Below are 72,089 nucleotides of genomic sequence, written 5' to 3' on the forward strand. Positions count from 1 at the left end.
ACATATATTTATGCATCCTAGTTGGCAACTTAACTTTAACAACACTATTATGCATTTATTATATAAAACGGTAGTCATACCACTACCAAGTGAGGCTACCCTTTCCTCACCTATACATAAAGGTAACGGAGTGAGACATTCATCCTAGTAACTTAGATAAACCCTAAATACCAGTTAGTTAATAAAATTATAAATAAGAGATAAAGTAGCATGGATTTCAATAAAACAACATAAATATGCATATACACAAATTCATACTCATCCATCTATTATGCTCATGTACTCTCAGTTCTCACTAGTAGAGCAAGCTCAATGCAAGAACCGAGACTTCTAGCCTTGCACAAAATAGGGTCAATCAAACTACTGTTTCAAGTTAGGTATCATCAATATTGGTGGTCTCTTAAGTCCCTACTAGAGGAGCATACTCAATGCTTGGACTACCAGGACTTTCTAGCCTCATCCAGAGTAGGACCATAACTCCTTACCCTAGTCTAGGATACATTCATAGATCATTCTCTTAAGACCATCCTTACAGACCAATCTCTATGCTCAAGACCTTTAGAACTTCTTAGCCTTACATAGAGTAGGGTCACAACCCCTTACTCTCGTCTAGGGTATGCTCACAGTTGCAAATGTAAATGTCTATACACATGTCTCTTCTCATACATTTCAAGCATCACTCACACACTCCGCATACATAACTCTTTTGCAATACTACTACTCTATCAGTTCATAAACACAATACATGTGGTTATATAAAATACGTGTAGATAATTTCATGAACTAACAAGTAAAAATGTTACTCAATTACCTTTTACCTTTATTACCAAGGGTTATTGTTCATATTGAACTCCTTAAGGTGTAAATTTTTGTAAGCAACTTCTCAAATGCTCAATTTACACGATGCAATATCCCTAAATCAGTTTCAACACTCAATATATACACTACTTTGGCTAAACCAAATCCCTTAATGCATAAAACAACTCAATTAACACCCTTTGAGTTCATATAATCCTTTGTTTACAATCATTTTCCCTTAGGCTAGTCAATTGACCAAAATACCTTCTTAATTCATTTATTTACCATTAATTCATTTATTTACCAATTTTCTCCATTTTAACCAAATAAGTTAGGGTAATTTAAGCTTATATCATTAAGGTTCAACCATTAAACTTCATAGCAATCACAAAACCTTAGTTTCACACCCGTGAGCCCTTTTTAAATCCTTTTCTTAGATTTTAATTCCTTAAAACTTCTTGATTCAATCTTTCTACTGTTTAAATTTAAAGAAATAAGGAAAAAATGTAGCACAGAGTAGTAGGAAACTTACCCGATAAGTCATTAGCTAAAGCAAACTTTCAAACTCTGGTTATTTGATGCCTTAACACCAAGGTCTTCTTCTCTACTTCTCACGCGTGTTTCTTTCCCTTTCTTTTTCTAATTTCACAAGCTAGCATGACCTAATTTATTCAAAATTTATGTCATGCACTGTGGCGCATGCAACATATGCCGTGGCATGTCGTAGTGAGATAATTCTTATTACTGCTCGCGCGTTGCGTCTTGAATTGCCATTCTATCATCTGATCCTATAACCACACCAACCAACCAACACATAACATCAGTCCATCATCCATAAACATAAGCAATCCACTAATTACTAATTTACCCCTAATTAGCAATTAATTTCCTTATATTGAAATTCAAGATGTTATAATTCTCCCCTTCTTTAAAGGAATTTTGTCCCCAAAGTTCAAATACAACTACAAGCTTATCTCATGGGAACAAATAGGGATATTGTTTCCTCATGCTCTCCTCTGCCTCCCACGTCACGTCACTAGGAGCCATTCCTTGCCTAAACATGTTTACTAACTAGATAGCTTTACTATGCAAGTGCTTTTCCTTGACATCTACTATCCAATCCGGTTTAACTCAATAGGTAAGATTCTCTTGGAGCTCTACTTCCTCTAGCTTAATAACATGTGATAGATTTAGTTGGTACTTTTTCAGCTGTGATATAAGAAACATTGTCATGTATCCCAGATAAGACTTTGTAAAATTGAATCTAAAAGTTTTAAAGGATTATTTTCTTTCCCTTTATTAAGACAAAGACTCTTTAAAGTTAAACTAAGACTTTACGACTGGTTTAGAAGTTAACAGTAAAGCTTGGAAGTTGTAAGCTTAAAGTAGTTGAATTTAGTAAGAGAAAATGGATAAAATTTAGAAAGAAATGTATTAAGACTACAATTGGTGACAAATGGGTTCAAAAGGATGGAATAGATTTAGGAAGGCTAGTTGGTAGCATTATATTTAGATGTTTAAGTATTGCAATTAATACTTTTAGTCAATGTGACAATCTACTCCGGGTGCTAATTTTGTGTAGATTATCATAAATAGCATATTGATTAAGCAAAAGGAATTCGAGTGAATGGTGCATGTAGACTTATTGTGGTGCATGATACAAAGTTAGAACCCACACCTCTATACCATATGGTACAACGTATATGGCACAAGTCGTGTTGTATGGGCTTGTTCTGCCTTATAGTGCCATGCTACTTTTGTTTTTCTTTCATGGATTTTTGTGGTTGATTTTAATGATTTCTCTATGTATTAATACTTATTTTTAGCATATTTGAAATGGTTTTCAAATGATTTATGTTAGGATCCCAAACTTTTATGATTTTAATCTTTTATGCTTTCAAATTATAAATTAAAGTGTGATTGCATGTTAGAATTGTAATGTCAGAAAGGGCATTACAAATTTCACTAACACTTTTATCACTATTGCCTTATACCAAAAAGAAAACCATATAAGTATGGAAACCCTTTAAAACTAGACTTTTTGCTTGTACCACTAAAAGAAAAGACATGAACTAGTAACAATATCATCTTCCTAGCATAATCCAGGGTAGCATTATTAACCATCAACTAATCCATCCTAATAATCATATTTAACCCTTACAGAGGAACTAACATCAGATTCACCATAAAAGTCTTGCCCTTAAAACACAACTCCACTCCTATGCAAATATTACTAGTCTTGTCTAGTAAATTAAGATGATGTAGACACCTTTACCATATAAGGGAGTTCATGAACAAGAAAAAACAATTTCCTAACATATTCATGTAACACAAATGATTGAGTGGCATCATAATTAAACAATACCTCAACTTCTTGCCCTGAATAGAAGTTTTACTTGTGATCAAATTCAGTGTTGATTGAGCCTCTACCTAGGATGTATACACTCGACCCACCATAGTTAGTTATTACTCCAAAACTCCACCTCTATTCCTCAAGCAACATCTCATAAAATGACTCAGATCACCATAAGTATAACATGCCCAACACTTTCCTGTATGGCTCTTCTTACAAATGTTACAGAAAAATAAGCATATAGTGCTCACACAAGAAGTCGATGTAGCAACTATCTGACTATTGTGAAGCCTTAAAACTCTTGTCCCTACTAGATCTCCTACTCTATCTAATTACACCTCAAGGCTATGATCCTCTCTTGAAAATCCTCCTACATACTATTCTAGAACTACTAGCACTAACACTATAAGATACTCAACCTGAAGGACCCAAGGGAGCAGAAAATGGCCTATAGTTGTCCCTCTTATTCTATGGTTCTAACTCTCGACCCCACCTCATGGCTATATGGAGCTGGTTGCACATTTCCTCTTATATAGCATCACCTAGCAAAGCTATTTGCCTCTTGTATTCTAGGCTCATCTTTTCCAGCAATCTCTATGCCTTTCACTTACTATCATCTCAATCATATAAGTAAGGTATAAATTTAAAGAGTTGAATAAAATTTTTTTATAAATGCTTCTTCATCCAAATCACCCTGCTGGAAGGCATAGAACTTGGCTTCTTTCTCATCTCTGAAAGCTACTAGAAAATGATAGTCAAAGAATTTTTGTTTAAACTACTCCCAGTTAAGCTAACTACCATCCAATGGCTTTACTAAATTCTACCAGTGCTTGGCATCTTCTATATTGCATCCTAGCAATACCACTTTTTGCTCAGAGGAACACAAGGTAACTTAAATATCATCTCCATTCTCTTGATCTAGTTCTCTGTATCACTTTCCTTCATACTCTCATTAAAAGTTAGTAGACTAAACCATAAAAATATTCTTTAAACTTGATCAATGGGAATCTCTTAATCTTTCCTTTCGGTCATAAGCCTACTCTTTAATGCATGGGAGGTCATTGGCCTACTCACTTACCTCAAGATGCTGCTTTAACCCCGCTCTCACTTTCGAGCCTACTCTAGCCTTAAGCCTCACCTCTTACTTTAGCTTCGGCTCCTCGTGATCCCTATTATGGTTCAAGGCATCATAACCAACAAGCTTCTACTACATGTCTAGCATCACTTCTTACAATCATCCTAACACCAAGTTATTCCCTTAAGGTTGCTATGGTGGCACCTCCAGAATCTATGCCTCTTAACCGTGAGCACATCATGAATTCTAACCACGCCTACTCATAGTCACTGTAGAACTACATGTCTTTCTCCCTACTTAAGGAAAGAAACCATAAAAGAAATGTAAACATGTGATTAGAGGGAGGAAAAGATAAATGAACGTATAAAAGTTATCAACTAATGTAAATGCAATATACAAACCAAGGTAAAACCCAAGTAACTTATATCAAACTATAAAGTCTTATGTTACATACACAGACTTTATTTACATACACCGTAACACAATACAACACTTAAAATTAATTGATTTTAAAGATGCAAGATCCCTACTTATAACTAAAAATCAACACAATTATTTTTCTTAAAAAGGCACCATATGTAGCGGTATGTGGTACAAAGCTATAGGGTCTTAACTTTGTGTCATGTGTCACATGTTTCAAATTTTGCTATCATAATAGCAATTTCACATAAAATTTTGCTACACTTCATTTTAACATACGGTGTTTGATCGGTGTGATTCAAGTTCCTATACGAAGCTTATAAGATAAGCTAACTAATGAGATAAGTTTAGACATTCAATGTCATGATCTCATTTGAATAATCGAGTGCCAAAAGTTACCTTTCTTTAAAAATCAAGCACCCTAAGTCATCAAATTTAACATCTTATCTTATTAGACTACTTTGGGCCTTCAACTAAGTCCAAAGAGACAAAACACACTTGAATGGCACATATAATCACATATCACACACTATATACACAAGTTGACTTCTCAATGCCACTTCTCATATATGTAGCCTTACATGAAGAAAACACATATAACCATACAAACACATTTCTACTTGCTCCGCTTACATTTATCTAACTAGCACATATAGGGCTAAGCCTCGTCATATAGTTGGGGTTCACATGCATATATACACCACCATATAAAAACATAATCACACTAAGGGAACAAGTTGAACATCTAGCATTCATAAATCTTGCTCATTCATAACCATTACTAGCTTTACATAGGTACCTACACTCTAGGCACCCTCAAGCTAGAAGAAATCACTCTTCACATGTTATAAAACAAGATTTTACAAAAGTAAACATTTACATACTTTCTTGTAATAAAATCTAAGCCCAGCCACATATTCACACATCTTTACTTAATTGGCGAAGATGCACAAAAGATGGTAAAAGCAAGTGACAAAACACTATATATACAGGTATGCATTCTAGTTGGCAACTTAACACTTAATATTCAAATATATATTCATTGATAAAGAGTAGCATTATAATTGTGTAACGCAACTACTCTTCACACATCTCCTTTCTCGACCTCTTAGTACTCTCAGCACCTATAACATGAGGTAATAGAGTGAGGCATATGTCCAAGTAACTTGAATAAACTCAAACATCAATTAACAAGTAAAATTAAACATAAAGGATAAAGTATTAGCATTTTTACAATAATACAAATATAAGTGATATGCAATGCATTGATAAAAATAAATGCGCATGTTTCACTAGTATCCATCAAGCCTTCATAACTCCTGACTAAACCCATAGACTATGTATAGGACCTCTCTATTTATTATATTTAAACTATGGATTTTCACTAAATATTCAATGGGGTGTCGAATCCTCCCCTTACTAATCACTCATAAAGTGACAGGGAGTTGCCCTCTATACATATTTGCTATAGTACATGAGGCATAAGCATCACATATGCCAGGACTAGATTCAACACCATGTCATAAAGTGAACTCCTTCCTCTAACACATATGAGTGCTCATACAGTCCTGAGTCCCACTAGTGTATCCCAATTAACGCTCTGGATTACTAGGACTTCTTAGCCTTATACAAAGTATAACATCCTAAATTTTTTAATCCTGTTATTACCTGTAATCAGGAGTAAAGTGGTAGTGAAGGATTAGATATTTGAATGATTAGTTGATGATTTTTGTTCTTTAGATGTTAAATGAGCAAGTATGGGTGGAAGGATAGCATTTCAAGTCAAAGCAAGTATACGTGGTGAGAATTCTTCTTACTATGCCATGTGCCGCAATAGATGTTGTCTGCACCACGACACATGGACCAAAAAATGACCCCTTAAGTCATGAAATTAGGGCGAATTTCAAAAAGAAAAATTAGGAACACATATGAAGGAGAAGAAAAGAGGCAAGAGTTTGCTAGGGCCAAAGATTTCAAATTATTGAAAGGTACTTTTGCTTAGTAACTTATCAAGTAATCTACATATAACCCTTACCTTCCAATCTACCTAAATTTTTCTAAATATAAGTTATAGAGAAATTGAATTAGTGAAATTTTAAGGGTTTGATTCTTACACAATAGTAATAAAAAGGTTATTGAGAGTTAAGTTAGAGTTTTGTGACTGGTTGAGAACTAAATGATAGAGCTTTTAACCCCATAGGCTCAATTTGGCCCTAAATCAGGAGAGAATGGGGTTAAAATCATGTTTGAGTAAAATGAGACTAGTTGAGGTAATGTAAAGTAGTAATTGAGTAGTAGTGGACCTAAAATGAATAAGTAAAAAAGAATAAACAGCTAAATATAGGCATAAGTAATAATTATGCATTTTTGGTCAAATTGAACTAATTGATAAAATTGTGCCAATAGTGTTTAGATTGGCATATTACACATGTGAGTTGAGAAAGGAAGCTTGTGATGAGCTATAGTAGTAGTTGAAATTCACGGGTAACCTTTCTAGTGATAGAAGGGTTGAGATAACTAAAAAACTTCCTCTTTGACTAGTTAGTGTAACTGTGTATGAGTATACTATTTATTGCATGAAATTATTTTAAGTTAAGCATGTTTATAGCATTGTGTGAATGTTACATGAAAATGACTTTTGATCAATAGATAAGTGAAAATATATGATTTTCTATTATATATATATATATATGCACTATGTGTTATGGATACATATATAAATGGAAATCTATGAATGGTTTGGAAAGCTTGATCATAAGGGTGGGAGTTCACCCGTGTGGAGTATAGTAATAAGACCATATGGCATATTCTTCTCAGTGTTTGACGGGGTGTGATGTTGGAAAATTTTACCTCCTTAGTGCCTATTGAGGTGTGGTGTTGGAGATTTGGACTCCTTAGTATCTGTGATATGGTGTTAGAGATAACGACACCCCATTGTGTGAAATGGGGAAAACCATGGTTTAGAAGTGAGATAGAACACATTTGGCTAGGTGATTCTACCACTAAAGTGAGCTTAAGGCCAATGAGAGTGCATATTAGTCTAAAGAAAGCCTTTGTTTTGAGGGTGATTTGGAGGTTCAGACAGTAAAGATCATGCTTATGATAGAAAAATGGTGAAAAATAGTGAAAATGTTGAAATATGATATACTGATAAGATTTAAAATGAAATATATAATATATGTTATGTTAAAAGATATGATATGCTTTACTTTTGTATAGTTGCATATGATAGTTAGTAGTAGTAAGTTATTCTATTACTTAAATTTTTATCTCACCCTCGTGGTTATATTTTTACAAGATAGAGTAGTGATTAGGGCAAAGGAAAAGAGTCTGGATTGGCATAGTGGTGTCGTGACTACGAGATCTCTGAGTCTATGTAATGAACTAACTAGTTGTAAATATTGTGTATATATATAAGTTGCCATAGGACTTGTGTAACATCCTAAAAATTTTAAGACTCAAATTTATTTAAAAAAATAAATAAAAATAAAATAAAATATCTATAATTAAATTAAAATTTAGAATAATTTGATAGAGGTCCAGAGTTTGAATTTTACTAAGCAAAAGTTTAGTTTTATTTGATTTTTAACTATGGGAAAAATTACCAAAGTTGACCCGGGCTTTTGTGCAATAATAAAAAATGTTGGGCCATTTCTTGTAATTTTCCCCAAACTTTTAAATCAGCTTTTATAAGATGAAAAACCAGACCAGAACGCAGAAAAGAAAACAAGGAAAGAAAGGAAACACGTGAGAGAGAGAGAGAGAGAGGAAGAAGAAAGGAGAAAGAGAGGGAGTTAGGCTCGGATCTAGGAGTCTTTGTGACCGTTGCGAGCTCGGCTACACGATAGGTAAACTCCCTACTTCAATCCTCTTCTCTTTCTCTTGATTTTCTTCAATTTTTAGAAGAGGAGATTTTTGGATTTTGATTCCAAAGGCTTTATTCTTGTAAGCTTTTGTTTCTTTGGATCCTAGGGAGCATGTTTTGAGTTTCTATATAGTGATCTAATATTTTGAGTGGATAATTAGATGAAAAGAGGTGTTTTGGACACAAAATAAATCCTGAGAAATTGGGTTTTTGCTCTTCAATGGTTTAAGCTTATTGATTTAGTTATAATTTTGCTATTTGAACCCAATAAGATTTAAATTAAGGTTTGGTTTTCATTATAAGGGCTAATGGTGAAAGTTGGTGACACTAAGTGAAGGTTTTTAATTGATAAAAAATTATATAAATTGAAAATTAGCCTAGTAATGGCTAATAAATGGTTTTGGTGGTTAAGTGATACTATGTGAATGGTTGGTTTAATATATGGACCATTAGGGTGGATTATGACTCATTGACCTAAGTTGTGTGGTATAAGTTATAGTCTTCATTAATACTATTTGTCATGATAAGTGATGTGGATCATTTATATGTTGTAGAAAATTGTTGGTGGAACTTATTGAGAAGTAAGGAACAAGCCGAGCCCTATTTTGTACAAGGGGAACCCTTTTAGTACCAAAGGGTTGAGGTAACAGGGGAATTTATATTTCTTATTACTTTGTTTTAGCTATTTTTGAATAAATATTACTAGTTATCATGCATTACATGTTTTAAAAGATTAAATGTGCTTTATAAGGGGTTATGGGGTACTACTTTGATTATAGTGCAAATATGTTTTCTAATTGTTTAATAACAATGTTTTTATGGAAATGAGATTTATAAATATTATACTACTTTAGAGTGTTGAATGGTCAATACTCAGGAAAGGTAGACAAGAGTAAAAGGCATGATCTCGGTGGGAGTTCACCAATGAGAAGGTGTGGATTTTTGATATTCTATGGCACACTGTCAGTACTCAGTGTTGTCTTACGTATTGTGGGCTCAGTGCACTAAAGTGGTTAGTGTATTGAGTGTTCACACCTCTCAGTGGGGGAGGGAATCCGACATATGAAGTGTGAGGTTGAGTGCCTAGGCCAAGGTAGCCCTCACATGGAGAGTAAGTCGGGCTGGCTCTGGGAGGGAGTTAGCTTTGACTGCTCAGGATTCACGTCGAAGGGCCATAGGCGGTTCGGTGGATTAGATCATGCCTTAGATTATGTTTTGTGCCTGTGGAGGTACAAGTAGGTATAAGGTTTACCTGCGAGTTAAAGAGTGCTAGGGGGCATTCTGTTGGTCATGAAAGGCCATACCGGCCTAGGTCATGCATTCATGCATTTTAAATGGCTAAATTATATACTATGTTGAATTTATTATTCATTTATTTGATTATGGCTTACTTTGTAATAATCAATATAGATTTCACTGTTACTGAGACTGTGGTTGTCTCACCCCTTTCTTTTCAATATTCTAGGTCCAGGCGAAGGATCCAGTGGTGGACGGGGAAAAGAGCAAAGCTAGGGGTTTGCTTGTGATTTGTAAAGAACTGCAACCCCTTTCTTTTGAGCAAATATATTGTAATGTATTTAAGATTAGGGTGCCAGTAGGATATGATTGTGTGTGTGTGTGTGAATATGTGTGGATTGTGTGCTTGTGTATGAATTTTTGTCTGTTTGCAGACTTGTGGCTAGGAAACTTGGTTATGGTGTGTGTTTTGATGGATTTACTTAGTAGACCAAGTTTCTATTACAAGCAGATCTTTATTTTGATATATATGTGATTTTATAAGCAAATGCAAAGTGGTTGCATTGCAAATGGTGTGCTATGGGAAAACATACAGCTTGGATAGAGAGAGTGGGTGCGTGGGCCCCACAAGGAGCTCTGAGCCAAGTGAAAATGTTTAGCATATGTATTTATATAAATACATGATATTTGGATTGATTTGTGACCACTCTTGTATGATTTGTACATTTTGGGGGTTTAGGGTCCATTTTAGGAAATGGCACCCGGGTGGTCAAATTTTGATGTATGGGGGTTTTCCATCATTTGAATGTTCTATCAAGTGTTTTTAATCTTATTTGACGTGTCCAAAGTGTTTCCACAGGTTTGTGACCATTAGGATGGGATTTGGACAATTTTGAAAATGGTTTTTACCAAAAAGCTGCACTTTTGCATCCGGGTGTCCAAATCTTAATCCGACCGTTGGATTTCTCTAAAATTTGGGTCACAAGTAAAACCTTTTATAAGCTTCGTGTGGGCTTTGGAATCACGTCGATCGGATATCGGACGGAGAAACGACGCACTCCGATCGGAGGTCAGATGATGAAATGGTGCACTCCGGAAGTTGGTCCGGAAGTGCTGTCATGACAGCTTTTTAGCTGTCATGACAGCAAAAATAGTCAATCTTTTAACATGTCTAATTTTTAATTCGACCGTTGGATCTTTTTGAAATTTGGTACACTTATAGTACCCTTTGAATGTGACGTGTGAGCTTTAAAATCACTTCAATCGGAGGTCAAATGACGGAACACCGCCTCCTGGAAGTTGGCCCAGGAGGGCTGTCATGACAGCAATAAATTACTGTCATGACAGCATCTTTTTATTCCATTTTCGTCTAACTTGCTTCCGTGCGCTATAGGTAGAACCTATAATTATTTTTAAGGTTTTAAATGATTTATTTCTTAAGTTGGTTAGAGGATCAACTCCTTAACCACACTTAGTTTGTTTGAATTATGTGATTTTTGGATAACACTCAAGGCTAGTGTTACAACTTGCATGCGTATTTTGAATGATCGTGAGTTGTTGAAAGTAAAAATTGTATGAATGTTATGAGATTTTGGTGAATCTTAACCTATGGATGGAATTATAATAAAATGAGTAATTTGATGTTAAGATTGAGTTGTGATTATGTTGTAAATATGATAGTAGTAAGAATGAAGTGAACTTGTGGTGAAAAAGCCTGTTACATTGTGAAAATTTATGAAATGTGAAAATCGATCGTTGAAGGGGTCAAATTTTGGTATATGTGTATATATGTGGTATAATGTGGTCAAACAAGTGTGTTAGGTCCTCTTAGACTTAATTCAAGGCCTAGTATGGTCTAATAAGATAAACGGATTGATTTGAGTACTTGGGCACGCAAAATTTTTAGAAAAAGTGACTTTTTACACCCAAATGTTCAAATTTTAATCAAATCGTTAAATCATGTTTAAACTAGTCTTATTAGCTAGCTTATAAGATAAGCTTGAGTACTTGAATCATTCTAATTGGATGTCGTATGTGAAAACGGCGTACACTGAAAGTTCATCATTTTTTATCGAATGATAGCAAAAAATTCAAACATGTGAGCCACGGCGCATGGCGTCTTATGCTGCAGCATATGACACAAAAAGTCTAGGCATGTGGCTCTGTACTACATGTCGCCATAACATATGGCCTAAAATTAAACCTTGTTTCTTTGCTGTGGAGGCATGTAATAGTTCTTATAAATGCATATAATATGGTTCCACTATGCAATGTTTGAATGTATTATGATTTTGATGAAGTTTACAAAATGAGTCTTAGGCTTAAGCTTTTCAAAACAAGTATTTGGTTATGTTTGTTTAAGTGTGAGTGGTGATTTAGTTAACCCTTCCTAATATTAAGTGGATATTGGAAAAGGTTACACAAAGCAGGGTCATGAGCCTCTACCTTAAACCAATGTATCACTTTCTCATGCACACGAACATTACTAACACATATCTTTCACATACATCACCTTCACATACAATCACTTATGCACTATCTACCACATGCATTACATCTATCACATTTTACAACAAGGCTACTATATCTGTTTAGAAATCATAAGATGAATCAATTATAAAAATAACTTGTAAATAATTTTACAAGCTAATTGATAGAAAAGTTTATCCAGTTATCTTATTCCCTTTTTCTAAGGGTTACCGTTTGCACTGTAGTACCTTACGATTTGTAGATTTCCATAAGATTACTCAATCTACATAACAAGTACCCTTAGTTAGCTTCTATACTTAATGAAAAATATAAAACTTAGCTAAGTCACATCACTTAGTACTCACACCCATTTCATTTACACTTTTTAGGTTGCTCCCACCCATCCACTACAATCTCACGCACTTGGGTCATTAAACTAACTAAAACACTCCTTATAATCTCAACTAGCATCTTTGCCATCTAAACTTCTTAATTTGGGTCAATTTAAGCCTGTATCTCTAAGTCTTAACCATTAAACCCCAGACCAATGCCAAAACTTTAGTTTGGCACCTGAAAGCCCTTTTTCAACCTTCAACTCAAAATTGAATGATTTAAAACTCCCAGATTTAATTTCTCTATAATTGAGACCAAGAGAAATTAAGGTAAAAATGAAGTACAAGGTAGTACAAAACTTACCCGATCCTATTTACGCATCAACCTAATAACACAAACATCAATTCACTATCCAAAAACCACAATAAATTTATTAGTTACTAATTTACTCCTTATTAGTAATTAGTTTTTTTGAATTAAAAGTTCAGAATATTAAAAAAGGTCGACAACTAGTAAAACAGAATAAAGGGGATGGCTATGCCAGAGAGAATGGAGGTGATGGTGAAGGTAAGTATAGGGAAATAAGAGAAGGCTTGAGAGTTTGATTAGATTTGGGGCAAAATGAGTTATAATTTTTTTTTATTCCTAGCAACAAAATAAAGCACTTAATATATTATTTTTTTAAAATAAACCCAAAGTCATGACTTTCAACTTAAGCTTAAAATTAAAATTATGACTTTCATCCTCTCTAGACACCTAAAGTCATGAGTGAAGGTCACAACTTTTGTCAAAACCTTTGATAAAAAATTTTACAAAAATTTTTCCTTTAAAAATATAATTTGTTCACCCCTTAAAACCTCTTCTAAACACAATATTCACTCTAAAACTAATCTCTAACCAACGCCCATCAACCATAAATAAATTTCTTCAATTAAAATGCCTAAATCTAAAAAATGAACCTATTTTTTATTAGTCAAACCATAATAAAAATTGCATTCACTTTAGAAAGCTCAAAATAATTGCCAATATACAAGTTCATAATTATAAAAGAAACTTAAATATCTTGACTTCCTAAGAATTTTCCCTTCTCTTCGAATCCTTTAATCTTTTGCTACATTCCTTACTTCTTCGAAGGCTCATACTTCCTCATATCCTCAATCAATCCTATAAAACATACATGATCACACATAATTTCACCAAAATAACTAAACTATAAAGGAAAAATCAAAAGACAAGGTTTAAAGCTTGGGTTACCTCCTAAATAGTGCTTGTTTTATAGTCATTCAACCTGACTCTTCTCTTCTTCAAGAGGCATCAGATAAAGGCAAGGTAACTACTTCAGAGTTTACTTCACTACATCAATAATACTTTAATCTTTACTCATTGACTTTAAACCGTTGTCGTTTAAGGCTCTCTAACTCAACAATAACATGATTGAATGCTTGGACCATAGTGAACGGTCTTGACCATCTAGACTTGAGTTTGCTAGGAAATGACCTCAATCTAGAGTTATATAAGAGCACTTTTTAACCTGACTCGAATGTGTTGGACAAAATTTTCTTATCATGCTATCTCTTTATCTTCTCCTTGCATAGTCTAGTAATCTCATAGGCATTAAACTAAAATTCTTCAAGTTCATTTAGTTAGAGAAGTATCTTTTCACTTGCAACCTTATAATCAAAATTAAGCTTTTGAATTGCCCAATAGGCAGGCACCATGTTCTAACTTTACAGGTAGATGACAAGCTTATCTAAATACTAACTGGTATGGAGACATGCTAATGGGAGTCTTGTAAGCCATTCAATATGCCTATAATGCATCATCAAGTTTGGTGGACTAATCTTTTCTTGTCACTCCTACTATCTTCTCAAGTATCTTCTTGATTTCTCTATTAAAAATTTCAACTTGCCCATTATTTGGAGGATGGTATGTGAGTGTAACCTTGCACTTGACCCCATATTTCTTCAAGAGATATTGAAATTAGTTGTTGTAAAAATGAGTACCACTATCACTCATAATGATTCTTGGTACTCCAAAGCAAGTGAAAATATGCTTCTTTAAGAACTTAAGCACCATTTTAGCATCATTAGTAGAAAATGTCATTATTGTCACCTATTTTGAGACATAATCTATAGCAAAAATGATATATTGATTGTTCAAAGACTTTTAGAATGGTCCTATGAAGTTTATGCCCCACACGTCAAACAATTAAACTTCAAGCATGTTGCTAAGTGGCGGTTCATTCCTTCTAAAGATACTACCTATCCGTTGGCAACTATCATACTTCAATACAAAGTCATATGCATCTTTGAATAAAGAGGGCCAATAAAAACCACATTGTAAGATTTTGGATGCTATTTTGTCACCCTCAAAGTGGCCTCTATAGTCAAAAGAATGACAACACCTTAGAATTTCTTGTTGCTTACCATTAGGAACATACTTTCTAATCATTTGATCAACACATTAGTGAAACAAATAAGGCTCTTCCCACATGTATAACTTAACATCATGTAGAAAATTTTTCTTTTGGTGAGGCTTCAAATCAAAGGGTAAGATACCACAAACTAGATAGTTGACAATATATACATACTACGGCGTTTAAATGTTGTCAACCTTGAAGAGTTACTCATTAGGAAAATATTTATCAATAGTTACATTAGATTCAATTTCAGCATCATTACTCAACCTAAAAAGATAGTCTACTACTTGATTTTTAGTGCCCTTAAGATCAACAATTTCCAAGTCAAATTCTTGTAGTAGTAGTACCCATCAAATCAACCTTGCCTTAGACTTCTTCTTGCTAAAAAAGTACTTTAAAGATGAATGATGTAAACTATCACCTTAGCACCCACAAGATATGACTTGAACTCGCAAAAAGCAAAAATTACTGTAAGTAGCTCTTTCTCAGTTGTGGTGTTATTTTCTTGAGCATCATCAAGTGTTCTGCTAGTATAGTAAATTGGGTAAAATACTTTATCTTTCTTTTGATAGTGTATAGCACTAATAGCATAATCACTAGCATCACACATTCCAATAAACAACTAACTCCAATCAAGAGTTATCATGATAAGTGCATACGTAAGTCCTTTCTTTAATTCTTTCAATGCTTTCAAGTAAGAATTTTTAAATTTAAACTCAACATCTTTTTCAATAAGATTACAGAGAGGCTTGGCTATCTTAGAGAAATTCTTGATAAAGCAATAATAGAATCCTTAATGGCTTAGAAAACTCCTCACACCCCTAACATTAGTAGGTAAAGAAAGTTGTTCAATCTCAAAGTTTTTTCCTTTATCAACTTCTAAGCCATTTTTGGAGACTTTACGATAAGGACTATGCTCTCCTTAACCATGAAATGACATTTTTCTCAACTCAAAGCCAAGCTAGTTTCTTCATATCTTTTCAACACATTAGATAAATTGGTTAATCATTTATCATAAGAGTTTGCAAAAATCACGAAATCATCCATAGAAACTTCTATAGTATGTTGGATCATGTTAGAAAAAATTGCCATCATACACCTCTTGAAAGTTGCTACTCATTTCATAACCCAAAAGGCATGTGCTTGAAAGTGAAAGTTCCATGAGGATAAATGAAGGTCTTTTTTTCTCGATCCTTTAGGGTAATGTCAATTTGATTGTAGCTAGAATATCCATCTAAAAAGTAAAAGAATTCCCTTCAAGCTAATTTATCAAGCATTTGGTCAATGAATGGGAGAGGAAAATGATCTTTCCTAATGGCTGCATTTAGCTTCTGATAGTCCATACACACTCTCCAGCCAATAATAGTGTAGATAGGAATTAGCTCATTATGGGTGTTAGCTACTATAGTCATACCTCCCTTTTTGGGGACGCATTGGACAAGGCTTACCTAAGAGCTATCAGAGATAGGATAGACAATACTTGCATCAATTCATTTTAAGATCTCCTTCTTCACAACTTTCTTTATAATAGGATTCAATCTTCTTGATTTCCTTTAAGAAAAATCTTATGCATGCAAAATGAAGGGCTAATACCTTTTATATTAGCAATAGTCCACTTAATAGCCTTTTTGTGAGCTTTAAAGACTTCCACATGTTGTTCTTCTTGTTATACGTTCAAGTCTGCAACAATAATGACTAGCAAAATGTTATTAGCTCCCAAATAGACATATTGAAAATGAGAAGGTAATACCTTCAACTCAAAAGATAATGGCTCCTCAATAAAAGACTTTAAAGATAGTCTATCAAGAGAAGACACATGTAAAGATTCAAATTGGACATAGTTATTAGAATAAATTGGTGATGCATTCATGATAGCCATATACTCTTCTCTTTCTTCTTGAGTCACTAATTGAGCTCCTAGTAATAAGGCTTCTAAGAGATCATTAGGCATTGAATCATTGAATTCTTTTTGTGCAACTTGATTAATCATATCAACAAAGAAGTATTGTTCAAGGTTATTAGGAGACTTCATTAACTTGTGCATGTTAAAGTGACTTGCTCATCATTAACTTGCATGGTAAGCTTACCCTTTTTTACATCAATTAAAGTTCTAGTGGCTGTCAATAATGGTCTTCCTAAGATAATAGGAATATTACAATCCACCTTATAAGCAAGGATAATAAAGTCAATAGGGAAAATGAATTTATCCACCTTCATAAAGGAAATCTTTAATAACACCACATGGATAAACTAGGCTTCTATTCGCTAATTGCAACGTGTCGGTCTAGCCTCACCTAATTCCAACTTATTAAAAATAGAAAGAGACATAAATTTAATGCTAGCACCAATATCCCATAATGCCTTTCCCAGAAATTTATTTCCAATATGGCATGGAATTGAGAAGCTACCAGGATCCTTCATCTTTTAAGGTAGTTGCTTGATGATATCTATGCAACTCTTGGTTAAAGCAACCATCTCAAATTCATTAAATCTTCTTTTGTTAGAGAGTACATCTTTCATGAACTTAGCATATTTGGCATTTGCTCCAAAACTTCCACAAAAGGAATGTTAATATGCATTTGTTTGAACATATCAAGAAACTTTTTGAATTGGCCATCTACTTGTTGCTTTCTAAGCCTTTGAGGGAAAGGTGGCAGAGGCACATATTTTGGCCTGGCCTTTTGTGGCTTTTTTTCTCATTAGTGACCTTTTTGGCTTTATGATCATTATTTTTCTCTTCTTGATTCTTCTTTGCATTGTCACATTCCTCAACCACAATATCTTCATCAATTGCTTTATCATTAACAGCAATATTAGTAGCACCATTACTCACACCATTAAGCATAAGAACTTTAGGTAATTTCTTTCTACTTCTCAAAGCGATTGCCTTACACTCCTCCTTACTATCCCTTTTAGGATTTGGAATGGTGTCACTAAGAAGATTACTTCTTGACATGGCATTCATTTATGAAGCCAATTACCCCATTTGCACTTCAAGATTCTTAATTGCAATTTCATGAAGAGAAAGAGTTGCCTTAGTTTTAGCTTTTGTAGACTCTTGATTACTCAAAATTTGAGATGATATCTTCTCCACTCGAGACTCCTCTTCCTTAAAGGATGACTTGGCTTGACATTAGAAGATAAAGTTTGATTTAAAGAATTCCCTTTACTCTATGAAAAGTTAGGATGATTCCTCCATCCTAAGTTGTCTGTTTGAGAGTAAGGGTTATTATAAGAATTTTGAAACTTGCTCATGTAGTTGACAAATTTAGTATTCATATAGATTGTACACTGATTGGAGATGTGTATATCATTGCATTGATTACATACAATTGGAATGACATGAATAGAATACACATTCTGAGAATTTTTCCTTTGCATTTGAGACTCTAACACATCAAAATGCTTGTTCATTGTAGATAAGATGGCTATAATTCAAGAAAAAGAATCCTCTTTAGAACTAGTCATCATTATTGTATTCCTTCATTAGCATTTTGAGTATCGTTTGTAGACAATTGATCCAATAGTTAGAAAACTTCATTAACAAGTGCACTATGATATCCCTCATTAATGATAGAATCAACCTTGGCCTTAAAGGATGGATTCAAACAATTGCAGAAAATATGAATCACTACCAATCAATCTAGGTCTATGGCTTGCATATGCCAAATAGGTATCCTAAGAAGAAAACAACCAAGGAAGCATCAAACTAAAGCAAAAATAAAAATACTAAATAAAAGTAAAATAAAATATCTACAATTAATATCTACAAAGCTCAAGTGAAATTTACTATCACTAGCCAAAGGTTGACAAAAATATTTTCAAAATCAAATCTCCAACAACGATGCCAAAAACTTGTTGCATTCTCCACAAGTGTACGGTTTGTGACAAGTAATATAATGTGAATAAAGTATTGTTTCCATGGAGATTTGTTAATGGTGATCAAGCAAAAGACTAAGTAAATTTAATTAAGTTGAGCAAAACATAATTAAGTGAAATTGACTTTTGAAATTAAATTGACACTAGAAAATAAAGAATAGAGAATGATTCACAAAATTCAAATATAAATTGAGACCTAAGATTATTTATCCCCCTTGCATCTCATAACACTAAAATTACCTCCTCTCATAAATCCTTTTAATGAAGATAAGTGCTAGCGTAGGATTCTAAAAATATTTAAACAAGCTCTCTCAAGTCATAAACAAGTGTTTAGTTAAATTAACTGCTCAACTTCTTGTTACAATCAATAAAACCCAATTTTAAGTATCAACTCTAATGTGGTTTTGCAAGGCTAGCAAGTATATCTCTATCTTACTAGCAAAACCATGCATTGATCTTGCAAATTTTAAGTTCTTGCACTATTTTATCCAAATTCTACACCCAAGCAAGGTCTCTCAAGTATCACACAAGTGAATCTAACATCTAAATGATGGCCAAACACTTAGAAATATTAAGAAAAGAGTAAAATAAATATCATATATCATTAATCACAAAAAGAAAGAAGAAACTTATTGTTAATCCATACAAGGGTTCAAAATAATCTTGGAGCAAAGAGTTTAGCTACTTGTAAACATCAATAAGCTACAAATACACAAAATATTCATAGCCATATTAGATTATAAGAAGAGAAATGGAGAAGAAACAAAAGAACCAAAGAAATGAAGCTTCAAATGTCTTCAAAGCTTCAACTCTTGGACCCAACTCATTCAAAGTGTCATCAAGTGTGTAGAATGCATTATGGGTTGAGTAAGCATCATATATGTATCATACCTAAGCATTTTCAGATAAATAAAACAAAGCATTTTACTGACAGTGTTGAAAGTTGCAAACAAAGTCATAACTTTGGTGACGACTTTGGTAGTTTTGCATTGTTCTCGCAATTAACAAAACCTATCCTCTTTACACTTGATTTCTTCATCCAAAAGCCTTCCAAAAGCATCACCAAAGGCCTAGAAATATTTTCTACCCAACCTTAAACCAAAATGACACAAATTAAGCCCAAAGATGTTAAATTAAAACCAAGTGTGCCAACCTAAAACAAGATACACATTTTCCTAATTTGGGCAATCAAAATATATACAATTAAACCAAAATATATTAAAAATTAAGAAAAATGGGCTCAAATAACATGGAATTCTAGATGTTATTAGTGGGTTCCCAATTTGGAGTGCCTAAGTTATCAAGGTCGTTTGAATATGCGACCATCCATTCATACGGAATGTGTATAATGCGACCATTCATTCGTTTGAATAGATAAATAATATTGTTCCTCTTCTCGTGCACGAAACATTATTTCCTGTACCGTAATCTAACTTATGCTTGCTAGCATAAGTCAAACCTTTCTAATTATAAAACTATATCTACTTATTTTGAACAATTCATCACCAATTTATTTATTAGCTAGTATCTATCTGCATTCCTACACGCAGCCCACCATTGAAATAGCGTCTACCATAGAATGATGGGATCAACAAAACCAATTATTAGAGTTCGTGAATTTCGGATCATATTCTACATAGCTGTTCTGATCATCAATTTCATCAGAACGAGTACTTCTCAAGCACCAATCTACGTCGGAGATGACTGCCATGACAGAGCCCAGCAAGCTCTTACAGCCTCATACAAAGCCAACCTTAACCAGCTTCTCGCATGGCTCTCAACCAACGCAGGCACAAGCGAAGGCTACAACCATACGGCCATCGGCACTGCCACTAATGCTGTCTACGGCCTTTATGACTGCCGCGGTGACACCGCCGGATACTTCTGCCAGTTCTGTGTCTCCGCTGCCACTAGAGACGTTCTCCAACGCTGTCCCAATCAATCTTCCGCTGTAATATGGTACAGATCTGGCAATCCGCGAACCACACTAATGTCTTTGTTTTCGGTTCATTTCTCTATATTCTTTGAATTTCAGGGATTTGAAATTATATTTTTCTAACTCAACAATCATAAGGTAAATAGTATACACACCCCCTCTAGTCCTGCATATCTAATATCTCACCCAAATCAATGAGAGGTAATTCAGTCCTTAAATTTGTTTGAAAATAAATTAACTTTCAATTTTACCCCTACGAAAATTTTTCTAATTTAGGTTACATTTTCTCTCATAATTACTCTCTCTGAACCAATGTATTAGTAACTACTCTACGGTTTTCAAAATAGGTAAGTTGAAACCTTAATCTTTTAAAACAAAAATACATCTTAACAATTATACTCTTATTAAATATTCTATATTAATTTCTTGATAATGACAATTAAAATTTCAAAACATCATTTTAAAAAAAATGAAGTAAGGTTATAGTTGAAAAAATAATTATAAAAATTATCCAATATTCTCTATTTTAGATCAAGTAAAACTTTTAAAAAATGTCCTATATAATGGTTTGGAGGGAGTAATGAGTTTACATAAGAGTAATAATATTGGAATTAATACCCATCAGGATCCTTAATAAAAAATCTTTCTACAAAGCATCCTATAACATGAGAATATATAAATATACATATATATATATATAGAGAGAGAGAGAGAGCACAAATAACGGGGATCTTCAAAAATCAGAAGGTATGTACCGAATGAATGAAATTTAACTACTAATATTGCTTATGCAAGTGTTTATTTGATGGCAACGTAGGTTCGACTTCTGCATCCTTCGATACTCTAACAATAACTTCTTTGGGAACGTGACGACTAGCCCGTCTTGGATTGTCGTCGGAGCAAAGACGGTGTCGGATCTGAGTTTTATGAGAAGTCTAATACAAACAGCGACAGAAGACACAAAGGAATTGGGTGCAAGAGGAGAGTTTGATTTGGGTGGAGGAAGAAAAAGGTATGCATTGGTTCAGTGTAGTAGAGACCTTAACACCGAAGGTTGCAGACAATGCTTGGAGGCTATGGTGGATAAAGTTCCTCAGAGTTGTGAGAAGCTAGGATGGCAGGTTTTGGCTCCAAGTTGTCTGATTAAGTACGATGATTTCATGTTTTATCAATCAACTTCTTCCTCTAGTCCTAATTCTTCAACAGGTATAAAACTTAATTCCTTCAAGTTTGCACTCATCCACATAAAATCTTGCTACTCATTTAGTATATGAGGCTTGAAAGATGGCAGAAAAATAATATTATTATTTACAAATTTTTATTCTTCGGAGTTATTGATTTTAAAGTAGTTTTAGGCTTTAAAAGAATTGGTTATTAGGAAAAAAAAGTGAAATTTGAAAATTACACATTTCTACTCTTTCTTGTGCTACTATCTTTTTGAAAATTAAATCAATAAGAAATTTTAAATAATCTCTAGTATTAACACATTCTTGTTTGAAAAGAAAGCATGTGAGAAAAGATAAGTATATTAAATTAAGAAAACATCATTTTCAAACCGTACACGGACTATTTAAATATTAAAATGTCCCATCAAATCTATCACAAAACTATCTAAGTTGAATATTTTTTATTGAAGTTATTTATTTATTTATATTAAAATGTTCAATTATTATTAAACAGTTTTAAGTGGAGTTATTCAGTTAACAATTAAGTAACAATATTTAGTAACTATCTAGCAATAATTGATAATTTTAATAAATGATATTTCAAAATAGTTTTTTGATTTCATAAATCTTATGTGTATTTAAATTGCGTTTGTAGGATTGAAAGTAATTTTTTTCCCTCAAATTAATCCAACTGCCCCCTTTTTATAAAATAAAGAGAGGCAATTTCGAAACGAAATTGCGATGCTTTTGACTTGTTGATCCATGTGCAGTGTGCAGATGGAGAAAGGTCAACTGACTTGGTGAGATGAGTGGTCTCAATTTCATACAAATCTTTAACATGATTTTAGTATTAAATGATTGGATTTTTTTTTTTTGGTTGGAAAAATGACTGATTTCAAATCTCACAAGTGCACATGCAAAAACGCACTCACACACAATTTATTAATATTATTAATTAATTATTAATATTAATAGTAATATAACATTAATTTGAAAGATTAATGGTACTTAAAATCTTCTAAAATCAAATAGTGTAGATTCTATTTATGTTGTTTCACTTAAAATTTCGACATTTATTTACCGTAAATGTTTTATTTTATTTTACCTTTCTGTAATTTTGTCATGTGACAGTAAAGTTAAATTTTTAACTGATACTCCTTCCTTCTCAATTTAGAAAACACTTTTAAACAAAATTATTTATTTCAATAAAACTTATTAAATATAGTTTACAACATTATGCTTTTAAGATAAAAATATAAAATTTCAAAAGTACCCTTCACTTAATACTCTAATTATAAAAAAATATCAAAGAAAAAGAATATAAAAGAGAAGGATAATAATAAAAAAGTATTATTAACGAAACTTTATTTTTATCAAAGTGTATTATATTTTGAGATGCTGAATCTATTCAAAAGTGTCATATAATTTGGGACAGAAAGAGTATAAAATTAAAAATTTATCCTTCAAGAATTTTTAATTTTATTAAGTAATATCGTTTTACTCATACTACAACTCTAGCAGAACTTTACGCATTACTATGTATGTCAGATCAATCTTTAGCATATGCATCTTTATGTGTTAGTACCTCATGTGATTTGTCATTGATGCAGCCCATAATGGTGGTAGGAAGTCAAAAGCCTTGATCATAATCATAAATGTATTAGTGGCCATGGTTATATTAATTTTGTTTCTGTTGATCTTCTGGTGGAGGAAGACTAGAAATGGTATATATTTATGACATTTTATGTGCATTCAGATTTAGTGAAGTGGCGTGAATTTTTAGTTTAATTATATTCGACATATTTTATTGTTACTTTCATTTTAATTTGTTTTCTATCATCACCTTAGCATTTGATTCACAGTAATTTTCCCTAGCTTTTAAGAAAACGGTAATTTCTCCTCGAATTTTCTATGGAAATATGCAGAGAAAACTTCTCTTGGAAAAACACACATAACTTAATATTCTCTCTCAATTTTAATTGAGAGAAATTTCCTCTCCGTGATTATTGAACGAAATATATTCAATTTTTTTCATAAAAATATCCGAGGAAAAATATTAAAAATAAACAAATACTGAACGATGACTTTATAATTCTCTATTATCTTTTTTGCATTTTTTTGGTTGATTATTTTTTGTCAATGAAACACTTTTCATAGTAATTAACGATTAACTTATATTAATTTCAGTACCTTCAGTGTGCTCTTAATCTTCACAAACTGTCAACTGAGATACTATGTAGTGAGTTTAGCAATTGTAATATGTCATAAGTACCATACACAACAAAAAAATTGACTTTCAACGGCGACATTTGTCACCGCTGAGAGTCAAAAAGTCACCGCTGAAAGTAGTCGCCGCTGAAGCTTGCAACATAATTTTTTTAAAAGAATTTAAAAATGCCAACAATCAGCGGTGACACTAAAAAGTTGCCGCTGATTCTCAACTTTCAGCGGTGACTTGTATGTCACCGCTGAAGCTTGCAACATAATTTTTTTAAAAGAATTAAAAAATGCTGACAATTAGCGGCGGCACTAAAAAGTTGCCGCTAAAAGTCCACTTTTAGCAGCGGCACTAAAAAGTCACTGCTGAAAGTCCACTTTCAACGGCGACTTTCAGGTCGCCGCTGAAGCTTGCAACATAATTTTTTTAAAAGAATTAAAAAATGCTGACAATCAGCGACGACACTAAAAAGTCACCGCTGATTCTCAACTTTCAGCTGCGACTTGTATGTCGCCGCTGAAACTTGCAACATAATTTTTTTAAAACAAATAAAAAAATGCTGCTAATCAGCGGCGACACTAAAAAGTCACCGCTGATTCTCAACTTTCAGCGGCGACAATAAAAGTCGCCACTGATTCTCAACTTTCAGCGACGACAGTAAAAGTCGCCGCTGAAAGTGTGACTTTCAGCGGCTACATAAAAGTCTAACAATCAACGGCGACTATATCTTGTCACCGCTGAAAGTCACACTTTCAACGGCGATGTTTATTGTCGTCGCTGAAAGTGTGACTTTCAGCGGCGACTTTTTAGTGTCGCCGCTGAAAGTCGCCGCTGAAAGTTTTTTTTTTTTGTAGTGATATTATTAGAGGAATGAATTCTTTGTCATATAAACGCTACTTTTTTTTTTCTCCATGAATGATTGCATGTATAATAACTACATATTGATTCTTATCATGAAAGAATACATGATATGGTCAATAAGGTAGTTTTTTGTTTTTAACAATTATCAAAACATAACTTCACTAATCCATAACCTCTAATAATAAATTTGATATGATTAGACTAAAACTTTTCAAACTGCATTAATTTGACCCACTTTTTATGTCTACTTTCTCAAATCTCTCAATGCTCTCTTCGCTCACATATATTTGTGTAAATAAATATATGGTCATGAGATATATCAAAGATCAATTTACATGTGCTTGTCTTGTATATAATATATGACTATTATATACATGAAGGGTTTTTAACTGTCATATATATACGGGGGACTGCAAATGATAGCTTAATATATGACTATTCTTAATCATCATATATAAGTAGAAATAACAATCAATTTTTGTCCAGTTCTGTTGTAGTGTTACTTATTGTCCATCGACTACTTGAATACTACATTTACATTTAATTTTTTCAATTACTCTCGTTTTCTTGCACATCAAGAAAAGCTACGTACAAAAAATAATATCTTGTTTCTAGCATGAAAGTTGAATATCATGTATGTACATCCTTCTAATAATATTCTTTGGCATCAATTCGTACTTGCTAATTTAAGGTTTTACAAAGTTCGCCTTCTAATTTTTACTGTGATTTACATTGCAGACAATGATGACTTTGATGAGTGCACTTAATTAACAATTTTTTGATTGATTTTCATTTTGATAAAAACAAATGTCAGTAGTAGGGCTCTTTTTATACTCTCCATTGACACTTCTTGCCAACTGGATGACTTATTTACCAAATTACATAAAAATCGGTTATCTTTGCGCCGAGTTTGTCAAACTCAGGTTGGTCTGTTCAGCCCTGCATATTGAGTTTTTCTTTTTGGCCCAAACAAATCTTCCATCTTGAGTTTGGGGAAGCTGATGGTATAATCTGTTTTTGCTGACTAGACCAATGCATTTGATGTGATGAGTAGACCATGAGAGGTGAGAAATTGTTGCATGTGCTAGGAGTACCACTTCATCCATGCTCTATTCAATAGAATTGTACTAGTTCAATAAAATAAAATCTTATATGCATTTTTTAATCACTTTATTTTTATAATAGAGTGCCTCTTTAATTTCTTCCTTCTCTCTCTCTCTCATCATTAATGGTGAAATCAATTTATATTTGCAGCCATCTAACACAACATGTTTATAAAGGATAGCATACAAATGATGTAGTAGTGCTCTTGGTCCATACAAGAATTTCCTGTGTTTAACATGGCCATATTTCACATAAATGATTTTTTAAAATTTCTTTGTTTAATAGAATTAACTTTTTTATAACGAAAATTAGATTGTCATAGTTATAATGATATTTTATTTACTAGTTACTTTTACTGTTTTGGGACGTAGCAACTATATATGCAATGACATGTGAATCTTTTCTCTATATAATGCTGTCGATAAGATTTTTCTTGAACTATTTTCGTCATCAAATGATGAAGAGAATAGGAAGAAACTAGATTGGAAACGAAGACCGAATATTATTAATGGGATTGCAAGAGGACTTTCATATCTTCATGAAGACTCTCGACTTAGAGTAATTCATCGAGATTTGAAAGCTAGCAATGTCCTTTTGGACAATGAGATGAATCCTAAAATATCAAATTTTGGACTAACACACTACTACAGAATATATCTTTAGGAGCGGGTATTTAAGAGCGCTTTTTTAAAAAGCACTCTAAAATGTGAATGCAGAATTTACCGGAGCGCTTTTCTAAATAAGCGCTCTGTATGTTAGGGCTTTTCAATAAGATAACGCTCTTAATTAATATAAATAGAATATTATAAAAAATTTAAAAAGACCTTCGGGAGCGCTCGTAGATGAGCGCTCCGAAAGAGCTCATCTTCCGAAGCGCTCTTTTAATGAGCGCTCCGAAAGAGTTATTCTTCCGGAGCGCTCGTCAAAGAGCGCTCCGGAAGAGAGATCTTCTGGAGTGCTCTTTGATGAGCGCTCCGGGAATGAGCGCTTCGGAAGAGGTGGTCTTTTATATCTCTGCCGCCCGTCAGTTTTCTTTTCCGTATTCATGAGTTTCTTTCAAACCTCTCTCTCATTTGCTGAGGTTGTGCGTTCTCAACAAGTTCCAGATCATCGCTGTATCAGTCTATCTTCCGTCGCTGTTCGCTGTTCCAGATCATCGTTCGCCACTGTTCGCTGTTCCAAATCATCATCTGCTGCTGTTTGTTGTTCCAGATTAGTGTTTGTTACTGTTTGTTCATTTCTGTGTCATGTCGCGCCATCTGTCTCTGTTTTTGTGCTGCCGTCGCCGTCAACGCCATCTCCTGCATCACTATTCCAGATCTGCATTGCTGTTCCAGATCTGTGCGGCTGCTGTACACTGGAGGAAGCGACACCGTGAAGACCTCCGCTACTGCCGTGAAGACTATATTGTGAAGGTATTTTTTTAATAATTAATTTATATTGTAATGTATTGATATATTTATATATATTTGAGAATAAATTTCATATATATTTTTTAATAATCAATATTATAGATAATATATGAATTGGAGTTATTTATCTTAGAATTATGGAGTATTTGTAGTTGATAATTAGATTAAAGTTGAGGAAACTACTTGAACATTTTTATTTTATTTATGAAATATACTTTTAAGGGAGATTATTGTTATTAATTAAATTACAATTGATTGACAGAATTTAGATGCATTATGCTACTAAATTTTTATTTGGATGAATTGATTTTTTTTGAGTTTAAATGTATTGTGTTGTGGAATTTGATTGTTTGACCATTTGGGAGGTTCTTCTTTTAAGGAAGATGTTGTTGAATTTTTTTTTATAGAAATCTAAGTCTTTTGTTTATTGAATTTTAATAATCATATTAGTGATATGGATCATAAGTGGATGTCGGCTAATCAACTATCTAGAGAATATTGGGATGGTGTGGATGAATTCATTGAATTTGCATTTTGTTGTGATCAAGACCCCCTTGGAGTCATATGTCCTTGTTTGAAATGTTGCTATGGAAAAAGAGTAAAGCCAATAGAATTGAAAGATCATTTAATCTGTAATGGGATTAATCCAACTTATACTTGTTAGATCATGCATAGGGAGACAAGGAATGATGCAAATGATTGGAGGGATAGTGCGAGCTACTCAACATTTGATCGTGATAGTGGGACATATGATGTTGACCGTCTTGATGAAATGATTCATATATATAACTTCATCGCTGAAGTATTTTAAATTAAGTTAGAATTTATTTCCACCATATTTTGATAATGACATCTTTTATTGTTTTATAGGTACCTACACAATTACAAGGTTGGGAGTGTGGATACTATGTTATGAAGTTTATGAGAAAAGTAATCACACAACAAGAGTTGATCATTCCTAAAAATGTAAGTCAAAAACTTTAAAATTAAGTTGATATAATGTTAATTACTTATATATTGCTTTCATATCTTGTGTAGTATTTTGTTGGAGTAAGATGTTCGTATTTTACTATGGAGCAAATAGAAGATTTAGTTGAAAAGTTGTCAGAATATATTATTGGCTGTTTGTGATAGGAAGTTAGATTTCAATATTAGAAAAATAACATAGTTTCATTTGTTAGGCTTGTTAGAAATTAAACTAGGTTAGTTAGGAAATTGAAATTGTTGTATCAGTTTTAAATTCTTTTCTTGTATATAAATTTTTATGTTGATATTATTTTTAAATTAGTTTTTGATATTATGATTTGCCATTATTAAAGAGACGTAAAAGGAGAAATTTCAAAAAATCTGATTTAAAAAAAAATTAAAGTAATATACGGGAGCGCTCATTTGAAGAGCGCTCCTGTAAAGTAACATACGGGAGCGCTCTTCCAGAGAGCGCTCCTATATGGTTCATACGGGAGTGCTCTTTATAAAAGTGCTCCGGTATGGTTGCATACGGGAGCGCTCTTGTAGAGAGCGCTCCCGTATGTGGCTCCCTTACGGGAGCGCTTTTCGAAAAGCGCTCCCATATAGCGTATATACAGGAGCGCTTTTTTTAAGCGTTCCTGTACATTTCGGAGCGCTCAATACGAGAGCGCTTCAAAAGCGCTCCCTAAAGTAAAAAAAAAGCGCTCCTTTAAACTTATTTTATAGTAGTGACAAGAGCTTTTGATGGAGGACAAAATCAAGGAATAAATACAGGCCGAGTAATGGGTACTTAGTAAGGGTTATTTACTTCTCATCTTGCTTCTTTCTTTTACTTGAAAGCTATTATTTAATGTTTAAATTTTAGAATATTATTAATTGAAGGATAACTAAAATTGTTATATGATTGGATCCAAAACAGTGGATATATGACTCCAGAATATGCTATGGAAGGATTATTTTCAGTGAAATCAGATGTTTTTAGCTTTGGGGTTCTTCTACTTGAAATCATATGTGGAAAAAGGGTGAGATCTTTCCACTTCTCTCAACATCGTCAAAGCCTTCTAATTTATGTGAGTTCTTTTTACCCCTAATGTCATCTGGTTAATAATTTCAAATTTTACAATGATAATAATACTCTTTGCAATCAACATTTCAAAATGGAGCCAAGAAAAGAAAAACTATGCTCCTTTGTAAAAGAACATAACAATTTTTTTTTTTTAATCTCCATAGCAGCTTGAGTTTGTATGTTATATATATATATATATATATATATCTAACACAAGAATCTTGAGTTTCAAGTGTGGATAAGTTTCTACATATTTGTATATTTGACTCAGGTTTGAAAAAATTTAGTATACAAGTTAGTCGTCAAAAATATATTTTTTTTTTTTTGCATACTAATTTTCTTGGCCATAATAACAAAAGGGCAGCAATATTTTCTTATTTTTGGAATGAAAGCTAAATTTAGAATGAGAGAATATAATCTAGTATTATATCAAGAACTATTACTCCTAATATCATTCATGAAAATTGAATTAATGTGAATGGTTTCATAATCTCAAAGAATGATCAATTATATATTGCTTGCAGACTTGGAGTCTATGGTGTGATGGAAAATGCTTGGAACTGATGGACCCAATTCTGAAAGATTCATACGTAGAAAGCGAAGTTTTGAAGTGCATACACATTGGCTTGCTTTGTGTCCAAGAAGATGCAAAAGATAGACCAACAATGTCTGGCGTTGTAGTTATGCTTGCAAGTGACACAATGACCTTTCCCGAGCCTAATCATCCTGCATTTTCACTAGGAGGAATGGGCCCAGAAGATTCATCTACATCAAAAAATTCCAAAGATGATCCTTCAGTTAATAAGGTGACAATGTCTAACGTCACAGCTAGGTGATGATGACAACACCAATCTATGAAGGGAGAGATAACGAGAGTAGTGAGATCTACCTAACCTGATCAAGATTAGATTTTTCCATCCCTCTATCGTTCTTCAACTATATTGTGAAGTTGTAAGAGTCTGGAAGGACATTTAATTAGCCATGATGTTTTTGATGGTGATGAGGGACTATGGCTTCAAGGTTTAGACAAGTTAGAGTAAATCAAATAGGTCTATGCTTGCTTCTCTTGAAGAATTTTTGAAAAGAGAAGACAGCCTATATCATTCATGTTGAACTAAAGTATATATGTCTATGTATGCATGTATATGAATGACATATTCAATATGTGTTATATTGTTCTAGAATCTTATCCTTTTTTCGATAAATTAAATCTAATGTACATTTCTATCTAGTTGGTTCTATAAAAAAAAGGCTCCTTGTAGATAACAATTACAGCTAAATCTTTGTAGAAAATTGATTGTGTATATATTTGATGTGTTATGTTGAATAATCAACTAATTAAATATACTTTAAACTAAAACTTATTCATTTCTATTTTGAATATATTTTGAAGATGATATATAGCTCCTAACATCCTGTTTAAATCTTTGTGAGAAAAAATAATTGTATGAATATTTTATGTATTGTGAAGCAATTGTCCAATTCTAAACTGTATTCACATATAATTGTCATTAAAATTTAATTAAAAATGAAACTTTTTATGAAACATTGTTTAAAACTTTCCTTTTCACATGAAACAGACAGTGGAAGAATCACCTTTGATTGCAGCAAGGGAAAAGAATTGGAGATCATTGAGATTTTAAGTAGATTAAAGGGATTGGTAGAGGGTTAATAAGAATAAAAGCCCAATAACTAATTAATGTCAAAACTAGATGAAAAATGTAGAGGCCAAAATGATCATCTTTTTAGAAAGAAAAAAATTAATAAGTTATTTTTTCCAACGGCACTCCACCTCTCATAATTATTTAACGTTTTTTTTTTTCCTTTTTGTATGAGAGAAAATCTTAAAATTATTTCGCAGTATATTAATCAATATTTCAAGGAAAAATTATAGTTTTGATATTTTATATTTAGGTGTTAAATTTAAATGAGTAGATGTCTTAATATTTTTTTTCAATGTATAATGTTCAAACTTTATTTAATGGTATTGAATCTCTTCGTCCGGATGTTTTAACCTAAATATTTAAAATATATTTTCCTATATATAAAATTTTCTTCTACAAAAAATCGTCAGTTTTTTTCTTTGTACTACATATTCAAGAGAAACAAGTTTTTACAAGGAAATTATACCTTTTTTTTTACTTTTTAATATAATAAAAGTTTAGATAAATTAGATCTAGATGACTCTAATTTTTAATTTGAAAAAGTATTACATACATACATAACTAAACACATTTTTCACATACATTATATAAAACTAGCAAAATATCCATGCAATGCACAGGTCTTATATTATAGGTTTTATAAATCTGTGTTAATTTTATAGGAAGATGTTTTTCAAAAGAATAACTTATGGCAAATAGGCAAATATCTTTAATCTCTATATAATCTTATATGCAGTGGGATTATATAATTATCATCATGAATATTAAATATGCATATTAAAGTAAAGCAAATGATAAAAATTAAATGCATATTGTGTGTGTGGATACAATAGGAAACATATGAACAAAAAATCATAATTATTTAAATCAAATTACTAAAGACTTTCCTATAGATGACATTAGAAGTTCTATTTATGGAGCCATCCTACTTAAGAATCAATAATTTTAAACCTTTCCTACTTCAAACATGAGAAGCAACAATATATAATTGATTGTAGGGTGAGAACATGTTGAGGCATGTGTAAAGCAACACAACACATGCTTTGACCTTGGCTCTTATTAATGGCCATGGCAAAAACTAACATAATAAGAAACTACCTCTTTATCATAGTGAATAGTAATGTCAAATTAGATGGGACATACACATATCAATATATAGTATATACTTAATTATGTCCTTGCATTTGAACTAGACATTTCTTTGCCCTCAATAACATGTTTTTCAATTTGTTTAACTATGAGACATGTATCATTGCACAACCCCATAAATATATAATGTTCCACATTAAAATAATTAGAGCACCCACTTTGAGCATTAATTCAAGACGCTTAGCATTTAAATTTAATTTAAAAAATTCATAGTGTGAATGTCATCAAGTAAATACATGTTCCCATCATCTTTTGCAACACTATCAAAGATCAATACACAACTTCCTCACCAGAAAGTAGGGACAATATGTAACTATTTACTTCTTCAACTACAGCCAATATAGGAGCTAATATAGTCATGTTTCTAAAATATGAAGACTTATAGACATTGTTAAGGAAATCCAATAAAGTTGAATCAATGGATTTTTCCTCCAAACAGATGCTAATATATAGAGCCATATTTCTAAAATACATTCTAGTAACAAATTCTTTTAGGATCTTAATATCTATATATCTTTCATTAGCTCTAGCAGCAATCCAATCACTAATTGATAATCTAGCTAGCAAAATCTTGAAAAATAGTAGTAGATGCCCAGTATTTGTTGCAAGAAGTTGTTAGTATAAAAAGTTGACAATTATCCTAAATGTACAAAGAGTTAATGGTGGCCAAAAAAAAAAAATTCTCTTGACCTACCTAGAATAATATGAAAATTTTGCTTGAAGTTTTAATCAAACACAACAAATTTTCCTCCAAAGATAAAGATAATCGACTAATGGGTTGTTTAACTTTGGAATATCCTTTTAATCTTTGATACAAAACTTGTATGCCATAAGAGCCTTATTTTACAACTGTAGGTGTATTTCAATTCAATTGGTGAAGGAGAATCTTTTTTCTTGTTTTTTTATTCTTTCCTTATAGATAATGGAAAGTAAATTGTTGATTTCTCCATGTTAACTAGTTTTTTCCATCACAATTTAAGAAATATATTTATTTAATATTGAGAAAGCCATGAAAAGTGTTTCAGAATCTGGCAACAAAAAACTGTATATACATTATATTGTTGGCAATCATCATATAATGAATAATTTTGCTGTGTCACTAAACATCAATAATTGTGATTAATTTTAAAATATATTTTTTGAAAACAATAAATTGATTCTCTTCAATAAGAATTTTTTTCAAAGAATGTATAATTTTGTAAACTAATTATTGTTTAAAGCCTGAAAATGTCTTCTTTTTTTTTTTTTTGCGTAAGTAAATCCAATTGCATTACCTCTTTTATGTAAGTGCTTAAATTATATTTCAAATATTAAATAACAGTTTTCATTACTTTAAATCCCTTCAATCATGCTCATGGAGATGATTTCTTGTCGTGCATGATGATGAGGAAAACGGAACATTACAAAAAAAAATTAAAAATAAGTAACTTTTAATGGTGATTTTAAAAAGTCACTACTAAAAATGAATAATTTGCGACAACTTTTAAGTTTGACTTTCTACAGTGATTATAGTGGCGACTCTAAATCTCATCATTGAAAGTTTGACGTTCGTATTATCATCATAATTTTTTATTTTTTGTTTAATATAATATTTAACATTTTAAAATATTAATTTTTTTTATTATTTTATAATGAATATATAAAATAACATAATGAATTTTCATTTAATATATTTTATGATTAAATTGTAACTTTAAAATAATAAAATTATTTTAAGATAAAGTTAAGGTATTCTTTAATACTAATGAGTCAGACTAAAGAATTAAGTCAAATCATATTATTTTATATTAATTTTTATTATCAAGTAATGTTTAGTTCGATTCGGTCTAACTATTTTGGCTAGTTTGGTTAATTGATCTTGGTCAATTAACACTAAATCTAACTGAATTGTTCAATGCATACTCCTATGTGAAGTGATAAATTCATTCAAAAATTTTAATGTTTGATATTTTAATTTGGACTGCATAAATGAGTCTCTATATTCAAATGTTTTATGATTACATTGATATTTTAAACAATAACACTACTTATTTATAACAATTAGACATATGATAGTTAAATTTATTCATTCATAGAATGATATTTTATATAATCTAATTTGTCAATTCAAATTCTACATTTAATATCGATAACTTTGAAACTTGATGCCGGTTTAGATGTTTCTAGTTTGATGGTTAATAATGAAGAAGAGGAAAAAAATGAGATATTCTAAAATTATACTTTTAACTTTTACAATAGATGAAATATATCTATGTATGTGATGCTATATAATTTTTTTTTTTGTTTGATGCTGTCTTACAACATAAATATAAAAAAACAAATAATATAATGTATAATTTTTTATAGAATTATCATTTAAAAATAAAAAATAACTAAAAAGGTAAAATGTAATGTGAAAACAAGTCAATTACATTATATAAGAGTTATTGTTAATCAAAAGTAAAAATAAAATTTTAAATAAAACTAGCTAGAAAAATAAATAACTATGATCTAATGTATAGTCATCTATATTTTTATTATATATTCTTAAATATTTTTATATTATAATCATAAATATGAATATTAAAATAAATAATACAATAACCTCAAGAAGTAAAAAAAATTAAAATAAATAATATAAATGATATTGTATCAATTATATTTATAGTTTACTTTAGACAAAATAAACAATATAATTTGCAATTTAATAAATTTATATTTTTTATTTTAATAATATATGTGTGTGTGTGTGTGTGTGTGTAACAATAGATTGCAGGTTCATTCCAGTTTAGTGGCAAAATGGTGGGATACAAAAGAAAGAGGCTATGGGTTCAAACCTTAGATGATAAAATTTGCGAATATAAATTGGTCATACAATGACACGTGGTGTGAGGTGAATGCAACACATAGAGGGTGATGTGGTGACACATGAAAGGTGACATGGCACCATGTGAATGGTGACATGGGTGACACATCTTGTGGGAGTGGGAGAGTGACATGACACCATGTGGTTAGGTAAACTAACATTACTTTTCACCAGTGACTTTTTATCCTTATTGATTAGTAGTTTCTATAGTGACAAAGGTCATCACTAATGTGTGGTTTCTATAGTGTCATTTGTTAATGTCAACTCTCAATTTTCAGTGGTGACTATCTTTCTATAGCAAGAGCTCTTGAAGCAACATTGTGGTAACTTTTTGTCGCCGCTAAAAATTGAAAGTCAATTTTTTTTGTAGTGGAATAAAAGTTATAATTAAACATTATTATTACTATTACGATTATAATTATTATATGTGGATTGGAGTTGTCCTGGCGATTCATTTGATGTGGTATATTATAATCAAGTTTTCAATTTGTCTAAGTTTAATTATGATAAATAAAACAATAGAAAAATTTTGACTCTCAATTCCAAGTATAAACAATTGTGATAACTATACTTTAATTGTCACTTTATATTATTTAATCTCATAAATAATCTTTATATATGTGCATGTTGATATAACTTCTAATAATTCATATTAAATGAGAAAAGTTACACATTTTTAATTAATTTTTCTTATCAGGGCCGGGATGTTCATCTCTTGCCTGTGGAGCCATGCAAGAACTTGGACCCTTCTGAGTCAACAGTGATAGCAAAACACTTTTCAAGAACAGATACGCAAGGAACTATGGTATCTCGCATAATTTATTTTTACTTTTTAAGTTGGTTATTTATTTCCAAATGCGGCACTATATTTTAAAACAATGAGCTAATAAAATATGCTTTCTTTTATTATAGAAAAAAAAATATGGTGACAGTTTGCAAATTAAACCAGCTAGCTTTTTTTTTTTGTGAAATTACAAATGATTTTCTTAATTTTAAATTATGCCATTTTGGTAAATGAATGTGACAAGAGTTATAAATTTAACGGGATATCAATTGAAAAACATTAATAGGAGGCTTATTACTGATATATCATGCTTCACTGTATCAAAAAGAAGATATCATGCTTCATTCATGAAATAATAGACTAATTTACAAACTAAGGGAGATTATTTGTAAAAAAAAAAAAAACCAACATTTAGACCTGATTGATTTCTGTTTTTTTAAAAAAATTATTTGGATAAGTGTATTGAATTTAAATATTTTCAAAACTGATTTTTTTTTATTTTTACCTTAAAAATAATGTTTCATTTGACTATTGTAAGCTATCTTTAACTATGACTAATCAGAATTATAGCCATTGACAACCATCATTATTGGCCAATTTCTTAATTCTAAATTTATTTTTAAATTAACATAATCAAACAAGTTTTCTTTTTATTCTGTATTGAAAAAAAATCAAAATTAGTTTATAGAATAATTTTTAAAAATAAAAAATAGGAACAAAACTAAAAAAGCCTTTATTTATTGTTTTTGTGTTTTGGTTATCTAACTTAGTGTGGTTTTTAATTTGAATTGGATGAAGCTGCAAATGTATTACTTGTGAAGTCACTAGCTGGAATGGGATTTTCACACGCAAACGAGGCATCAGATTATTACCATGGTGGAGACAAAAGAACAGCTTCAGATAATTACATGTTGTTGTTGAATTGGTTAAAGAGGTTTCCAGAATACAAGAACAGGGATTTTTATATTATTGGAGAAAGCTATGCTAGTCACTATGTGCCTCAACTTGCTCAAACTATTTTCCAACATAACATCAAAGCCAACAAGACCATTATGTGTGGGTGTGTAAAGTCTCAGCACTCATGTCTTTAGTTTCTATTTGATATTTGTCTTCTAAACTTAGGTTTTAGTTGTTAGATAGTCCAATGATTTGGATTAATTAGACAAGTGTGAACATCAGATTCATAAGAAGATTGAGAAAAGGAGAGATAAATTATGTATATACATGCGCACATATAAAGTAAAACTTGTGGAATGTGAAGTGTGAGTATATTCGATTTAGTGTGGAGGGAAGTCTCGTATTAGAGAAAGTGGAGTTAGAAAAAAAAAAATAGGGAGAATAACAATTAAGAACCTTCTAAGAACATTAATCCCAATTACAGACCGTGAAATTTTGAAATCCCAGTTAAGGATCATGATCTTTAATTATGATAAAAATGTAATTTGTGAGGTGGCATTCATTAACGCGACTTGAGAATTTACTAACCCAACTTGAGAAAATTACTAACGTATATTGTGAAAAAATGAAACTCCACTTGAAAATGGAATATTTAACAAATAGCACCATTTGAAAATTCATTAAGTAGACTTGAAAATATTTCTAATGTATATTGTGAAAAAATGAAACCCTACTTAAGAATCATTAATAAAAAGTGACTTATCCAAATTGGTGTTTTTTTTATCAAAACAATCGATTCCCAAGTGGAGTTTCATGTTTTCACAATATACGTTAGAAATTTTTTTAGTCGAGTTAGTGAATTCTCAAGCAGTGCTTTTTGTTAAACAATTAATTTTCAAGTGGGGTTTCATATTTTCACAATATACGTTACAAATTTTTTCAAGTTGGGTTAGTGAATTCTCAAGTGGCAATAATGAATTCCACCACACAAACTACATTTTTTTTATCACAATTAAGGACCATAGTCCTTAACTGAGATTTTAAAATTTCACGGTCCGTAATTGGGATTAATGTTTTTAGAAGGTCCTTAATTGTCATTCTCCCAAAAAAATATAAGTAAAAAAAAAACTATATGCTCAATGCCTTAAGATTTTGGGTTAATAAGATATGATATAATGCTCATTTGTATATATTAACTTATTGTTGTAGACGTAGCTGGACACCTTCCTTCTTGAGATGCTCCTTGAGCCCAACAAAACTAATTAGATTTGGCTTCTCTAGTTGCATTTTAGTTTGGTTTTGATAATAAGATGGTCTTCTATGCTTTCAAAAAACATAAAGACATGTAATTTAATGTTGGAAACTCATAATTGTGCATTTTGAAGCCATAACTGCACACATGTTTGGGTCCCATTCCATAATAAATGGTATCATAGTTAAATTTTATGGTCAAGTTTGACATTGTCTTTTTCATAGTCAAGTTTTAATTGGGAGCTTTTTCATCTCTTTCAATGTCTTTCAACAATTATGAAAAAGGCGATATTTTAGAACCTGTAATAACACAAAGTTCACTCGTACAAAATATAAAATTTATACCCCCATATCTACACTGGTTATTGTGCTTATAGTGTAGAAATCAGAGGCGCTGGCAATTTCATAAATAAAATTTTTTTTCACCAATATCTACAGCAGATATACCTCTAAACTTGTGTAGATATACACATCTACACCAGGTTTAATTCTAACCAGTGTAAATATGTTTATATTTTTTTAAAAATAAATATCCCTTTTTGTCCCATCTACACCAGCTGTACTTTGTACTTGGTGTAAATTATTATAGTTTTTTTTGGGTTTATAAATTTATCTATACCGATTCCAATTATACCTGGTGTAGTTACATTAATATCTACATCGGTTCCCTTATTTAATCGGTGTAGATATATTTAATAGTTATTTATTATATTTTTTATTTTTTTATTAACTTATCTACACTGGTTTCTTTAGCAACCGGTGTAGATGTCTTTATTTTTTAAAAAAAATAAATTTCTAAACCCATATCTATACCGGGTTGCCCTGTTAACCGGTGTAGATATTACATTCTCTGCCTCTTCTTCACGTCACTTTCATTTTTCAAAATATTCGTCACTCGCGTCGAGAGAGTTCATCATCTTCTAACCCTTCTCGTTCAGGTTTTGTTTCCAAATCTCTGTTACTCTGATCTTCCTCCCACTTATTTTGTTCCTTCGCTCTTCTTCCTTCGACCTGTGCTATCATTTTGCATTGTCGGTGGCCGTGGGTTGATTACAGTTGGTGGAGATCGTTCCCTGTGCTAAATTCTTCAAAACCCCTTTCCCTTCTCTACTAAAATCGCTTGCAATTGTTTGAGATTTGCTTTCATTCTTCTACTGTTGAAACACTAGGCCGAGACGTCCTTCGCCGCTGGTGACTGGTTTGGTGTGCATGGATAAAGCTTCATCCTTCCTCGTTTGTGGCTTGATCGTGAAATCCTCCCTCCTTTTCGTGTTGTTAGAGTTCTAAGGTCAGCTTTGATCCTTTGTTTATTGTTGTGGATTGAGATTAATTATTTATTGGGTGCTTGCGTTATGTCTAAAATCTTGCTTATGTTGTGTTTGAAATTTTTTCCTTCTTTTCTCTGCTAATCCGTGTATAATGATACATTATGCTACTAATTAATTTAACCTCCTCTTCTTGGATTATATTTAAACTTTTTGATTTTCTTTTCATTTTTTGTTTGAAAAAGATAGGTAAGTGATGTTTGAATGTTAGGTCCTTCCTGTCCTTGACTTGCTGGTATGTGTATAACTTTCAAGTAACTTTGGTTTGAAGCAATAACTTTAAGATAAAGCCATACTAATGATTATGTGACCATTTAACAAAAATTGCACATATGCCTGCCAATATCATTGATTAAACCAATTAAGCTTTAACGTCTTATAATATAAGTGATACTATTCAATATATATACACACACGATTTCATATCATCTTTCTTCCTCTCTAAATTCAAAGCCCATGTTAGTTGCCTTTGGGAGTTTAGAAAAAGAAGAAAAAAAGCATCTAGGCCCAGAAAGCAAGAATATTACCATTAGATGTTATAGTGTATTTCATCTGGGAAATTAGAGGTTGAGGAAGTGAAACAATTGTAAAATTAATAACAAAGTTTTGAAGTGTACCATTCCTATGATTTAGATGGTTTTTCATTCTTGCTGCTTTCTTTTTCTATATGATAATCCTCATTCCATTTTGGATGATTTGCTCTAGAAATAAGATTGCAATATAATGTTAGATAAGTAGGTGTTTGAATTTTTTTAAAATACAAAACTATTTAAAATACAAGATGATTAGTTAAGAAGTAACTTGGGGTAATGTATTGATTAGTTGTTCCAATCATCTAGGGGCTTGGCCAAATTGCTATTTTTGTATTTTGATTAGTTGGTATTTTTACTCGATTTTGAATTTAAAGGAATTGGGTTGTGTGTATATAAATTTTATTAGGCTAATTTATTTCCTGTAAATTAAATTGTTGTGACATCATTACTAATTTATTTTCTGTACACTGGTGGAGTGCTGATAGAGGCCTAAGGCTATTAGACATTGCATGTGACTTTATTTTATTTAAATGATATTATTTTTTCTTTATATTTTTAATTGTAAATTTATTGAAAAGTTTAACTTTTAGGGGAGACTCTACTAAATTTTTTTAAAATTATTGTTTTGTCCCTCCTTCTTTATAGAAAGGGCCAAAAATATAAAGTTGGCTTCTTTTTGTCCCTACTTATTAGATAGGAGGGAAGTCAACTCTAAAAAATATTCTCAACAGATTAAAAATTTCCAAATTAAATTGAAAATTATTGTGTTAGCATGTTTCTTTCTTGTTTTTTTTTAATATATAACTCTTCGTCTGGCCCTATCATAATGGATTCAGTAATAATCCATGATGTCATGTTTTAGGAAGATAAATTAAACATGGATCGTAGTTGGATAGATGCCAAACGAACGAGCGTAGAATATGGTAATAGGGTTAAGGGGTTTTTAGAATTTTCTCAAAGCAGTGCTGAAGATGATAGTGGGAGGTTTTATTATCCTTGTAGGGATTGTTTGAATGAGAGGCGGCTAAGTGTAGATAAGATATACGAACATTTAATTTGTGAGGGGTTTCTCAAAAGTTATAGAGTTTGGATATGGCATGGTGAAAGATTGAATATACCAATGCTGAGTACATCTCAATCACGGCATGTTGATATTGTTGTTGATGATGATGAGGATGATATGGTTGATCGATTAGAGGACATGATTCGTGACGTGGGTAAAGAGGCTTTTGAGCAATCCCAAGCATACAATAATATGTACAGTGATGCAGAGACACCTTTATATCTAGGGTGTGGGGAATTTAGTTTGTTAAAAGCAGTGTTGGAATTGGTGAACTTGAAAACTAGATCTGGGTAATGTGATAAGAGTTTTATAGAAATGCTTGAGTTATTCAAATTAATGCTTCCAAGAGAAAATGTATTGTCGGTTCGTTACTATGAGGCAAAGAAAATTTTATGTCCACTAGGCATAGAGTTTAAGAAAATACATGCATGCCCAAATGACTATATATTGTATAGGAGAGAGCATAAAGAGGAGCAAAAGTGTTTTCTATGTGAAACACCATGGTATAAAGAAAATAAAGCTCCTACGAAGGTGTTATGGTATCTTCCAATCATTCTAAGGTTTAAATGATTGTTTACTAATGAAAAGGATGCGAAGAACCTAAGATGGCATGCGGATGACATGATTTCGAATGGAAAGCTTCGACATCCAGCCGATTCGGAACAATGGAAGAAAATTGACACTTTGTTTCCTGAGTTCGATAGTGATCCAAGGAACCTCAAGCTTGGACTGAGTACAGATGGCATGAATCCTTACAGCAGCCTTAGCAATATACATAGTTCATGGCCTGTTTTGTTGGTGATTTACAACTTATCTCCCATGTTATGCATGTAATACAAGTATATCATGTTGTCTATATTCATTTCGGGACCGAAACAATCGGGAAATGACATTGATGTTTACCTAAGACCCTTGGTCGAAGACTTGAAAAAGTTGTGGGAAGTAGGTGTGGATGTGTTCGATGCGAATCGAAAGGAGGTATTCAAGTTGCATGCGATGATCTTTTACACCATAAATGACTTCCTTGCATATGAAAATTTGTCAGGCTACAGTATTAAGGGGCATAAAGCATCTTTGATTTGTGAAGCAGGCACAGAAGCCTTTGTCAGTGCTTACACGACATGAAAGTTCCCTCAGGGTATTCTTCAAATTTTAAAAAGCTCATGTCAATGAAAGATTTAAAATTAATGGGTTTCAAGTCTCATGATTGTCATGTTTTAATGCAATAACTATTACCAGTGGCTATTCAGGCTTCTAGAAAGATAAATTGAGAGATGTCATAACTAGGATTTGCTTTTTCTTCAATGTTATATGCCATAAAGTCCATGAGCCTAAAGAATTGGATGAATTAGAAAATGAAGCATATCTTATTTATGCCAACCTGAAAAGCTCTTTTTTCCATCATTTTTTGACATTATGATACATCTAATTGTTCACTTAGTGAGGGAGATAAAGTTATGTGGCCCTATGCATTTACGATGGATGTACCCAATTGAAAGAACAATGAAAGTTCTAAAAGGATATGTGAAGAGTCCACACCGTCCTGAAGCATCCATTGTGCAAAAATATGTCTCTGAAGAGGTAGCAGAATTTTGCCAAGATTATTTGAACAATGTACGACCTATTGGGTTAAGACAATGTGATGTCAAAGATCGTAGACGTGGCATTTTTGTGAAGACCGCTGATCCTCATGAATTGCAACAAGCATACTTACATATCTTGAATAATGTTGATCAAGTTCAAGACTATATAGATGTACATAAAGAACTTGTGAGGAAGCAAAACAGTCAAATTAGGATAATAAAGCAAAGATTAATTAGAGAGCATAATAATACTTTTGCAAAGTGGTTTAAGTAGAAGGTTGAAAAGGAAGATTGTGTTTCTGATATTGTTAAGGGGTTGGCACAAGGTCCTGAGTGTGATGTTATATACTAGACTGCATTTGATATTAATGGGTATTTGTTCTACACAAAGTCTCTAGATAATAGGAGTAATGTGCAGAACAGTGTGTTATGCTAGTAGCCTCAAGCATGCACTTCTCCAGCTCGAAAGACCAAAATCCTTTATTCGCATCCATGCCTTATTACGGGGTTATTGAAGAGATTTGGGAGGTTGACTATATTAAATTTAAAATCCCTATTTTTAAATGCAAGTGGGTTGATGTTAAAAATGGTTTTTATCAAGATAGGATGGGATTTACATTAGTCAACTTGAATACTTTAAGTTTTGGCGATGAACCTTTTATTATGGCAGACCAAGCGAAATAAGTTTTTATGTCACAGATCCAAGAAGTGAAACATGGTCAGTAGTTCTTGAAGGAAAAAGAGAGGTTAATATTGATGAGAAGGATTGTTCAAATTTCAATATTTCTAAGACTCCTTCTTTCTCGATAGGCTTGCCTGTATTAAATGTAGAAGATGAATTGAATGATAAATATGGCACGAGAGATAATCATCACAAAGGGATATGGGAGAATATTGCTATTTAAAAATATGTTAAAAGTTAGTTATTTATTTACAACATGTATGATTTATTAAATTGGTTATTTATTGTGTTTTATTCATATTAGAACATGCTTTATTTATTAGTTATATCATTGATGATTTTTACTTATTGTCTTAATAGGAACATGGAGGATCAGAGTGTTAATTAGGACCAACCTGACCCTTCTACCCCGATCATGTCTACCAGTGGTGATGACTGTGTGATTGTTAGTCCTCAAACTGCGGGTAGCAGCCAATCTACACGATCCAGGAGGCCTAGAAGTGGCACACGATTTAGAGAGTTAGCTCTAAGTCAGAGCAGAGGCGAGAAGATTCCGATCCAGTTTGATAACAATTGGAAGCCAATCGGGCCTAATAGGGTTAAGTTTACTAGTTTTTTAGGCCTCCAAGCTCGTAGCAAGCCAAGTATATTGGCACCCACATGGGACGATGTCCCAAAACTAGTAAAGGAATAGATATGGGAAGCCATCAATGTATGAGAAATGTGCTTTTATCACTTGTTATCATTATTTTTTACTGATTATTATGACTATATCACTAACTATTGCAATGACATGTATTGCAGGTCACATACGATGTCCCTATGAGTATAGACTTTAAGCATAGGTTGATGACCTGGGCCTGTGATCGTTGGAGGGGTTTCAAGACATCACTGGCTAAGAGATTTATGCATATTGAGGTGCCAAAAGGATAGCCATGGCCTAATCCTTGTACCCAATACACATTTCTCGATGCAGCTACTTTTGAAGAATTCGTTAGGCTTCGAACTACACCAGATGCTCTAGTGAGTTAGATTATTTTAATTTATTTTTTTGTTTATTTTAGTTATATATCATTGTCTTTATTAGATAACGAATATTTTATAATTCTAATTCACAGGAAAAGAGGAGAAAGGCACAAAAAGTTAGAAGGAAGAACAATTGCCCCCAAACAAAGTCTCGTGGCCATTATGTGTTGGCCGACAAGGAATTGATGGATGCCAAGAGGAGGAAGAGAGAAAAACAAGCTCAATCAGATCCTTTTATTCTACTGTCTCTACCATCTCTAATATGTCGTGATGAGAGATGGATTTATACCCACAAGAAGAAGGATGGGTCCTTTTCAAGTGAGCATGCTCGTGAGGTTGCTCAAAAAATTATAAGTACAATTGTCATTTATAATCTTATTTTAAATATCAAATATTACTAATAAATTATTATTTGTATGTTACAAGATGAGCTTAAACAGAAGCAATTTGAGGGATCATTCATCTAGAGGGAAGAAATGATATCCTGGCTATTGCTACAGGAAAAGGAGAGCATCCTGGATGTGTTCGGAGATTCAGATCAGGGGTGAGTATAAGAGATGTATATAGACCACCTCAAAAATGCCATTCTTCAGGACTCGTGACTAGGGAGGAGTTGGATGTGATGTTAGTTCAATCAAGGGCTGAGGTAAGGGCTGAGGCAAGGGCTGAAGACTGAAGCTAGGCTACAAAAGATGAAGGAAGAAATGATGATGATGATGAGCTCAATCAAGGAGCCAAGTGGTTCATAAACTCACTCCCCTGCTTGTCATCTGAGTACTAAATGGAGCAATATCATTCCACTTTCTTCAAAGGATGACCCTACTCCAGAGGGTGAACTATGCTACTTGTATGTAAAGGATCCAGAAAGATGCTTAGTAGCACACAGTTACATCCACAAGGGGTCAAAATGCCACTTTCAAGAAGTTCAAGAAGATGTTGTCAAGGTCGCTATTGAAGAGGTAAAAATCGATGATGCTTCTGTCCTATTCCCCACTGATGAGATCAAGACAGTGAAAGATGCCAAGGGCACTTTTTGCTTATGGCTAAAAAGACTTGTTGGAAAGCCTCAAGATCCGGTAACAAATTTTATTAATTAATTGTAATGAATTCTTTATATTTAAGAATATGCTACTAATTTTTTTATTTAACAGGAAATCCCATCGTCCCATAAAGTGGGTCAAAAGCCACAATTGTTTGAGCTAAGTCTATAGGACCGATTTATATTGATGGCATATGGTGGATCATTTCCACCTCAATGTTTTAAAGAGAATCCTCATCTTGCTGGCTTAAACAACTATGAAATCTTTGTTGAGAATGAGGACCTCCGTCGGATTCTCATTGATACTGAACTAACCATGGCGAACATCTAAATTGGGATGATGTAAGTGTCTTCTTGTAAATTTAAATGAAATTAAACAATTCAGCTTTTCAAACTAACTTGTTTTCATTTTTGTAGGCTTTTGCATCAATTGCTAGTTTTCTCGGGTAAAGACAAATAATACGAATTTCTTTGCTCATGTTCCACTAATGATAAAGAGACCACCAAAGAGGCAAAGGAGGCATATATGAATCAGAGGCTCAGTAAAGGTGGAAAGGAGTGTTATTTTTCCATGTTTCTCGATCTATAAGTAAATATATTTGAATTTATTTATAATGGTATCAAATATTTGCTTAAATGACTTTTAAAAAAATTACATATATATTCATAATTAATGTTATCTGCACCGAATTTATAACCGATGTAGATATATCCATTAACTACACCAGTTAAATAACCAGTGTAGATAAGCTATTTTAACCGGTGTAGATTTACTTGTGTGTACTAGTGGTTATATACTCACACACACATTTGAGATCCAATTCCTAAGAAATGGATCACAATCATGTTTCACTAGAGACCTGTATGAAAAAACAGCCTTTGTCTCTACAATCATGTCTCACAATCATGTTTCCATAGACATTATAAATTTAGAAAACATACTTTTTTGTCCTTACCCTTTACTCATATTTTGTTATAGACCCCTATACTTTCATTTTTCAGTGTTTTAAGTCCTTCTTAGATCTCTACACTTTGTTCATTTAGGGACTTAGAATATTAAAAAATAAAAGTATAGGGACCCAGAATATCAAAAAAGAGTGCAAAGACATATAGCAAAATACGAGTAAATTGCAGGGACCAAAAGGTATGTTTTCTCTTATAAATTTTATAATCTATATATGTCGAAGAATGGTATCATTCCAAGTTCCAACATCGTCATTTATTTAAACTAATTGGGACTTCTTGTTTGCAAGATTGATCATGTAAAAGAAATATACCTGTTTTCTCTTATAAATTTTATTATCTATATATGTTGAAGAATGGTATCATTTCAAGTTCCAACATCATCATTTATTTAAACTAATTGGGACTTCTTGTTTGCAAGATTCATCATGTAAAAGAAATATACCTGAATCAGCTGAGTTACTTCAACTATACGCTGCCTTACAGCTAGGGAGAAAAAATACAGACTTTTTAGGAACTAGTTGGAATTTATTCCTTATAATATAATTGTGAGCCTAACTAATTTTTCAAATGTTGGATGATTAAAGTGCATGTTTGGTTTTTTATCATTGGTCAAAAGTCAATTTATCAAATGTTTGTTTAATAAAAGTCAACTGAAAGTTATGTATAATGAAAAGTACTTGCAAATATACAATTATCAAATAGACATTAATTTTTATAAGTTTTAATTTGTATATCATACAAATGCTTCATATTAGAATGTATGAAATATATATATATATATATATATGTTAAAAAAATTTTAATAACATAAAATTTAATATGTTAAACAATAAGGATAAAAAATACTAAGTTTGATATATTGGACAAAAATTATATAAATAGTCAATATAAATGCACATTGCAAAAGTTCCCCCACGTTTCATTGACCAAATTCACTTTTACCCACTTTCTTAAGGTGCTTTTGAAATGTAGTTTCATCAAAAAAAAAAAATCCAAACAACTTTTTTAATTTTTAGAAAGTTACAAAATTGCATTTTGTAACTATAATGTAACTTTGCCAATATCTCAATATCTCTAATTGCATTTTGCATAGTTTATTTATAATGTAACGCCAAAGTCAAAAGTAATTAAATAGTCAAATATTTACATGCCTAAAGGCTGGCTCTAAAAGTAAATAGTTAGATAGGTTATTAAGTTTCCCTAAACAATTCACAATCCAGTCTGCCTATAATTTGAGAACTTGGAAATGATACATATATTTTTTTAATATGGATATGATAACAAAAACTAAACAAAAAAGAGAGATATTAGCTGTTAGAATACCTTTGCTGAGGTAGGATTATTTTCCTTGCTCAGGAACAGTCTCACTCTATCCAAAATAAACTCATTACCAAACAACATAATACATGATAAACATAAGACTCAATCAAAAAAGTTGACAAGGAAAGAAAGATGGGTAAGAAAAAGAAAAAGGGCAAAGTGATGTGATCCCATCCAACAGTGAAGGCCTAATTACAAAAAACATATGACAGCAAATAAAACCCATCATATTCAAAACACCCGTTTCAGTTGCATCACCATGTTGATAATTTATATCAACCAGCGACAAGGTCAATCTTTTTTCTCAATCTGAATAGGACTTTAGGAGGAAAGCAATAGTAAACTCGTAACAAAGTTATTAAAGAGTCACTCATTAAACCTTTGTACATAGCATGAAAAATTAAGCCAAAACAAAGCTTAGAAATAGTTAATAGAACTATTTCAAAATAAATATTGTTAAGAGAACAAGGTTGTTTATATCATGCTTAAATAACAGGTTTACTACTTTGGACAAACTCAAAACAAATTCATGTGTCTCGTACTTTTGACAGGTTTATTAGTATTTATAACAAGTGCCCTAACAACATCTGAGGAAACATTAAATATAAAATAATTCAATTAATTTGTTGGCAGACTTTTAAACGCATGTTCCTTTTCTCTTTCTTTCCTTCATGATTAAAAGAAAAAAAAAAAAAAAAGAAAAAGAAAAAGGAGTTCAAAATGATAGCACATTCTGACCCACTTAATCAATCCCAATAATAATCAATGACTCAACTGATTAGGACTTGTTTAAAAGAAATATACCTAGATCAGTTGAGTTACTTCAGACTTATCTGCCTCATGTTGACAAAGCATTAAAAGTAACTGTCTGCGTTTTTCTCTCTCTACAGTATAGTTCTCCTCCATTTGACCCCAAACAAGATGAACTTGATTATTTTGTGGACAAGTAAAGTAAATCTTTAGTTAAATATCACACATATATAGAAATTATCAATTTAACCATATAAAGGAGAATATAAGCAACCACACATTCAGCAACTAAATTGCAAATCAAATGTAAGCGAATTCATAAAGAATTCGCAATCATGATGAACTATATAAATGTTACTCAAAGATAAAAAATCAAAGAAAAGAACAGGGATAAACCACCCTACTATGTGATGTAATTATGTCCATAGGTTCCTCATAATTTCAAATGGACACAGCAGATATAGCAGCTGAGATGGTGTGACACAAATTCACACATGTCTAACCCATCCCAGCCTATGTTGCGTTGGTACATGTTTGGCCGTGAGATAGAACAATTTTGTCAAGTGAAATAGCAGAAAATATTCATATAAAACCAGCACAATAAGAAGAAATGGGGCAAAAAAGCAGGGGCAAAAGAGAACTAGTAAAGGAGAAAGAAAATAGATTTCCCCTGAAAATAAGAAGAAATGGGGCCCACAGGTCACCAAACAAAAAACAATGTATGGCCATTCACCAGGAACCAAACATAGAATTAATAAATAGACATTTATCGTTTAATCAATAACTTCTCGTATATTTAAAATTAAAAAATAAGAATATATACCATTCTTGAATTAATAAAGAACATAGAATTAATAACAATATACCATGCTTGACGAAAGAAGAAGTTTGACAATACCGGCTAATGCTTAACAAGAAAGACCAACACAGAATATCCACTTAGCACTGAGTCATACGTTAAATAAAGCTTACATTGTTACAGGCTCAAAATCATAATTCATATCACAGCTTAAAAGGGATGCAACAAAAGTTTAAAAAAAAAATCTTATTTTAATATCTTCAAAGATAATCATCTAACATTTCCTGCTTTGAACAAGCTGTTCCAAATTTGAAGATAAAAATACATAAAAAGCACATCAATCATGAACAAACTTTCAATAACATGTGATGGTGCAAGAAAAGGTGAGTTGACAATGAAGATGAGAATATCGCATAATAATTTTAAGATTTAAGTTTATAAGCAATTATTTGTTCAACAGGATAAATCTCAGGCTTATGACAGTTTTAAGTTTGCTCCTGAAGTGAAACATATTAATGAAAAATAAAATACAAAACTGAGTAAGGAATTGACTAATAATAATTTTGAAAACAGTCCTAGTAAAAATTTAAAATGGAAAGCGATTTGTAGCAGCAATCTAAATGAAAAGATGTTTGTTATCTAAAATATTCTCCAGATATCTTTTATTATTATTGTGTATATATCTCAATTATTATTAGGAGATATTATTTGATATTATTGTATAGTTATTATTCATTATTGTATTTTCTATTTCCTTTGTATATATAATGTAACCTTTATCTCAATAATAAATATGATATTTTTCAATTCTTCTCTAATTTTTCTCTTTTATCTCAAAAGCTCTCAGTGTTTAGTGCCACAAAAAACATGCTATTGTAGGATTGGTTTTAGAATTAAATTTGAATAGTAATAGAACAGCCTTTCTGGATCATACTTTCACAAAAAGTCAAGAAAAGATAAGTGCAGACAATCGTAACCAATCAGTGGTAAGATGCAGGCAAATTAAATAGATAATGAAAGGTATCAGCATAAATTTTCTATAAAATTCATCCTATTTACATTTGACATGCAACTAAAAAAGAAAAAAGAAAGCAAATTTCAATCACGCTGTACAGGAGAGAAAGTCAGTCAGTCCCTTCAGAGTTAAATGCTTTTAGTACCTTTAAGAGAAAATGCTTGCCCAAAATGTTAATATACTGGCGAAAGGTGACACAAATTCTAGTAACTTAAAATATTTAATCAATGAAAGAGCTCATGTCATCCTGAAGAAGGCCCTTCCGGATCATTGATGACGAAGAGTCGCTATAAAATGAAAATACTCAAAATAGCAATGAATCGACACAGGATGAATCCCATAAGACCTGCAAGAAAATAGTTCAATCTGAAATGAGGAGACTTTAGGAAAAGAATTTAAAGGTAGCATTCTATCAATAAACGCACATCTAATCACATTTATAAGAAAAGCACTAAAAAATTTACCTGTGGAAACTTATCCCTAAGTTGGTTCAACAGTCTCCTTCGGAATGAGAGAGAGAGAGAGAGAGAGAGAGAGAGAGAGAGAGAGAGCAGTATGGTCAGCCACCATAGGAAGGGAAAACGACAAGAAGAATATGAAGCTTACTGAAAAACGATAACTCGTAGGATCAGAGCTGGGAATCAATGAAAGAACATAATATTTTCTCTCTGACTTCCTTCTCCTATCGTCGTCGTCTTCTTCCTCCTCCTTCTCTTCTTCCTCCCAAGGAACAGCTTCAATTTCCAGCCACGTTGATTCAAACACACAAGAAAAGTTTACCTCACAAGCTTGTGAATGAGAAATCGCCACTTATGGTTGACAGTAAACTGCCGTAAGCTTCGAGATCACTCTGGGTGTGGTGTTTCTAAGAAACTCAACGGCTACTAATTTTTTGATTGTTGGAGGGTTGAGACGTTCGAAGACTACACGCTTTGTTTTCAGTTTCTATGTTTCTGTTAACAACGGTAATAATATTTTTTTGAATATACAACGGCAATAATATATAAATATATATATTGAATAAAACCTGAAACTACATTTAATCAGCACGAAAACAAGGAGAACAACAGCAAGTCACGAAAAATACAACCCAAAAAAAAAAACAAGAAAAAAAAACACAGGACCCAAGAGCCACCCAAAAACAAGCAAAGAGGTGGGAGGTCAAACAAATTTAAATCACAAGGGGGGCTACAGGCCAACGGTAATAAAAAACACAGGACCCAAAAGCCACCCAAAATCAAGCAAGGAGGCGGGAGGTCAAACAAATTTAAATCACAAGGGGGCTACAGGCCAACGATAATAATACTAATTACTCAGAGACAGATATCGTGGATAATCTTTATCGTTATGGTGTACACCCATAGGCTATGTTTGGTACATAGCATTGAGGGCTTAGGTCTTGGGTTGGCATTGGAAATGGCCCAATTTAGTATGTTTGGTACAAGGTATTGAGTCTCATTTGGATTTAAGCAAACTCACTTAGGAAGAATTACTCAAACCCACCCCCATTGGTATTGAGAAACCAATTCCAAGATTGAAAAATTATTAGACAAAACTATCCTTGTTCAAAGTAATTTCAGACAAAATTGCCCCTTTAAATTTTGTCCAGATCTTCATCGCTTTGCATTGCACAAAATTCAATCTCCATCGTCGGTGATGCCCTTACTTCGTCGATCTCCATCATTCCATCATTCTACATCACCGACGAAGTCCTCAGTTTGTCAATCTTCTTCAATCTCCATCATTCCTTTAATGTCGAAGAGATTCGTTGCTCATTTAATTAATTTCTACCACACAGTAGTAACAATAACAAAAACATGATTAAACATTAGAAGAGCAGCAAGAAGAAGAAGAGGGGGAGGAGGAACCAGAAGAGGGAGCAAGGGCATTTGATTTGATAGGTTGAAGAGGAAGAAGATGACGATGATAAGCGGTGAAAGCGAGTGGCGAAGAGCAGAGGCAAAGGCAAGGAGAGACGACGGTGAGGAGCAGTGAAGGAGAGTAGCTAAAGAGTAAAGGAAGAGGCAAGGGGAGATGATGGTGAGGAGTGGTGAAGGAGAGTGGCCAAAAACCAGAGGCAGAGGCAAGATAAGGAGCGGTGAAGAAGATGAAAACTTGGGTGAGATGAAGGTTGGGTTATAATTTCTTTATTTTTATTATTTTAATGGGTATCATTGTCTTTTGCTAATTTATGTTTAATTATAAAATAAAATAAACATAAGTATTTCCTACAAATATTATTCCATATTAAACATAATTTTAAAGCCTCATTTCCATTTCCACTCTCAATACCAATCCCAATCCCTTTAAATTGAACTATGCGTACCAAACAGGGCCATAGGTTTTTGGGCCTCAATAACGTGGGCCGTTTTAGTTGCCACGTGGGCCCCATGGGTATTCTATTTCATGACATATTAAAGGATGTAACGCTTGAAAACACATCTAGATTTAGCAATGGCAAAAATTCGATCTAAAATATAAGTAATTTTTAACAATAATTTATATATTAATAAACTATTTATATTTATAAAAATTTATATTATTACTTTTATCTTTCATTCTAATTATTAATAATAAGTGAAAGGAAATTTATAAATTTACACAAGAATCCAAGTAGATAAATACAGTGATTAAAATAGGAAAAATTTTCTACAACTATTAAGTTGCTTATATTTAATATTAAGATTAGCTGAAGGAAAATACTTATATTTTGGACTAGAGGGAGCAATTCAGAGAAATTATAATTTCAGCTAACCTTGGTCGACTATTTTGAAATTTCAAAAATTTAACATCTTTATATGTAATTTGCCCGAATATAATTTTAATAATTATTAATGCTCATACTAATCTATTAGACCGGCGTTAATTTTTTTTTTTCCATAGAGAATATTAATCTATTAGACCTGCATAAATATTATATATTATATATTTATAACGTAAGTATACATCTTAGTCTTTTTTAATTAAATTGTTTCGAATTAATCATCATACAAATTATCTATTTGTATGATTGTATATTTAACATTTTTGTTATTGAATTTAAATACAATATCAATTAATAATAATTTAAATTTGTCAAACATTTAATTTTTAATGCATATATTGGTTTATTTTTCATAAAATTTTATTATTTTCTATCATAATTTTTTTAAAAATCATTATTGAATATAGAAATTCTTGCATGAACCGCAGGCACCATGTCACTCATGCTTGGTCCAATAAAAACATATATGTGTCATTTTTTTGACAACTTTATTTTTAAAATATAATACCTCTTTAATTTTTTTTTGTTTGATCTCTCAATCATTATCAGTGATAAAATTAATTTATATTTACAATCATCTCACACATTAAAAAAATAAAAAAAATTCATCTGACATAATATGTAATAGCAAATGAAAACGTATATCTAATATAAGCATATGTTTTCTCAACTTTTGAATTTGTAACAACTTCCCCTCATGTCAAGTAGAGGGAAACACCTATTGCTTTATGGTAGTGGGGCCCATTGGTTCAAACATGTTGCACTTGTTTTTTATGTGATCAGCCGTTGCTAACAAGTGCCTTGTGCTTGAATCAATGGGCCCCGCCACCGCAAAGTAATACACATAATTCCCTCTACTTAACGTTAGAGGAAGGTTGCTACAAATTCAACAGATGGGGGAATAAATTACAAGATAAATGAGTTTAGGGTCTTTTATATTACTTGATATATAGTTTAGGAGATAAATTACTCCTTTATCTATTTATATATTATATAATTTTTTCTTAAACTTAATATATTGGATATATGGTAAATTGTATTTCTTTAGTTTTCTTGAAATACTTGTGTAATTATACTTATAAATAATTATCATATAATACTAGGTTTTGACTAATAAAAATTTAAAAAATTAAACACACATTTAATTTTTAAAAAATCACTCTCACTCCCACATTCTTAAAGTTGGTTTCGCTCTTATTTACTAGCAAAGTTTTCATATTAGTAATGAGATTTAAACTCAAAATCTTGTAACTGACAGAACAAAGCTATTATATGCTTATACAAGCTTTGTTGTATTCTCTCTTTTTTTCCTCCTACTATACTCCTGATTAATAATGTAATTTTGACTAAATTCCATTTTGATATTTTAATCATGATTAAATACAAAAAAACACTCATAATAACTAATAAAATTATTTAGTTTGAGTAGCTTCCGTATTGACTGGTTTGTCAATAGTCTTTAATTTATACATGAAAGAATTTTAATGAAAGGTCGCATGGAAATAATAAGGCTTAACGTAATAATAAAAATTAGTAAATAGTTGTTAGCTTATAATAGATACCATTATGCCTCATATGGTATAATGGAATTGAGGCCAGATAAGTGAAATTAGAAGTGGAATTCAAAAATTGAATTGTTTGGTATGATAAAACTCACTTTCACTTGAAACTCATTTCCATTAAATATGATAGAATTGGGTTTCTTGGATATATCCATGGAACTAAGATGAGTTTTCTATAACCAAAAATTTTTTGACAACAATATTCTAGGTTATGAGTTTTATTGACAACATTGACCCTTCTCCAAACCAAAAACAAACCCTACTGTGCGATCAAATCTTTATCACCTACACCATTGGAGAGGGATGGCGGAGGGGCAATGACTGTAGGAGAGCGATGGTGGAGCACAAAGGAGCCATGACTGTCAAAGAGCACAGGGGTGCTATGTCAGAGAGCACGAACGTTTAGAGCCCTGGGAGAATTCATAGATGAAGGTTTCTTGACCACTCTATTTTTTTTTGTCTGCATTTTTTCTCTTTTTTAATGAAGGGGCAAAAGTGTCATTTAATTCTAATTTTAATTATTTAACCTCTTTTTCATGTAAGAAAAACTTAGTTAAATTCCATATGATTTTTTAACATACCAACCACACTTTTTAAGTGCAATTCTAGCCTAATTCTACTTCTACTTCCATCTCCACTTTTCTTCCACTTCCTTAAAAATCAATTTCTTTGTAACCAAACGAGGTCATGGCAAGCATTGAATGACTGTGCGGGGATTTGGATCCCATGCAATATATGTGGTGTAGTGGTTCAGAAGTGAAGAGATCATAACCGTGCATTATATCCAATGGTTGGGAAGAGATATGTGCACAAAAAACCTTATCATCTGAATAACATACAAACTTTTTTTCTATAATAAAAAGTCTGGGGTTTTTTTTTTCAAAGCACACAAATGATACAAAACTTGGATTCTATCTAATGAAATATTCTTTTTTATTTTTTATTTTAACAATCAAACTTTTTTCCACAATAGAAACGATACAGTGTGGATTTTATCTAACGAAATATTTTTTATTTTTTATTTTAATAATGAAGAATTTACTTCACAATTTGAATCCTAAAAGACTATGAAAAAATTTGACAATTTATTTCAACATCTCTGCAAAAATCGTATCTCTACTTTTGGCTTCTCTCTCGCACTATGTTGGTTTAAAAAAATAAAAAAGAATGAAACAAATGAAAAATTCTTTTTTTTTATTTTAACCAAAAAAGGTTTAGACATATTGGGTCATAAAATCCACTGGAAAAATTAGGTTTTAAAAAGTAGAAATTTTTTTAATATATTTTGCAAATGATATGGCTTTTTGTACATCTCTCTCTTCTTAACTATTAGATAAAATGTACGGTCATATATCCCCGTTCTCACCTACTGCACTAAGGATATTAAGAGCTGCACAAATGACAGGACGGCATTGGATTTTGTCCTAACTCAAAGTCTGATCTCCTTCATGAAAAGGACTGATTTAGGCAACCCGTATTTCGGTCTTGTCTAGTGATAATCCAAAAATTAATAGGACCAGACTTGGTCCATAGGACTAGAAGATTGGTCCTATTAGTTTAGTACTCACGTAGCTTTTTTTTCCCCTCTATGAGAGACAATAATCCATTTTAACCTAATAAACTCAATTAAGATAATAAAAACACTTATAATAATAATAATAATAATAATAATAATAATAATAATAATAATAATAATAAATCCATAATAATTTTCAACAATAAAAAAAATTTTCTGTTATAGCCCAAATGATTTAAATTTATAACTTTAACAAAAACAGCATTCAACAGACTTCAACAACACTATATTACAACAATAATTTAGAAACAAACTCAACAAATCTTCATACAATCATCTCCTTAGCATTAATTACACTTGAAATATTTTTCAAAAATAAATTAATTATAATTATAATAAATAAATTAATAGGACTGGATTGGATCAAGTGGCTAGGTTGCCTAGTCTCTTATTTAGTCCAACCTAAAAAAATAATCTAGTTTTTTCAGTCTTTTTTGGTCCTGAAAGACTAGCGTCTATACGAACCGAACAAGATTAGGACAATCTCGAGTTAGACTAGGTCCAACAAGACTAGAAAACTTTTATACAGCTTTAGATATTACATAGGATCTAAATCTCTATCAATGTTGTCATTGATTGTGCTGCCCAAAGGTTCTTTTCTCTTTCTCTCATATGTTCTTCCTTGAATCATGGGCCTTCTTCTTGTCATCTCTTAATTTGGATTGAATCTTTATTACTAAAAAAAGTTGATTTAGTTGATAAGTATTTAATCCATAATTCATTCATTAGATCATATAACCAAATCTCATTATTAATATGAGAACTTCATTGTTAAGCGATTTGTCATTGTTTCTATAAGTGTTGTTTGAGTCTAGAAGCATGCCCTATTTTTGGTGAGCTCCCAAATCAAACACATCTAAATTTTTCTATATATAAGAAAACAGAGAATGGATCAAGTATTGTGATTTGGACTGTGTTAGGACTTTGTCAAGGTTAGAAATTGAAAGGATTTTCTTTATTTTTCTGATTACATAGGCTAGCTAGCCTAGGTTTCATCTTTCTTCATTGGAAAAATAAACAAAGAAAGAAAGAAATTGAAATTGGCTGAATCTAGATCTCTTTTCTTTAGAAAAATGACAATAAAATCCTTCCAAATTATAAAAATGACATTCCAGTCCCTCAAAATGTTATAATTCCATTGATGTCTTTAAATACTTGTGTGTTAATCAATTTTAAAGTAAAAAGGCCATTTATCCTCATTGAAAATAACATATTTCAATTACAACTTTCACTTAAGAAATAACAAGAAATCATGAGAATTAAACAAGAAATTATAAATTGTCAAGTGTAATTTCTATATCAAAATAACAAGCCCTAATCATGGCTTTTGCTTAAAAAATAATAATTTTTATTTTGTGAATCGTAAGCGTTAAATAAGAAATCACAACTTGTCAATTGTTATTACTATTATTGATCAAAAAGAAGTTCTCAAAATAACAAGCCTCAATTATACTTTTGTTTAAAGAATAAAAACTTTTATTTAGAGAATTACAAGAATTGAACAAGAAATCACAACTTGTCAATAAGGGTAAAATGTGCTTTTCAATTTAAAATTTATTGACTCAGTAGAATTATGGCATTTTGAGGAGCCAAATTATCATTTATATAATTTGGGGTGATTTTATTATCAGTTTTTTTTCCTTTTCATTTGTATTTTCAATTGGGATGGAATGAATTTTGCAATTGCAAGGTACATACTCAAACACATCAATATATATATATATATATATAAAAAGTAGGGAAAAAGGCTATGAGAGAATGTCATGTATCTATTTTTAGATTTGTTACAATTTTGTGTTTCAAGATGCCTCTTCTATGATTCTATGCTCTGGAGTTAGGTTTGTGATTATGTTCAGGATAATTTATTATTTTTTAATGTATATAAAATATATTATTTAGGTTTTGACTTAGATGCAGGATGAATTATTAATTTTTAGATGTACATATTAATTTTTATCTATTTTAAATTCAAATCTCATATATCCCAATGGTTTCTGAAATTTTTGGATGACATTTCAAAAATTAAGTTTTGTACAATAGAGTATATATATATATATATATATTTGAATTTAAATTAATGTCTATCTATTTATATTATTTTTAGATATAAAAATTAATTTTTATCTATTTGAAATTGAAATATGATCTATTCTATTGATTTCCAAAAATTTTTGGAGGAAAATTAAGCTTCATAAAATTGAGTACATGACAATATATATATATATATATATAATTTGATGTTTACAAAATAAAAAATTTAATATATATTGAAAAATTAATATTTTATAGGTTTTTTATTTGAATTCATAATAAATATCCAAAAAAATTGATTGCATTTAAATTTAAATTATATTGACATCCGTTAATAGGTTATTTCGTTAATTGGTTATTTTGTTTAGGTTTTGATTTGAATTTCATTTGATTGACAGTTCAAACTCAAAATTCCCTCTAACATCAGGATAAGTACTCATTATAAATAAAGCTATGTGGATACATGTTCATTATTGTCAATTTTGGTTATTTCTGAAGAACTGCTATATAGTCTCTAGAAAAAAAATTAAAAAAAAAGATAGAATATATTGTGGTTATTTGAAATAGCCATGATATAATCTCTTTTTCTGAATCCACTATATAGTGGTTTTTTTTAATAACCTCTATATAGAAGGTGCTCTATATAGCTTTTTTTTTTAGTAGTGATTCTTACAAGGTGTGGCTACTAACATATCTAGTTCAAGTGATTCATCTATGAAATATGACCAAATGAACTTCATCAAACGATTTAAAAGGTTTGAAATAACTTTTTTTAAGATGCTAGTGTAAATTTTCATGTTTATTGTTTTCTTTAAAGTGATGCCAAATTTAACAATCTTATTTTTTATCTTATAGGAATACACATATTATGTAGGTAATCAAATTTTTACAAATTTTTAGAAGTCATTTACTAGGAATTTTAGGGAGAGGTTACAAGAAGGGAAGGGAATTTTAGATCTTTCTCATATCTTCAAGGCGATATGCCCAAATGTAAAGTCTCCTGTATAATTTGAACTTTACTAATACATAAATACAATACCAAACAATAATAATACAATAACAGAGTATAGCCCTCAAATTATTTTCAAAATACCAAATCTCAACTTTGTAAAAAGTATGTTCAAATAAGAGGGCTAACGGAAGCATAAACATAAACTCAAGACTTTGTGAAACACAAATTATTTTTCTAAAAAAAGGCCATGTGCTGCGGCTCACACCACCATGCATCGAGACATTTAGTACAAAGCCACGAGCTTTCCTCTCTATGCCATGCTTTGTGACGTGACACACAATGCACCATAGTGCATATGACAGTAATTTTGCTATTAAATGACAGTTCACAGGAGCGAACTTCTACCACTTGCCAATTTCACATTCGATGTCCAATTAGAGTGACTCAAATCACCATATGAAGATTTTAACATATTCTGTCTAATAGACAAGTTTGGACATGATCCAATGGTCTGATCTTGTAATAACCCTAACAAAATTTAAAATAAATAAATAAATAAATATATAGGTTAATGTGCTTAAAGTGTGTTTATATTAGTTATTGGGATAAATATAACAAATTAAAGACTTTGTCTAGTGGCAGTTGAGCAATCTTTCATATGTGAGGTCTCAAGTTTGAATCTGGAAGAGACCAAAAGAAGAGTTAAATTTTTCTTTTTCTGGCTATGCAAATTTACCAAACTGTCCTTAGTTCCATCAGAATTTTAAACTCTTTCTTCCTTCTTTCTCAATTATTCTGGAGCAGAGGGAGAGATAAGAGATTTGAACCGAACCATTTCTCTATCACCGTCGATCTCTGCCTTCTCTCGTCTCAACCACTGGTCACGCCGCTATTTATGTGAGTCAATCGTCGCCAGCATGAGAATCTATTGTTGATTAGTCCATAGCTGGTAGGAGTTGGAGCTCATTTTCTTGCTACTGAATGTCGGCCGAAACCTCTTCGTTCTTCCCTGCTTCTAGCTTGCCATATACTACTGTGTTAGTCTATTAGTGGGAAGGGTAGTACACAAGATTTGGGGTGCTCGTTGGAGGTCTGTTACTAAAATCTATTTCCCCTGTTCAGTGTTCAAGAATTTTCTTTTCTTCCCTCTGTCCAACTGCCACTATCCGATGTAACTGAGCTGAGAGAGAGATCTGGGAAGCACCATTGTTCACGTGGGTCACCATTAATGCTGCTGTTCATCCACCTTTATCACTGATTCAACCCTTTTTCTTCACTGTTCATAATCATTCTCCTTTTCTATCTGTGTGTGTTGATTCATTTAAGGGTAGAAGCTTCAATCTCTTCCTTTTTCCTTATAAATATGTGCATGTGAGTGGCAGGGTGGTATTCAGGAAAACTAAAAATCTGTGTGCGTGCTTTGTTGCTGCCATGACCGAAGAAGAAAAAAAAATATATATATATATATATGCATTAGTATTGAAGAATGATGGTGATATATATATGGGTCATAATTTTGGAGTTAAATTGATTTTGTTGATTTGGTTGATCTTAAAAAAAAAACATTAGAGTGAAATCAGAAGAGACAAGCTTAGATATATTGTTGGTGCCTATGAGATGTCATTGAAGGGCTTGTATGAGGAAATAAAATTTAACTTCTAAATATTGATGGAAATTATTGGTTTAGGAATTCACCTGTAGATTTGTAAAGGAATTTAATTATGGGCTTGTACGCAGTCATGTGTGTATTTGGAGTTTATTTGATTTTTGGTGAATGGTTGAAGGCTTAAAATTGAAGAGACAGAAGTAATGCACCTTAGGTAAGTGGTGCAAAGATTAGGAGAAAGCTCCTATTCTAAAGAAATAGAATGGCATGGCTAAAGTTTTATGAAGGAAGTTAGAGGAATAAATAATAATGCTTGAACTAACTTTAAATCATAAATTTGGTTTTTAATTTTAGATGGTGATTGATAGAGATTGTGTTACAAATTAAAAAGTTATTAAAATTATGTATGTTTATACTTTATAGGGTGTGTGGAAGAATAAGACCTTGAAAAGAATTAAAAGAAGAATACTTTCAAGAATTTAGAACTTCAACATACAAGTGAATAGCATTCCATTTAATTTATTTTTATTGGTATTTTTATTTTTAATAAATTTTCATTGAGATATTTTATTCTTGTGAATTACATTAGTTTTGAAAATTTGTGATATCAATGAGAGATGTTTAAAGGAGGATATATGCATTTATTTCCTCAGGGAATATGTGTCAAAGATTTATGGAATTATTTAGTTTATTAAACTCTTGAAATCCTTGATTATTTGGATAACACAAGCTTATATATTATTTTATGAAAGACTATTTTCAACAGGTCTTAAATTGAAATTTAAAGTGATGCATGCGAGATTGATATTGAAAACGTAGATTGTATTTTAGAAATAATTATTTTTTTCATATGTTTGAAACACAATTTTTTATAGGACTCTAAACAGAACATTGCTGTTAACGACAGTTCTGTTAGTTTGTAGCGCTCTGTGGTTAAACACTAACTAGTTAGTTTGTGAGTTGTATTCTCACATTTGGTATTTGTGGGCTTTGTACCTATATTTGATTTCGTGGCCTAAGCCGTGTTTGGTTGATTACCTTCGTGGACTGTGTGTACACGTTTGTTTCATAGCTTCGACTGTATTTGGTTACTTACCCTTGTGGACTGGGTGTCTATATTTGTTTTCGTGGCACAAGCCGCGTTTAGTTATTTACCCTCATGGACCATGTGTCCTCATTTGTTGCCTGTTCTGTTGAGCTCTCAAAATTTTAAATGTTGATTAATGTGTTTTTAAAAATTTATATGGTTTTGGTTAACAATTTTACCACTATGAGTTATATGTGAGTAAATTATTTTCTTTAAGTATGACAGAATAAATCGTTTTCAACTTCCTCATATTTTACAATTATGGTTATGACTTATCAATTTATAAAACTTTAAGGAATTATTTTAATTAGTTGACACCATTAATAGAGTTTATTAATTTAAATTCTAATAATTTTACCATGGGAATGCTATTCACTGGAAAAATTATTTTGGTCTCAGATTTGTTAGCTAACGTTGATCCCATCATCAACCTCTAAAGGGTAACTAGCTACAGTAGGTGGACATTTTGATTGGTATTGTTGCTTTAACGTAAATATATAATTTGTATGTCTTTTTTATTTGAAAGAAAGAGTAGATGCTCCACATAGGTTATTGATAAACCTTATTTTTGGTCTGTATATTGGTTACTGGCTAGAAGGAGCTACGCTTCGGATTTATACCATTATCTGTAAAAAAATTTGTTGTAGAATTTTCAGGAGATTTATACATTCTGTCGAAATTCCTACAAAAACATTGACACTTTCTTATAATAATGAGTTTAAAGGAATTATTTTAATTCTCATGTGATTCAATTAAATTTTGTTCTTTTCTTTTGTAAAATGGAATAAATGTTCATTTTGAGGCTTACGGGAATGTGTGAGTGGTCTACACCCGTGCCAGTCACCCTCTATTTTAAGGCGTGACAGATCTAAACTTAGACACCCAGTGTAAAAAGCCACTTTCTCTTTCAAAACTTGCACTCTAAATGTTCAATTCTCATTCTTTATCTCATCAGACCACTTTGTGCCTTGAACCAAGTCCAAAAAGACTATATATACCTGATTAACAAATATATCACATATATCACATCAAACACTCATTTTGATATCTCAACGCCACATTATACACCTGTGGACTCATATGAGGCATAACACATACAATCACTTACACACCTAAACTTGTTCTACTTTCAACCATCCGATACTTATATATAGAACTAAGCTTCAACATATAGTTAGGAATTATAAATATACTTGGCTCACATAAATGGGTCCAAGCCTTACTATTTGGTCAAGATACAATCACATACACACATTTTCACAATAAATTCATAGCAATGCTAGTGGAACAAGTTATACAACATATAAACTTGCTTGGATAGCATCTAGGCCTACCCATGTATCCACCACTGTGGTACACTCGGCGAGATGTAATTTAGGGTATACAAGCAAGTTCTCACAATATAATCACATATTCATATTCACATACACTTATACATCCTAATTGGCAACTCAAATATCTAACAATGCATTTATATATTTATTACATAACTAGGTAGTCATACCACTATTAATAGAGGCTACTCTCTCCTTGCCTTCTTTCTCAGCCTTCTCGTTCTCTCTTCACCTGTATACAAAGGCAACAAAGTAAGACATACATCCCAGTAACTCAGATATAACCCAAATATTGATTAGTAAGTAAAATTATAAACAAGAGATAAAGTAGCATTATTTCAACAAAATAGTATAAATATACATGCACGTAATATCTTTTACATTCATTATCATGCACATGTACTCCCAGTTCCCCTTACCAGAATAAGCTCTATGCTTAAACCGAGACTTCCAGCCTTACATGAAATAAGACCCACTAAACCTCTATCTTAGATTAGGTATCATCAATGCATATGGGTGGTCTCCTGAGTCTCACCTAGCAGAGCATTCTAATACTTGGATTGTAAGGACTTCTTAGCTTTACATAGAGTAGGACCATAACCCCTACCCTAGTCTAGGGTATACCTGTGGATCATTCTATTAGGTCCTTCCTGACAGAGCAAGCTCTATGCTTAAGACCTTTAGGACTTTTTAGCCTTACATAAAGTAGAGTTGTGACCCCTTACCCTATTTTAGAGTATACTCACAGATGCAATGCATATGTTTATGCATGACACCAAATGAATCAATGATTTACCAGAATTTTTCTAAACAATCTACCTCTGGATCAATTCATAAGACAAGGCCAAGATACTTTGATTTCTTACATTTTTGTAAAGATGATTAGCAAACATCTACGAAAAGATCACTTGGATTTAAGAAAAAGTCACTTAGATTTATCCATAGTTTGTTTATTCCTTATCTATGTCTCTTCTCATACATTTCATGCATCACTCACACACCTACATGCGTATTCCTTTCACAATATTGCTACTCTATTAGTTCATAAATCATAATGCATATAATTATACAAAGTACTTGTAAATAATTTCACAAACAAACAAATAAAAATGTTACTCCAATTACCTTTTACCCTTATTACTAAGGGTTACCGTTTGCACAATTGACTTTTTAGGGTGTAAATTCCCTTGAGAAATTCCTCAAATGCTTAATGTACACAAGGAACATTCCTTGTTTAGTTTCTAACATTCACACAAGTATTAATTTGGCTAAGCCAAATCTCTTAATGCATAAAACAACTTAATTAACATCCTTTGAGTTCATATAATCCTTTCTTTACTATCATTTGGCCTTAGTCTACTTAAATGATCCAAACACCTTCCCAGTCCATTTATTTACCAATTTTCATCCCTTTAAACCTAATAATTAAGGTAATTAAGCCTTATAATTTTAGAGTTCAATCATTAAACTTTAGACCAGTCATAAAACCTTAGTTTCTTATTCAAAAGTCCTTTTTAAACCTTTCACTTAGGTTTGAATTCCTTAAAACTTTCTGACTCGATTTCTCTATTGACCAAACTTAAAGAAATTTGAGTAGAAATGTATCAAAGGGTTGTACGATACTTACTCAACAACTCACTGAAGCAAACTCTCGATCATTGATTAATTGATGCCCTAGCAAAACCAAGCTTCCTCTCCTTCTCAGCTGCATTTTTCATAATTTTTCCTTCTAATTTCACAAGCTGAAACTTAATTCTTAAGTAAAAATTTGTACCATGCACCATGGTGCATGCAACACATGGCGCTGCATATGGTAGAGTGAGATTATTCTCACTGCTGCTCGTGCATCATATCCTGAATTGCTGTTATACCATCCGATCCTAAAACCACACCTACCAACCAATAATATAGATTAATCCAACACCCAAAACCATAATTAATCTACTAATTACTAATTTACCTCAAATTAGCAATTGGTTTTTTTAGATTAAAATGTAGGATGTCACATCAAAAGTTTATAGTTATGCTTATGATGATTTTAGAAGCCTTCATAGATGTAAAGCTTCCAGGTACCTCATCACTTTCTACCTTATAAAGTCAAAGCAATGTTGAAGTTTTTGATATACTATCCATTTTTTTATAACAGCAAAAAGAAGAATTCCATTAAACTAGGGAATTAAGAGCATAGAAACAAAAAATCAAACCTGATAAAAAAATAAAGGTAAAATTGATATGAAAATTAATAAGAAAGCCAAACATTAGCCAATTCTATTGCTAGGTTCAATGTGAAGTTTTTGATAAACTATCCAATTTACTATTAGCATCATACATTTCAATATTTGTAATTTACATAGTTCATATAATTTTGGAAGTGTTTTGATTTGGTTTGATATTAGACCTTGTGATTTTACATTCGGTTGATGTATTCTATTGTGGAACGGCATCTTAATAATATTATGTATTTAAAGATTTGATGGATTGGCATCTTATTTTATGTAATCAAATTATCTTATTTAATTTAAAGATATCCTAAATTGAATTTCTAAAATGGATTCTATTTCAAATTTAATTTGAAACTTAAAATTATTCATAATAGTTATTTATACTAAATATATTTCAAATTCTTGAAGTAGTTTCTTTGCTTTTAGTTGATCTCACTTATAAAATATTTTAGTGAGAGGTTATAAGAAAGGTATTAAGGTCCTATTTGTTTAAGATTAAAAAATAGGGTTAATATACAATTTGAACCTTGAACTATAAATCCAGAGGTGATTTAAACCCTAAATATTTAAAAGGTATATTCTTAACCTTAAACAATTAAAGTTGGGATAATTTCACTCCCACAGTTAAATTTTTCACAAACGTCTGTTAGTTTTTTCAAAAATTGAGGCCTAATGTGTGATTTTCATCAAGTTCCACTCTCCCTCTCTCTTCTACCCTTATTCAAGAAAAATTTAATAGTAGGGTAAAATTGGCCCAACATTAATTGTTTAGGATTTAAAATGTACCTTTTCAAAGTTTAGGTTTCAAATCGTCCTTAGGTCTATAGTTTAGTGTTCAAATTGTATATTAACCCTAAAAAAAGTAAACTTTTTAGGGAGTTTAGAGATTTTATAAAATGAGATTTATTTTATATAGATTTTGTATAAAAAGAAGACATTATTTTATATTTAGTTACCATAATGAAAAAGTGATTATTAGTTAGTTATTTTTAAATTTTATGATGTCTTCCTTGATTTCTATTTTATAAATGGGATTCATTATTATATTATTTTAAAGTTTTATTATATCTTCACGCATCCCTTCCCTTAAAAATACTCTCTCACCTATCGCATTAGCTTAATTATCATTCTCATTAAGTAATTATCATTCATTACCTCCTTATTTGCAATATTTGAAATATTAACAAAATTAAACCTAAAACGATGGATATAACCTGTCTTAGGATGCAACTTCATATTAGTTGAGCACATGAAGCTAATCTTGTAGGGATGGTTCATTGTTCGATACGATCTAGAGCATTGGGAGACCCCAAATCTTGAAATTTCATATATCTCAAATGACTGCAGCCTATCTTTAAAACATCTCACAAAAGGCTTCCAAATGATTGCAGAGATCCAGTCTCAAATAGATTTAATAAGTATTACATATTGGAAAAAATTGGATGTAATTGATAGGTTATAATGGTCAAAAAGGAAATACAAATGTCATAAAGACATACTCCAACATCTTTGAAGACCAATTCAACATTGTTGGAGTCTTTAGATGTATTTCTATCCAGGAATCTCCACATATGATGAATCATTGAACAATAATATGCCAATCCTTTTTTGTTGTACTGATGGTACAAATTGTGTGGATCTCAAATGTAAAAGCGATAGATAGTATGAATAATAATTGAGAGGAGAATAAACCTAATTTAGGAGTGAGTCAGATGTGGAATTGTGAAATGTGATATTAGCCTACCCTAATAACTTATAAATTGAATAAGGCTGAAGTGGGAGGGAAATGAAGGGGTGATTTTTTAAAATTGTCATGATAGATATTTAAGTGTTTTTTTTAATGATAGATATTTAAAGTGATACCAAATTAATTTGAATTAATTTGACATGATTTTTCCAAGTGGGATTTTGTATTGTAATATTATTAGAAATGAGAAAATTGTGAAAGTTATGATGTTGTATATTTGTGTATTGTTCATGCGTAACTGCTTGATTTTTATGGGAGGTGTTGGAAGATTTGTTATTTTTGTTTTTGTTGAATTTTATGCCACATGATATGCCCTTGTTGAAGGCCCAATAGGTGACTTGTAAGGGTTCGAGCTAGTTTACCCTTAGTTGGGTGATATAGCACCAAGTGAGGGCTACTGTTTGAGGATAATGTAGGGAACTAAGGATGGTTATTTGTCATGCAATATAATCTCTCTTGTATTTGTTTAAAATGTATAATTTTTTTACTTAGCAAGCTCACATATAATTGTTTGTATATATTACTATGAATTGGCATTAGTTACTGAGACTTTTGAGTCTCATTTCTATAGTTAACAATTTTTAGCAGAAGAGTTTAGTGCGGTGCGCAAAGGAGCCCCTAAGACTTAATAGTATAGATCCATTACCTCTTTTGGGTATCTAGTTTATGATTTTAATAATGCAATATTTTCAATGCTAGGGCTTTTGTTTAATTGATAATCATGTGAATTTGTTATGGTGATGATGCCCTTCAAGTTATTGCTATTTATGGTATACTTTTGGATGACAGTAAAATGTGAAGTTTGATTTATTTTAGGTGATTTGAAATAATATGATTATGAGTGTTGGCTTATTTTACAAGTGATTAAATTGTCTGCTTTAATTTATGGTGTTAGTTTGTAGTTGTTGGGAGCATAATGGTGGAAAATTAATATTTTGACCTAATGGCATGTGGGAGGTTAAACTTTAGTTGAGATATTGTTTTGTGCAATCCATAGCAAAGTGTTTGATTATTTTACATTAAGTTTCTTTGACATAAATGATATTGGGTGGCTGTAATCTACATATGGTTCATTGTATTTAAATAACAAAATTAATGATTATATATTGTTTGGAATGTTTGCGAAATGTTCAAAAGTTCTTAAAATGCATAACAACTTCTAAATTCCTATTTTTATTTTGTTTGCTATGGTTCTAGATTATTTAGAATCGAATAGGCCTTTTAGACTTATTTTTGTTTATAAATGCTTTGGATTCCAAATTTTGAAAATGACTAATTACTAAGTTAAATTCTTTTTACCATAGTAGTTTCTACTTATCCAATTTTTACTTTCTACCTTAGTAGAATCTTGTCTGCCATGATAGTTATTTGAAAAAAAAAATGGTTCCATTTCTTTCTACCATGATAGTCATTTTTGAAAGGTAGATTGTTTCCATAAATTATATTTTATTCTTTTCTACCATGGTAGCACTTCCAAGTTGAAGAATTGTTTTTAAAAAGGGATTAGTTGTCTTTTATTTACCATGGTAGACTCTTGTCTACGATAGTTAGGCTAATTAATTAGGAAAAAAATTGACGATGTTACACAAACCTTGAGGTCCAGTGTCATCTTTGTCATCAAAATTTCTAGAACAGGTGCATCATAGCATGGCTTCAATAAATGTGTCCCACTGGGCATGCCAAAATAAGGTTGTTAGCTTTATTTGTTAGTGTGTTATGCCCATTACATGTATCAAGTATGCTAGAGAAGTTTTAATCTTCAATGTGTGTGTAAATCATCAATTGTGGGTTGCATTCTCCATAAATGCATGGGTCGTGACAAGTAATATAATGTGAATAAAGTATTGTTCCCACGAAAATTTGTTTAAAAAGGGTGATCAAGCAAAAGATTAAGTAAATTTAATTAAGTTGAGCGAAACATGATAAGTAAAGTTGATTTTTGCAAATTAAATTGACATTAGAAAATAATGAGAAGAGAATGATTCACAAACTTTAAACACAAATTGAGATTTAAGATTATTTATCCCCCTTGCATCTTATGATACTTAAATTACCTCCTCTCATAAATGCTTTTAATGAAGATAAGTGCTAACTTAGGGCTCTAAAAATACTTGAACAAGCTCTCTCAAGTCATGAACAAATGTTTAGCTAAATTACTTGCCGAATGTCTTGTTACACTCAATAAAACCCACTTTTAAGCACTAGCCCTAATGTAGCTATGCAAGGCTAGCAAGCATATTTCTATCTTACTAGCAAAAACATCCATTAATATTGTAAAGTTAAAGTTTTTGCACTATTTTACCTAAGTTCTACATTCAAGTTAGCTCTCTCAAGCATCACCTAAGTGAACCTAACGTCTAAATGGTAGTCAAATAATTAGAAGTATTAAGAAAAGAGTAATATCATTAATCACGAAAAGAGATGAGGACCTTATTGTTAATCCATACAAGAGTTTAAAATAATCCTAGAGTAAAGAGTTTAGCTACTCATAAGCATCAATAAGCTACAAATACACAAAATATTCACAGCCATATCAAATTTTAAGGAGAGAAATGGAGAAAAAAACAAAGAAACTGTAGACATGGAACTTCAAATGTCTTCAATGTTTTAACTCTTAGACTTAACTCATCCAAAGCTTAAATCCTAGCACAACTAAGCTCCTAAAGTGTCTTCAATTGTGTAAAATGTGTTTTGGGTCAAGCAAGTAGCATATATGTGTCATACACAAGCATTTTCAAATAAATAAAATGGAGCATTTTGCTAACAGTGGCGAAATTCATGAACAAAGTCATGACTTTGGTGATGACTTTAGCAGTGTTGCACTGTTTTCACAATTAGCGAAACTTATCCTCTTTGCATTTGATTTTTTTTTAACCAAAAGTATCACCAAATGTCTAGAAATATTTTCTACTAAACTTTAAACCAAAATAACACAAATTAAGCCCAAAAATATTAAATTAAAACCAAGTTTGCCAACCTAAAGCAAGATACACATTTTCTTACTTTGGGAAATTAAAATATATATACAATTAAGCCAAAATATATTAGAAACTGAGGAAAATGTGCTCAAATGACATGAAATTCTATAGGTTATCACACCTCCAAACTTAAACTTTTACTTGTTCTCAAGTAAAACAAGCATCAAAATAGTTAGATTGGCCTATTATTCATCTACTAAGCATACATAAAAATATCCTCACTAGTTGCTCAAGATGATAGTAGTAAAATATAAAGCAATGCCCAGTTCACAAATTAAGATCATGATTTTTAACAATTTAGAAATGTGTGTGTGTGTAACCAAAAAATTATTCTCCTACAACAATCAAGTTAAAATGTAGCAATTCAACATGTATAAAACAATCTCAATATCAAAACTTCATATGCCTAAATTATTCCTCTCTCTCTCCATTAAAAGATCACTTCACATAATATAAAATCAATAGGCCTTTGTAGGATTATAGCATGGCTAAAGGTTTTAGGCTAATTGAAAGAACATGATAAGTGGAATTTAAAGAACTTGAGATAAATAATAATGAAGAATAAATCATTCTATCCTTGCTAGCCAAACACCTTCCCCTAAACTAATCTCAAATACCATTCTTTGCATTTCGACTTTATTGAAATTGCAACTTTTTTAATTTTATCATTTTTTCCTCTATATTTTCTTCATTTCATTTTTTTCAATTTTTCTTTTATAAATATATTTTTAGCAACATATTTTTTCCTTCTTAGGATTACACTTTGCAGTAATCCATGCTTCATTTGCATTACCTGCTTCTAAACTTGCATAAACAAAGCATCCCTTAACAACTGTACAAATCCTCTCTACCAACAATACTTTATCCCTTATCTCAAGAGTAAGGTAATTCATGATTTTTCAAGTTGTAAAAGTTATGGTCTAATGTAGATTTTAAAAGAGAAAATTCACATGATTTTTTAATTCAAGGTTCAAAAGGGGTTTAAGAGAAAATAATACATGATGCACACAAATATGTAATGAATTCTGCAAGTGTACGGTTCATAAAATACTAAGCAATAAATCAAGGTCAATTCCATAAAGAATCAAGTTAATTGGTAATTAGACAATAAATTCTTCCTCTTCATTTAAGTCAAACAAAATAAAATTTGGATTTTCTTTCACAAAATATGTTATTGAAGTTATATAAATGCACGTACTAAATTGTAAGTTCTGACAACCACAAACAATCAAGGCAACCTAGGGTGGCTAATCTATTTTTCAATTCAGAGAGCTCGTAATTACCCAAATAAATGCACTTAATATTAATTTGTTAATCTAGAGTATTAATAGGAATAATTATCTTCTGATTAATTACACCCCTCTATTGAATTAATATGCTATTCCTAACACAATTACCTAAGAGGCAAAAAGGCACAAACTCACTTTAATGTGATTATATGGGTCCAATACATATATTCCTATCACATTGGCAAATTAGAAATAATTCTAATCCCACATTACTCAATCTAAATGTCTAATTTAGATTTTCCTCTTCCAAAGTAAAACCTAAACCCCTAAATTCACACTCAATGGTGACCAAGCATTAAGTAAAAAAATAAACACAAGATTAAATAAACAAAACTAATATTAAGCTCAAATAAATGGTTTAAACATGCTTTAATCTAAGAATTAGTTCATAGCTACTGTAGATTAAGAGAAAATCAGCCACACATAGCTCTAATGACAAAAAAATTAGTAATATATAAAACAAAATAGAAAGATGAAGGAGAAAAAAAGCTTAATTAGAGCAATCTTGAGCAAAACACTCGATTTTCCACTAAACCGGAACTTCTTCAACCCTCCTTTAGCTTGCTCTCCTTGGACATTTTATAGTTGCTAGAAATGTAGAATGATTGAAAATGAGGTCCCTAAACCCTAAAAGTTCACTACAGATCAAAACTGTGCATTTTACTAAAATC

General features: G+C 31.5%; 1 protein-coding gene and 1 long non-coding RNA gene across 4 annotated transcripts; both read left to right on the plus strand.

Annotated features, from left to right (window-relative positions):
* The first annotated feature begins 8,403 nt into the window (after positions 1 to 8,403).
* LOC129312623 (uncharacterized) lies at positions 8,404 to 10,188 on the plus strand. Its single transcript, XR_008593637.1, has 3 exons — positions 8,404 to 8,494; positions 9,066 to 9,154; positions 9,977 to 10,188. It is a non-coding gene; the product is annotated as an uncharacterized LOC129312623 (long non-coding RNA).
* A 10,238-nt stretch (positions 10,189 to 20,426) lies between these two features.
* On the plus strand, positions 20,427 to 30,747 carry LOC129314366 (receptor-like serine/threonine-protein kinase SD1-6). Of its 3 annotated transcripts, XR_008594091.1 has the most exons (5): positions 20,427 to 20,806; positions 21,601 to 21,989; positions 27,239 to 27,547; positions 28,415 to 28,510; positions 30,104 to 30,243. XR_008594091.1 is itself a non-coding variant. In XM_054957792.1 (4 exons), the coding sequence occupies exons 1-3, from the start codon at positions 20,427 to 20,429 to the stop codon at positions 27,508 to 27,510; spliced, it is 1,041 nt and encodes a 346-aa protein (XP_054813767.1). In that variant the 3' UTR covers positions 27,511 to 27,547; positions 28,209 to 28,404. The 3 variants fall into 3 exon arrangements, 2 of the variants coding, with proteins under 2 accessions (XP_054813767.1, XP_054813768.1); XM_054957792.1 differs by lacking the exons at positions 28,415 to 28,510; positions 30,104 to 30,243 and adding an exon at positions 28,209 to 28,404; XM_054957793.1 differs by lacking the exons at positions 20,427 to 20,806; positions 21,601 to 21,989 and adding an exon at positions 29,433 to 29,583 and having other exon boundaries at positions 27,503 to 27,547; positions 30,104 to 30,747.
* The last annotated feature ends 41,342 nt before the right edge of the window (positions 30,748 to 72,089 follow it).

The sequence above is a fragment of the Prosopis cineraria genome, unplaced genomic scaffold, assembly GCF_029017545.1.
Source record: "Prosopis cineraria cultivar Desert tree isolate PC_DT_omini unplaced genomic scaffold, ASM2901754v1 PC6, whole genome shotgun sequence".
Classification (NCBI taxonomy): domain Eukaryota; kingdom Viridiplantae; phylum Streptophyta; class Magnoliopsida; order Fabales; family Fabaceae; genus Prosopis; species Prosopis cineraria.

Excerpts from the sequence above, each read along its gene's own strand:
- LOC129314366 (XM_054957792.1), top strand. The coding sequence starts at position 20,427 with ATGATGGGATCAACAAAACCAATTATTAGAGTTCGTGAATTTCGGATC. Across the intron at positions 20,807-21,600 it reads CAATCTTCCGCTGTAATATG|GTTCGACTTCTGCATCCTTC; the intron begins GTACAGATCTGG and ends ATGGCAACGTAG. Across the intron at positions 21,990-27,238 it reads TAGTCCTAATTCTTCAACAG|ATCATCGCTGTATCAGTCTA; the intron begins GTATAAAACTTA and ends AACAAGTTCCAG.